General features: G+C 39.5%; 1 protein-coding gene, 1 long non-coding RNA gene, 1 other non-coding gene and 2 pseudogenes across 4 annotated transcripts; 1 reads left to right on the top strand and 4 right to left on the bottom strand.

The window, feature by feature from the left end:
- Positions 1 to 4,591: 4,591 nt before the first annotated feature.
- Positions 4,592 to 5,607, bottom strand: LOC117612777 (annotated as a pseudogene).
- A 23,889-nt stretch (positions 5,608 to 29,496) lies between these two features.
- On the bottom strand, positions 29,497 to 29,603 carry LOC117612780. Its single transcript, XR_004583560.1, has one exon. It is a non-coding gene; the product is annotated as a small nucleolar RNA R71 (small nucleolar RNA).
- Positions 29,604 to 30,280: 677 nt separating this feature from the next.
- On the bottom strand, positions 30,281 to 34,428 carry LOC117612775 (annotated as a pseudogene).
- A 16,464-nt stretch (positions 34,429 to 50,892) lies between these two features.
- Positions 50,893 to 53,898, top strand: LOC117612779 (DNA-directed RNA polymerases II, IV and V subunit 6A-like). The gene is made up of 6 exons (XM_034341423.1): positions 50,893 to 51,103; positions 51,192 to 51,225; positions 51,313 to 51,485; positions 51,590 to 51,641; positions 53,385 to 53,452; positions 53,557 to 53,898. Exons 1-6 carry the CDS (start codon positions 51,069 to 51,071, stop codon positions 53,624 to 53,626), a joined length of 432 nt encoding a protein of 143 aa, XP_034197314.1. The 5' UTR covers positions 50,893 to 51,068; the 3' UTR covers positions 53,627 to 53,898.
- A 972-nt stretch (positions 53,899 to 54,870) lies between these two features.
- LOC117612778 lies at positions 54,871 to 58,387 on the bottom strand. Of its 2 annotated transcripts, XR_004583559.1 has the most exons (5): positions 57,176 to 58,387; positions 56,894 to 56,968; positions 56,036 to 56,081; positions 55,194 to 55,354; positions 54,871 to 55,101 (listed from the first exon to the last, which is right to left on the bottom strand). It is a non-coding gene; the product is annotated as an uncharacterized LOC117612778 (long non-coding RNA). The 2 variants fall into 2 exon arrangements; XR_004583558.1 differs by having other exon boundaries at positions 54,871 to 55,354; positions 57,176 to 58,382.
- Between the last annotated feature and the right edge of the window lie 948 nt (positions 58,388 to 59,335).

Raw genomic sequence — 59,335 nt, 5'->3', positions numbered from 1 at the left:
TTTTCATAGAGATTTATTACATGGTTTGATTGAATAGTTATGCATGATAATGTTCTGCATATGTTAACATGGCCTCAGAGCCAGGTTTGATCTTGTAATACTGGGCGTTTTCTATGCTAAGCTATTGAAGCTGCAACTGAGCTTGAGTTCTGCAGATCTAAGTCTAACATGGCTGGATCAAGTGGTGGTGAGTTGAGAGCCCCAATTTTCAATGGTGAGAACTACGATTTCTGGAGCATTAGGATGAAGACCATCTTCAAATCTCATGGACTGTGGGATTTTGTGATCAAAGGACTTGATGGTATGGATCTGAAGAAGTCAGATGAATCTGATGATCAGAAAAAGGAGACAGAAGAATCAAGTGGGAAAGGCATGGTTGCTAAGGTACTCATGAAGGATGCCAAGGCCCTTGGATTGATTCAAGGAGCAGTTTCAGAGGAGATATTCCCACGAATATCTCATGAAGAGACATCAAAAGGTGCCTGGAGTATTCTGCAGCAAGAATTCCATGGAGATAAGCAGGTAAGGAGTGTTAAATTGCAAGGCCTTAGAAGAGAATTTGAATATACAAGAATGAAGGATGATGAATCTTTAACTGTCTATGTTACTAAACTATTTGATTTAATTAATCAAATGAGAAGTTATGGGGAGGAATTGCCTAGGGAGAGAATTGTTCAAAAACTGCTTATTAGTCTGCCATCTACCTATGACTCTATCTGTTCAGTTATTGAACATTCTAGAGATCTGAATGAGATTGAGGTGCAGGAGGTTGTTGCCTCACTAAAGAGCTTTGAGTTGCGTTTAGATAGGCACTCTGAAAACAGAACAGAGAAGGCATTTGCTAGCCTTAGTGTAGATGCCAAACAGACCAAGACTGGAGAACAGAACAGCAAGCAGAATAAAAATTGGAAATCCAAAGGCAAGAAGTGGGATAACAAGGCAAGTGAAGGCACTAAAACTCCCTGCAAGCATTGTGGTAAGCTACATTTTGGTGAATGTCGATTCAAGGGCAAGCCAAAGTGTTATAACTGTGATAAGCTTGGCCACATTGCAAAAGACTGCTACAGCAAGAAAACACCACAGCAGGTCAACTATGCTACTCAAGTGGAAGCTGCACCAACAATGTTCTATGCTAGCAATGTAAGTGGTGCTGGTGTAACAAGGGATGAAGAGATCTGGTATTTGGACAGTGGGTGTAGTAATCACATGACAGGAAAAGAGGATTTGTTGGTGGATATTGACAGAAAGGTGACTGCCAAGGTTGAAATGGGAACTGGACAGCTTGTAGAGGTAACTGGAAAAGGCACTATTGTGGTTGAAACCAAAGCAGGCAAGAGACATATCAAAGAAATAATGCTTGTACCTGGACTGAAAGAGAACTTACTCAGTGTAGGACATATGATAGAACATGGCTATTATTTGGTATTTGGTGATCACAAGGTGGAAATCTACAATGACAGCTCTCATACAAATCTGGTGGCAAAGGTTCAGATGAAAGGAAACAGAAGCTTTCCTTTGAAGTTGCAAGCTGAAATGCACTTTGCTTATAGAGCAAGTGTAGACCATTCCACTGATCTCTGGCATAGAAGGTTTGGACATCTCAATATGAGTAGTCTAAAACTATTGAAAGAACAAGATATGGTAGTAGGGCTGCCAGAAATTAAAGAAGATAGACAGGTATGTGAGGGGTGTGTTCTAGGCAAGCAGAGTAGAGAAGCATTTCCAAGAGAAGCTATCTCTAGAGCATCAACCCCACTAGAACTTATTCACAGTGACATCTGTGGTCCTATGCAGACAGTTACCAAAGCTGGAAATAGGTTCTTTCTCACTTTCATAGATGATTGCACAAGGATGTGTTGGGTCTATTTCTTAAGGCATAAGTCAGAAGGTCTTTGTGTGTTTAAGAAGTTCAAAGCCACTGTGGAATTGCAAAGTGGCTACAAACTAAAACAATTGAGAAGTGACAGAGGAGGAGAGTACACTTCAGTGGAGTTTGAGAGGTTCTGTGACAATGCAGGCAATGAAAGGCAGCTCACAACCTCATACACACCACAGCAAAATGGTGTGGCAGAGAGGAAGAATAGAACTATAGTAGAAATGGCCAAATGTTTGCTGTTGGAGAAGAAAATTCCACTTGATTTCTGGGCAGAGGCAGTCAACACATCTGTTTACATTTTGAATAGATGTCCAACTAAAGCCTTGAGCAAAAAGACACCATTTGAGGCTTATGGTGGGAGGAAACCAGGAATTAAGCATCTGAAGGTATTTGGTTCATTGTGTTATGCTCATGTACCAAAACAGCAAAGACAGAAGCTAGATTTGGCAAGCAAAAGGTGTATTTTCTTGGGGTATGGCAGCTGTGAAAAGGGATACAGGCTGTACAATATTGAAACTGAAAAGGTTATCATTTCAAGAGATGTGATATTTAGTGAGAATGAGTGTTGGGATTGGAATACAAAGAAGGAGACTAGTGTGAACATTCAGCTCACTGAAATCAGAGAAGAAGAACAAGGAGCAGAAGGGAGTTCTTATGAATTTGAAGAACAATTGGAAGTGAATGAGATGCCTAGCTTAAACACTGAAACCAGTGACCAAGAAAGGGAAGCAGTATCACAGGATGTTGATCATACTCCTCTCAAGTACAAGAGCATTGCAGAAATTTATGAAAAGTGCAACATGTGCATTATAGAACCAGAAAGTTTTGAAGAGGCAGCAAAGGATGACTCTTGGAAGAAAGCAATGGAAGCTGAAATCACCATGATTGAGAAGAACAATACATGGGAGCTTGTGAATAGACCATTTGATAAACCAATCATTGGAGTCAAATGGATCTATAAGACTAAACTGAACCTAGATGGATCTGTGCAGAAGAATAAGGCTCGGCTGGTGGCAAAGGGATATTCTCAAAAGCCTGGAATTGACTTCAATGAGACCTTTGCACCAGTGGCTCGACTTGATACTGTGAGAACCTTGGTGGCTGTGGCTGCACAGAGAAACTGGAATCTGTTTCAACTGGATGTAAAGTCTGCATTTCTTAATGGAGTGCTAAATGAAGAAGTTTATGTAGATCAACCATCTGGTTTTGTGATGCAAGGAAGTGAAGATAAAGTGTATAAGCTGAAAAAGGCTTTATATGGTTTGAAACAAGCTCCAAGAGCTTGGTATGATGAGATAAATTCCTATTTCATCAAGACTGGTTTTTATAGAAGTCCAAGTGAAGCTACTTTGTACACTAAGATGTCTACAAGTGGTATTCTCATTGTGTCTCTATATGTAGATGATATTATCTACACAGGAAGCTCAAAAGAAATGATGGCTGCATTCAAAGATGATATGATGAGACAATATGAGATGACTGACCTAGGACTGCTGCATCATTTCCTTGGTCTTGGGGTCCTACAAACTGATTCTTGCATCTTCCTTCACCAGAAGAAGTATGCAAAGACCTTACTTGACAAATTTGGACTTAAGGATTGCAAGTCTGTTGCAACACCTCTGGCAGTGAATGAAAAGTTGTCAAAAGTGGATGGAAGTGAACTAGCAGATGAGACATTGTATAGGCAAATGGTGGGGAGCTTACTCTATCTGACTGCAACCAGACCAGATATCATGTTTGCAGCAAGCCTCTTGGCTAGATTCATGCATAATCCAACCAAGAAGCACATGGGAACAGCAAAGAGAGTGCTGAGATATGTTCAAGGCACCATAAACTATGGAATTGCCTATGATAAGGGAAAAGGAGCAATGTTAATAGGCTATTGTGATAGTGATTGGAGTGGAAGTGAAGATGACATGAGGAGCACATCAGGCTATGCTTTCAACTTGGGGTCAGGTGCATTCTCTTGGGCTTCAATCAAGCAAAGTAGTGTTGCTCTGTCAACAGCAGAGGCTGAGTACATGAGTGCAGCAGAAGCTACTGCACAGGCTATGTGGCTGAGGTTTGTGTTATCTGATTTTGGAGAGGAACAGGTAGAACCAACTCAGTTGTTGTGTGACAACACTTCAGCTATTGCTATATCTAAGAATCCTGTTCATCATCACAAAACCAGACACATCAACCGCAGGTTTCACTTCATAAGAGATGCTCTACAAAATGGTGAGATTGATTTGCTATATTGCAAAACAGAAGTGCAGCTTGCTGACATTTTCACCAAGCCTTTAGCAAGAGACAGATTTGAGTATTTGAGGAAGGCTCTAGGTGTTATTTCAGCACAACACCTAGAAGGGAGTGTTGGTGTATAGGTGTAGCTGCTGTGAAGGAATTAGAATAGGAAGGTTCTATTCTTGTTAGAAAGGCTGCATTGGATCACAGTCCAAGTGTACAGCAGAGAATGTAATAGCATTTGACACTTGTCATTGTCTTATAGGGTAATGATTGAATGGTTAGATTGAGTGATGTAATAGGGAATATTTCCCTTCCTAACGGTTTTGTCAGTAAGAGAATATATGCATGTTTTTGGTGCTGAGCTGATGGACAGCTAGCATTCTTCTCCAAGCTCTCTCTCTCTTTCACACACAGAAATCTGACCTCTCCTTACTCAAATGCTCTCTGCATTTTCATAGAGATTTATTACATGGTTTGATTGAATCGTTATGCATGATAATGTTCTGCATATGTTAACAAGAACCCTTGGGGCAACATCGACTTGGGATCCGCATGGTCCTTCGGCATGGCAATCCAATTGCCCTCCTGCGGCGGTTGGCGTAGGGACCACAAGAACGGGAGCCCAGTGCGCTCCAGTGCACAGGCGATCTCCCTCACCTAGGCCTCAACGAAGCTGCCCATGCTCCCAAAGCAGAGGAAAACTACAGACGATGGAGGCTGGTCATCGAGCCAATCGAAGATATCAGACTTTTGATTAGCATGGTCCCCACGGGGTACATCGGCGGAGTTTGACTTTGACTATCAGAAAGAGAACGAAGAGCATGGGGTTCTAGATCCAAGAACGTGTTTACCAAAATACCTTTGGTTTCTCTAAAACGTCTAGCATGGCTGAGGAAAGATTCAGCACCCTCCTTGTCCAGAAGTATACCGGGCAAGACTCTAGCAGGGACCGGACAGGCAAAACTCGGGACGACCAGCTCAGCGGCAGGGCCCATCAACTCAGCGACGTGCTTTCCGCCATTCTCGTCTTGAAGCCTTTGGAGGTCCAGCATAAACCTAAGAGACGCAGCGTTGGAGGTGTAGAAGATGTAAGAAGGAAGCCCAAGCTCGTTTGCCACGTCGACAATGGCGGTGCAGAGCATGTCAATCACAAGCCCGGCAAGCCGAGTCGCCTTTGAGTCGGCGAGTTTGGCGATGGCGTCCCTGATGAGGGGCTTGCGATCTTCAACAACGGAGAAGGAGGATGCGGTGGTGGGGCTAGCTTCTTCTGGGAGGTTGACGAATCTGATGCGCTGTTGTGATGAGACTGAAGAATCTCTAGTATTGTCAATGATGAAGTATTTGTGCTGGTCGTCTTCCACCGTCGGTAGCTTCGTGATGAGGAGGATTGTGATGAAGAGGTGGTCATCTCGAGCAACGAGTTGCTTTGCAATCTCAAACGTTGAAATAATGTGGCCAATGGCTGGGAATGGGATGAACACAAGGTGTGCTGGTCTCTTCATCGATTTGGGAAGTTGGGATGAAGATGTATGCTGCTGAATTTGAATATATGGGAATGAAAAGCTCGTCTGGTTGCCTATAATATTTATAGATAAGACATGTCTGAATATGCCAACTACTACAATAAATAACACATAAATGCAGTGGGCAGACAGATACGGACTAAAGCAAATCACAAAACTTCTAAAGACATCCACGCAAATGGAATCAAAGCAGGAACTGAAGAAGTGAATCTGGTTGCCTATAATATTTGGGTGTTTTTATTGGAACCACATTGCTCACCACTTTGTCGGCGATGTTTTAACATCATGGGATATACATCAAGGGCTTGTTTGTTACACTGTGCAGGCATGGACTGGCTTGGCTAAGATTTTATCCCATGTTTGTTTCATCCAATTTTAATTTTAAGTGGGATTAATTAATACGAGCCCCACCAAAAACACCTTCTTAGGAGTTCTTAGTGAAACTCGTCTGGATAGGAGGGACACTAACAGTCCCGACCCAAGCGACGAGCAACCAACCCCACCCAAGCTCTCCACAACCACTGACCCCCCAAGTGGCAGCCACAACCACCAGATACGACTACTAGTTACGACCACCAGCCACGACCACCCAAGAAGGAATAGACAAAATAGAAGAGGAAGAGGAGAGAAGATAAAGAATTTCGAACAAAAAAGAGAAGGAGAAGATAGAAAAGCAGAGGAAGAAGAGAAAATTTTCGGAAAAAAGAAGAAGGAGAAGACTGAATATAAGAGGAATAAGAGAGAAAGAGAAGAGAATTTTCGAACAAAAATAAAGAGAAAAGTAGACAGCAGAAGAGGATAGAGAAGAAGAAGATGAAAGAGATGCAGAGAGAGAAGAAGAAAGAGAATCATAGAGAAAGATGAGAAAAAAGAGGAAGAAGAGGAAGAAGGGGAAAGATAGAGAGAAGAAAAGTCAAAAAAATATTTTCAAAACTTACTTTTCAAAACAAATATTTTAAAAAAAAATTTAGTCCTAGTCCAATCAAACATACACCAAACACAGTACAAGTGTTATACAACTTATGATAGGCCAAGCCAATTTAAGATTGTCCCAGTATTTAATCTAGTCCATGACAATCCACCATAGCAAACGACCCCCAAGCGGACAAATGTTTAAAGCATGCAAAGTCCTAAAATAACAAGTAGTAGAGTGAGCACTAATGACGCTTGTCCATGAGTTAAAGAAAGAATTACTTTTATTAGATAGGACAACATGTTTGAAAGAAGAAAAAATATTATTAAGAATAAAAATGGGAGCTTCATATTCATGCCTAATATAGGGTCCAAACTATAATAAAACCCAACATGAAAAGACTTTAGAAACACATTTAAAACCTATTTACAACATGTCAAATATGTGTCAAACATGCTATAAATTACAACAGCGCCACCATACTAGGGGTGTTTTCTGTGCTGTAACTACATTGAAACCAGGTAACTGCATACCAACTGAAAGCATGTTGTACACCCAAAATCAGAGCCACCACTGATCTACACATGGTCCATTATCGGGGATATCAGTGTCGTCATTAGCAATGAACCGCACAATTCATCCACCACAAATAGAGAGAGAGAGAGAGAGAGAGAGAGAGAGAGAGAGAGAGAGAGAGAGAGAGAAGGAGGAGAAGAGAGTGTTGGTGTGAGTCAACGTTCCTATTAGGAATAGAATTTATATTTTATTGTAATTATCTAATTTGAGTAGAATTAGGAGATTTTGTACATATTTCCTATTTGTAACCACTATGTATGTAGTATATATATTCCTCCTTGAGAGAAGAATAAACATATCAGTTTAAACCCTAAGTATTTTGAGTTGTTATCAGAGCGGGTTCCGATCCGTCTTTACAACATCAAAACCCTAATCTTAAAAATACCTATTTCCGCTGCACCTAGCCTATACACCTAAGCCTGTGTCGTCTTATATCTCTTACTATCGTCGTCACCACCTAATCTTTTGCTGCCGCCGCCATCTATCACTATGTCAAATGTCACTGAATCTTCTTCTTCTACTCCTATTGTGACGGTTCATACCGAATCGTCCACCAACCTACCTATGGGATTCAAATTGAATGGATCCAACTATGAGATTTGGGCTTCGATGATTGAACTCCATGCTACTACACAAGGCAAATTGGGTTACCTGACTGGCGACAGTGACGCCCCAGATTCCAAAGACCCAAAATTTGGGAAGTGGGAAATTGCTGATGCTATTGTGAAAAGTTGGATGCTGCGAACTATGGAACCTAGTTTTTTTAATATGTTTCATACTCTACCTACTGCTAAGGAAATTTGGGATGCTATTAATCAGATGTTTTGTGATGGCTCTGACATATCCTAGCTCTATGAATTGCGATGCCAGGCTACTCGTCTCAAGCAAGATGGTCGTCCTGTCTCTACCTATTTTGCCGAACTTAAGGCAATCTGGCTTGAATTGGACAAGAGACGTCATTTTCAGATGAAGTGTGCTGATGATATGAAGACTTTTCAGGCTGCTGTTATGGCAGATCGTGTGCATGATTTTATGGCCGGCCTTGCCGATACTTATGACAAGGTCCACAGTGATATTCGACGGAGAGATAAAGTTCCAAGTATCAAAAAAGTATTTTTTATGATTCGTCGAGAGGCTCAACGCCAGATTACTATGCCTGGATCCGGCACAAAAATTGGGGAACCTGCTATTGTGTTTGCTTCCAAAAACACTACTTTGGTTTCTCGGCCTCTAGGGTATGGCTCTTCTGCTATTCCGCCTCGTCGCCTGACTTCTGCAGAAAAAGACAAACTGAAGTGTGATCACTGTGGTGAAAAAAAAGACATACTATCGACACCTGCTGGGCATTGCATGGGGTACCAGATTGGGAGAAGGAGCTGAGGCGTTTAAAAAGGGAACAACTGGACAGCAAAGCTCATGTGGATGTTGCCCCCACTTCTATGGTTGACTTCACCACTGGGCATGGCCACCTTACTACTACTCCTTCTCTGACTTTGACCGCGGTCTCAAGCATTCTAACACCTCCGCCTCCAAGTAACTTTGGCAAGGCTTTCCATGCCAATGATACCCGCTGAGAGGACCCGCCCCGAAATTTCCCAGAAACCGAAGCGGACCTTATCTTTGATCCAACATCTTCCCCATGCCGGGCCCACTTACTAAAAACCGAGACTTTCTACCAAAATTTTGGCAGAGTTTCCCCTGTAATTTAAGCAAACCCAACAAGAATTTCAACCTGCAACATACATAAAATAAACAAAAAATTCCAACCAGCAGCATACTTTCATAATTCATCAAAACATACTAAATGGCCTCCGGCCTCATAAGTAAAATCTACCATGGGCAATAACAGAGCATCTACTGAATTTAGATTACAAGAACAGTTGAGTAGAAGAAATTACTCAAATCCTAACTAGGAAGGTTCACAGTTCGAGCCTCGTACACCACTTGCACGCTTCCTGGAGCGACTACTGGTTGGGGGGGCGCAAAACAGAAAACATGTGAGTTGACAAAAAACAAGATTTGCAGTTAAAAACAATATAGTAACCCCACCATGTAAAAATAATGCTCAAGACATGCAGGTTCACAATTCCTTATTTCATTACTCAAAACATAATTCATTTAAAAATTCTTCAAAACACAAGTCATCTCCTTCATAACCCCATTCTCTCAATCTTGCCACTCCTGCCAAACCACTGAAAAAAAAACTCTAATTTCTTCACACTCCCAACTATAGATATACATACATATATATATATATAACTATACAGAACTATATGATATACTCATCACACTACCTAGGTACCAGGGAAACAATCCAACTGGGGGATCGTTTGACTAGTCCGCAGGATTTCCAGGTGCTATCCTGCGTCTAGAGATGAGCGGTCCAACCGGGGGACGAAACTCCAAAGCTCACACACCGTAACATCCAACGCCATGTGTAGCTCCCAAACTATGTCCTACGCGCGCACACTAGATCATCACACACTGGAACATCCAACGCCATGGGTGATGACCCTAAATACTATACAGAGTCTTTCCATACGCCGGAACATCCAACGCCGCATATGGAAAGTGTCTCACCCACCGGAACATCCAACGCCGCGAGTGAGATGGATAACCTATTCTTCCCACACGCCAGAACATCCAACGCCGCATGTGGGAAGTCTAATAGCTGGGGACGGTACTTACATAGTGTAATCATACAACTTCTCTCAACAACCCCTCATAATCAAATTCTTCCACAACACACTTCAACAACCCAAGTATCTCACCTATAGAGAATATATATATATATATATATATACTTCCCCAAAATTCTTATAAAATACACTCTCGATACCTAAAAATGCCCAACTCACAATATATTGCCAAAGCGCTATACAACATCAAATTCAACTCATGAATATAATATATTCAATAAACCACTAAAAACATTATGCATAAATCTTTCGTTAATAAACCCATGCATATGATTGAAAACAAAGTCCACTCACAAATAGTCCCACGTTGCCTGACCACGTGAGGGTCCTGTCTGTTGAGTACGTGCAGTCGAGACACCTATTTCGAGATACGAACCTTTAATTAATATAAATTTACGTCGAAGTGGAAATCACAAATTAAATACTTAAATCCCCAAATTCCCAGTACGTGCACGTTGAAGAAGGTATCCTAAGGTCCGATTACAGGTTTAGGAATCGTTCACGATTGTACGGTTATCGCTAACCCTCAAACTTTGCATTATTGAATCGGAACATCCAGGGCTCCAATTCATAATCCGTGAGGTCCTATACGGTCCTAGGAATACCTAGAACAACATATTTTAATTCGGAAAAGATCTAACGGTCAGAACCTATCGAACCCGGATAATGCACAATATGCAAAAATCCGTTCGATAGTCAAATGACGTCCGAATTGAGATCCGCGAATTCCTATGCACTCGTGACAACATAAGGATCTCATCGGTTCAAATTGAAACTTCACCAGCCGTGCCCACACGCCGCCACACCCGCCAGCAGCGCGTGGGTGTGTAGAGTAAATTCCAGTGATAGAAAAACACTACACCCGAGCTCACCCTTCCTATCCTAGCTTCTACTCAAGGTTAGGATCACTTCATTCAACTACGGGAAGGTCCAATTCGGATGGCAACTGGCCGGAATTTCACTTTGAAATCCGGCCAAAACCTAGGTTTCAAATCGGTTTTCTAGGCAACAAATCTGTCCAAACCCATGCATTAGTCAGCTAGAACTCGGAAAAAGAGGAAGAAACCATACCTCACTCACTGGGTTTGGGCGGCGGAGACGGCGGTGCGGCGACGGGAAAGCTCCGGTTCAAACCAGTCGAGCTCGTGGCCGAAATTCGTGGTTTCCAACGGGGAAAGCTGGCAAGTCTTGACCGGAATGTCGAGGGGAGTCGATCGAGACCGGTGGCGTGCCTGGCCGTGGCCGGTGCTGGGAGAATTGCAGAGAGAGAGAATCAGAGTCGGGGAGAGAGAGAGACTGAGGAGAGAGAGAGAGAGAGAGAGAGAGAGAGAGAGAGAGAGAGGAAACTGATCGTGCGAGGAGAGAGAGTGTTGTGGTTAAAAATCTGATTTTTACCAAACCTTTTGAAATAATTACAGTTTTGCCACTGTTAATGTTTTGATCGCTATTTCCTCGTTACAACTCCGTTTCAAGCATACCGCATGTCTACGAATTTGTCTCAGTACCACCTACTCAAAAATACCAGTCGTGGTCCCAAAATCCTTCCGGATAAGAAAATGATCAATTTACCCCTACCCCAAGGGTAAATTCGTAATTTCACATTAAATCAATTAAAATAGACATTATATTTGGAGTCGAGGTGTTACAATCTACCCCCCTTATAAAAATTTCATCCCCGAAATTCACGTACCTGTCAATGGAAGAGATAAGGGTACTTGACCCTCATTTGTGCCTCAGGCTCGCATGTAGCTTTTTCCGCGGTTTGACTTCTCCGCAGAACTTTCACTGGATCGCAACATTTGCTCTTTCCTATCCAGGATTTGCACAGGTTGCTCCTCATATGACAAATCTTCTTCTAACTCCACAGGTTGATATTCTAGAATATGAGAAGGGTTTGGCATGTATTTCCGAAGCATAGATACATGAAATACGTCATGGACCCGAGAAAGTTCTGCAGGTAATGCAAGTCGATAAGCAACAGGTCCTATGCGCTCAGTGATCTCATAGGGTCCCATATAACGAGGGCTTAACTTCCCACGTTTTCCGAATCTCATCACCCCCTTCCAAGGAGATAACTTCATAAACACCCAATCCCCAACCGCAAATTCAAGATCTTTAGATCTATTATCCGCATAACTCTTCTGTCGGTCTTGTGCGATTTTCAATTTCTCTTTAATCATCTTCACCTTCTCGGTTGTTGCTCGGATACTATCCACTCTTTCCAATTTCTTATCTCCCCCTTCATTCCAACAAATAGGAGTTCTACATTGCCTCCCATATAACGCCTCATAAGGAGCCATTTTTATACTCGTATGATAACTGTTATTATACGCAAATTCCACCAAGGCAAGGCGAGTATCCCATGAATCTTTCATCTGCAACACATAAGACCTCAACATATCCTCCAAAGTCTAGATGGTTCTTTCTGATTGTCCATCAGTATGTGGGTGAAAAGCTGTGCTGAACTGCAATCGAGTACCCATAGCTTCCTGCAAATACTTCCAGAATCGAGAAGTGAATCGGGCATCCCTGTCTGATACAATGGACACAGGTACTCCATGTAATCTCACAATCTCATCCACAAAAAGTTTTGCCAACTTCGTCAAAGAATAAGTTTCCTTGATGGGTAGGAAATGGGCTAACTTGGTGAGTCTATCAACTATCACCCAAATTCCATCATGTCCCTTAGAAGTACGAGGAAGCTTGAAAACAAAATCCATGGTAATGCGTTCCCACTTCCATTCAGGAATTAGAAGTGGTTGGATAAGCCCTGAAGGTTTCTGTCGCTCTGCTTTCACTTGTTGACAAATCAAGCATCTGCTTACATACTTGGCAATGTCTCCCTTCATATGCGGCCATGAGTAATTTTCCTGTAGGGTTCGATACATCTTGGTACTTCCTGGATGCATAGTGTAAGTGGAACAGTGAGCTTCCTCCATGATTTCTCTTTTCAGATCATCATTCTTAGGTATAAAGATGCGAGTTCCTGTTACCAACGCCCCATCTCCCCTTATTGCATAATCCTTCCGTGTACCATTTTCTACTTCTCCCCTTATTCTACAAAGTGTCGGATCTCCCAACTGGGCTACAATTATCCGCTCCACCAGAATGGGTCTCACATGTAAACTAGCAAGGATTCCACCCTGTTGAGTCATTTCCATCTCTACTCCATCCTTCCGTAGTTCCATTAACAACGGTGGATATGCCGTTCTGAGATGAGCTAAACTTCCAGTAGTCTTTCTACTCAATGCATTGGCAACCACATTAGCTCGGCCTGGGTGATACTCAATCGTACAGTCATAGTCCTTTATTAATTCCAACCAACGCCGTTGTCTCATATTAAGCTCACATTGAGTGAAAAAGTACTTGAGGCTTTTGTGATCAGTGAAAATCTGACACGTCTCACCATACAAGTAATGCCGCCAAATCTTCAGAGCGAACACTACTGCGGCAACTTCCAGATCATGAACAGGATAATTCTGCTTATGCTTCTTGAGTTACCTTGAAGCATAAGCAATCACCTGATCATGTTGCATCAGAACACATCCCAAGCCTTGTAAGGATGCATCACTGTAGACCACAAAGTTTCCTGAATTATCCGGAAGAGCCAAAACAGGTGCAATGGTTAATCGCTTCTTTAATTCCTGAAAACTTTGTTCACACCCTTCTGTCCACTCAAATGTAACCTCTTTCCTTGTCAACCGCGTGAGAGGTGCTGCTATCGAAGAGAACCCTTCCACAAATCGACGATAATAGCCTGCCAATCCCAGAAAACTCCGTATTTCTATCACACTTGTGGGTTGTACCCAATTCACAATAGCTTCAACTTTCTGTGGATCCACATAAATCCCCTCAGCTGAGATTACATGGCCAAGGAATACCACTATGTCCAGCCAGAACTGACACTTACTAAATTTTGCATAAAGCTGCTTCCTCCTCAAAGTTCTCAATACCACCTCATATGCTTCTTATGCCCTTCCAATGTTTGGGAGTAAACCAAGATATCGTCTATGAACACAATCACAAAGTGATCCAGGTATGGTCGGAACACTCTATTCATGAGATCCATAAACGCTGCTGGAGCATTCATTAGTCCAAAAGGCATCACCAGAAATTCATAATGCCATACCGCATTTTGAATGCGGTCTTAGGAACATCCTCTTCCCTAATCCTCAATTGATGGTATCCTGACCATATGACGTATAATTCTGCTTTATTCTCTACTACTCTTCCACCTCATCGTGATCGTGTTCTGACTGCTAATAATGTTGCTGCTCCTGTCATGGGGGCTAATTCTATACTCTTGACACCTGCTTTACCATTGGACAAAGTGTTACTGGTTCCATCTTTGTCTAGTAATTTATTATCTGTACCACAAGTTACTGAGCAGTTAAACTGCGTTGTACTGATGTATCCGTCTTTTGTCTTACTACAGGATATCCAGACTCAAGAGATCTTTGGTCGTGGTACTAAAAATGGGGGGCTTTAATATGTGGATGATGTGACAACTAGTCGGGTTCTTTGTGTTGGTAGCGCCAAAACTTCTCAGCATCGCCGGATTTGGTTGCTACATTGCCAATTTGGTCATCCCTCCTTTAGATATTTACAGTATGTGTTTCTTGCATTATTTAGTGATGTCAACGAGTCTACTTTCCAATGACAAAGTTGTATTTTAGCTAAGAGTCATCGGGTATCCTACCCTCCAAGTTGTAATAAACGGTTTATGCCATTTGATTTAGTTCATTATGATGTTTGGGGATCTTCCCCTGTTTCTACAGCCTTGGGAGTTCGTTGGTTTGTGTGATTTGTGGATGATTGCACTCGTATGATGTGGTTATATGGGATGAAAAATAAAAGTTATGTGGTCGAAATTTTTCAACGTGTCTATCAGATGATTCAGACTCAATTTATGCTCTTTATCAAGGTTTTTCGATCTGATAATGATGGAGAATTTGTTAATTCATCGTTATCCCATTTTTTTCACATTAAGGGTGTACTCCATGAGACTACTTGCCCTCAAACACCACAACATAATGGGATTGCTAAATGTAAAAATGGGCAGATCCTTGCTACTGCCCGTGCTCTATTGCTTGGTGCTTCAATTCCAAAGCTGTTCTAGATGGATGCTGTTACCTATGCAGTCTATCTCTTGAATCGTCTACCTTCAGGAGTTTTGGATTTTCAAACTCCTATGCAGGTACTGACCCATCATATCTCTGCATTTTCTATGCTGACTCTATCTCCAAAGGTGTTTGGTTGTGTTGTCTATGTTCACCTCCATCAGAATCAGAGGAGTAAGTTGGACCCATGTGCTCTCTGCTGTCTTTATGGGTTTCTCTCCTCATCATAAAGGTTACCGATGCTATCATCCTGCAACCCAACATCTATATGTATGTATGGATATTACCTTTATTGAGGATGAAATGTTCTTCTCTGATACACCTGAGCATGCCTTTCAGGGGGAGACTAGTAGTGAAGGACATAACTGACTAGATTTACAAAGGGAGTAGTATTGGATAGTTTGATACAAAGGGCAAAACCGACCGAACCTGCTGAACTTGCTACACCGGCCGAACCTACTATTTCAACTGATGTCACTACTGTCACTGAATCAATTGTCCCCTATGAAGCTTCTCTAATAATACCCGATCAAGCTCCCCTGGATAGTCCTGAGGTAAGTGCTTCTATTCATACTTCTGATAATTCTTATGTTTTACCGCCTAGACGGAGCCGTGGGGTTCCACCTGATTGTTACTCACCAGAAGGCAAAGCGAGATATGCTATTGCCTATTATGTGTCTGATCATAGGTTATCTCCTGAGTGCAAAGTGTTTGTGACCATAATGGATAGTATTAAAATTCCAAACTGTGTTGAGGAGGCATTTAATGATCCAAAGTGGGCTGAAACCATGAATATTGGAATGGAGGCGTTGTAGAAAAATAATACATGGGACATTGTTGATCTACCAAAGAGAACGAAGCTTGTAGGATACAGATGAGTGTTTACAGTTAAATATAATGCAGATGGTACTGTGAAGAGGTACAAGGCAAGATTAGTAGCTAAAGGGTTCATTCAGACATATGGAGTTGATTATCATGATACTTTTGCACCTATGGCTAAGATGAATACTGTCAGAGTTTTGTTGTCCTTAGCAGTAAACTTGGATTGGACCCTGAGGCAATTGGATGTAAAAAAATGCATTCTTACATGGTGAACTAGAAGAAGAAGTGTACATGAGTCTTCCACCAGGGTATAGGGTTACCGGTGAAACGAGGAACGTGTGCAAATTAAAAAAGGTGTTGTACGGGTTAAAGCAATCTTCTCGGGCATGGTTTGGCAGATTTACTATAGCTATGAAGAAGTTTGGTTACCAACAGGCCAATACTGATCATACTCTATTCATTAAACATAGGGCTGGTAAGGTGGCTTTGTTGATTATTTATGTGTATGATATGATTGTGACTGGTGATGATACTGTAGAAATTGAGGAACTGCAGAAGCGTTTAGCATATGAATTTGAGATGAAAGATTTGGGTAGTCTGAAATATTTTCTAAGAGTGAAAGTCAATCGATCTAAAGATGGCTTATTTCTTTCACAAAAGAAGTATGTCATGGACCTGCTAGCAGATACTGGAATGCTTGACTGTAAACCAGCTGATACACCTATTGTTGAGAATCATAAACCTAGTGTTTATGTGGATCAGGTCCCAACTAACAAAGAAAGATACTGAAGGTTGGTTGGGAGATTGATTTATTTATCATTGACACGCCCTGATATTGGCTATGCTATAAGTGTTGCTAGCCAATTTATGCATTCACCTAGTGAAGATCATATGGCTACTGTGATGGGTATTCTGAGTTACTTAAAGTCTGCCCCTGGGAGAGGTTCATTATTTAAGAAAACTGGCCACTTGGATCTAGAAGGTTACACTGACGTAGATTATGTAGGGAATATTACAGATAGATGTTCTATATCAGGTTACTTCACCTTTGTTGGTGGTAACCTAGTTGCATGGCGTAGCAAGAAGCAAAACGTTGTGTCTCGGTCCTCTACAAAGGCTGAGTACAGATGGATTGCCCAAGGGGTTTGTGAAATATTGTGGTTGAGGTGGTTACTTGCTAAAATTGGGTTTAGACTGAATGCTGCTACAAAGCTCCACTGTGATAATCAGTTTGCATTTGAAATTGCTAACAATCCGGTGCAACATGATCGAACTAAGTATGTAGAAGTTGATCGGCATTTCATTAAGGAGAAGCTGGAGCATAAGTTAATTTCTATACCTTTTGTGCCCTCTTCAGAGCAGCTTGCAGATATGTTGTCCCATGCCATGTCAAAGCGACGATTTGAAGACTCACTTGACAAGTTGGGCATTACCGATATCTATGCACCAACTTGAAGGGGAGTGTTGGCGTGAGTCAACGTTCCAATTAGGAATATAATATGTTCCTATTAGGAATAGAATTTATATTTTATTATAATTATCTAATTTGAGTAGAATTAGGAGATTTTGTACATATTTCCTATTTGTAACCACTTTGTATGTAGTATATATATTCCTCCTTGAGAGAAGAATAAACATATCAGTTTAAACCCTAATTATTTTGAGTGAGAGGAGAATAAGAATTCGATGGAAAAAAAAAAAAGTCGTTGAAATCAGAGAGAAGAAGAAGATGACGCTTGAGCAAACGAGAGTTTTTTTTTTTTTTTTTTTTGGGATGAAGTCTAAGTGTTAGGGTGATTTAGGGAGGTGTATTCAATTAGGATTCTAGAGTGTTTAAAAAGATTTTAAAAATTCGGGTGTATTCAATTTGGATTTATACGAACTTTAAAAAAGTCTACAAGTCTGGGTGTATTCAATTCAGACTTGTATTAACTTTTAAAAAGTCCATACAAATATGGATGTATTCAATTAGGATTATAAAAAAAAGTTCAATAAAACCTAGGTGCATTAAAAAATTCATATATTTGGAAGGATTTCATTGAGTGATGAATTTTGGTAGGTTTTAAGGTGAGAGATATAAATAACAAAGACCAAATACATCCAACCTCCCCCCAAGATTTCATCAAACACTAGTTTTTCTCTCTGCTTCTTCCCTAGATTTTCTCTTTGTAGAAGACGAATAGTTTCCTCCATCTGTGAAGGTACGCTCTCTGTCTTTTCTTTGATCAATACCTCGTTGGGTTTTCTTTTTCCATGATTTTTCTTCATCGTATATTTTTCTTGTTATTAGGGTATAGTTTGGTGTTACATGTTTTACTTGTTATTAGGGTTTAGCTTGGGGTTAGGGTTGAAATATAGTAATTGACAACCTTTCTATAATCGAACGAAAAAAACTTAGACAAACTGAGACAATATAGTTTTGCTTCTAAATTTGTTTGTGAACGTGTGCAGTAGAATGCTATTTGTGATATTCATTGACGCAGCACAAGCAAATTAGAGAAAAAATTCTCACTGTTTGTATTATTTGATAAAAGATCAATTGAGAACAACCATACACGAAGGCTGTCTAAATACATCAATCTCACCTATTGGATTGCTCTGGGGAGTTCTATGTGGTTCAATTAAGCTTGGCAAACCATATAGCAATATAATGCCAATACTTCTGTGCTTGGTTTGATTATTTTCAAATTGGAATAAGATTTTATAGAACTCAGTTTCAATTTCCCATAAAAATTTGATTTGTTTGTGGACATAAGACGTACTTCCATACATACAAATATGGCTGAAACTAAATCTAAACCAGTGAAATCTAACTGGCGTTCTTGAATAGCATGTACTTCTCTTCCAATGTGATCCTATGGCCGACAATTGAAACCAACTTTCAACAATATTATCTAATGCTTCGTCCAAGATCTGCACTAAACCTTAACGTTGTTAAGGTTAGAGTTTACACGAGTTTTGGAAATTAAAAAAAAAAAAGAAATAAAAAATATGATTTAAAAGTTTGATGACGTGTTGTGTGTTAAGTGATTAGATTGTTTGAGTAGTTTAGATCTACCGAAATGTGGGTAAATGCACGAAACCTAAATGCAGAGACTCAGGATCCGTTTAACAACACCCTTTAGCTCATGATTAGAGTTCGTGTGTCACGTGTCTGTGATTAGTTATGTTAAACATGTGAAGACGCGTGAAGACTATTAGAGGTTGTTAGCTGAGTTGCTTAACCATTAACCAAAGCCTAAGTATAAAGGCTCTACTATACATGTATAGTGGTAATGAGAAAAACAGATTTCATTCCTACAATTCTAGAATTCTCAAAGCTCTCTCTCTTTCTTAATTACAGATTTCCTCTTTCTTCTACTTTTCTAAATACTTAACAGCTTGGATAGATGGGTATGGCATTTTACTAAGCAAGGGAACTATACGGTGAAATCTAGTTATGATTTGGCAATCACGTTGCGATGGAATGGTAAGTTGGGGAGGAAAGGTGAAGGTGAAAGTAGCAATCCAATAGCTCAAAGTGGTATGTGGAAAAGCATATGGACTCTACATGTGCCTCCTAAAATTCGTTTGTTCCTGTGGCGATGTTGTCGTAATATACTAGCAGAGGAGCAATTTACGGAGCCGATGGCTTCATGTAGAGATTGTTTGCCCATTATGTGGTCAAGGGGAAGACTTTTCTAGTTTGCAAGTCCGTTATAACTAGATGTACAACGAATGGAGGGGTGAGGATTTCCTGGAGTATTGGGAGATGTTGCTTAAGAAGTTTGAGCATTGTCAGAGGGAGGAGATCTTCCAATTACTGGCTTTTGGTGTATGAAGAATTTGTAAAGAGAGAAATGTTGTGGTTTTTGACAACAAGCCCTTGGAACCCACATAATTGGTTGAATGTTTGCTTTTGCAGTTAATGAATGCCGAGAAGCTCAAATAAAGGTTAAACCGCTGGTCTATCAACTACCAAGGCCGCCAGAAATGCTAGATGTGCCATGACGAACATGGCACAGGCCTCCCCAAGGGATGATTAAAGCAAATTGCGATGGGGCATGGGTGGCGCATACAAAACGCGGTGGGATTGGTTGGGTTCTTCGCAATGATTGTGGTGAGCTTTTGTGAGCTTGCGGCACAGGATTACCACGTTGCGGAACAGCACTAGCAGACAAAGTGGAGGCCATCCGGGACTCTTTGGCTATGTGCCTTTAGCTGGGTTTTAGTCAGGTAAAGGTGGAATCTAATTCTAAAGAGTTTATATGACTGAGTATAGGTAATTGTAAAGGAGTCGCAGATATCAAAGGAATAATTTTTCATATTAAGATTTTGGCTCCTCAATTTCGACGGATAGAATTTAGACATATTCTGCGAACATGTAACAAAGCAACACTTGAGGTTGCTGCTTATTTTTCTCTAATTGGGGATACCTTTAGTTGGGATTTTTCTTGCCCAGTATGGCTCTCTAATATTCTAGCAAGTAATGTAAACTTTGATTCTTTATTTCAAATAAATTTCTGCAGTTTTGACAAAAGAATTAAAATATATATATATATATATTATTTATAGGGTAAATTACTCAAATGGTCCTCAAACTTATACATGATTTATATTTTGGTCCCTCAATTAAATTATTCGTTCAAATGGTCCATAAACTCTATAATAATCGCTTCATTGATCCTGCCGTTAGGTTCTGTCAATGTAGCCGTCAAATTTAAGGGTAAACCCGTCCAAACCTTGCAAAATAACCAGCTCTTTAGGCGACAAAGCCGTCATTCGAGGAATCCACCTTCTTCTTCAACGAAGGCTGCGATGTCTAAAAGTTCAATAGATTCAACGCGATCCAATCGGTATTGCTTTTGTGGGATGATGATTAAACGGTGCACTTCATGGACAGATCTGAACCTGGGAAGAAGGTTTGAGGCATGCAACCAAAATCGGGTAACATAGAGTAAAGGTTTGTTATTGTTAAGGGGTTACGAGAGTTACCATAGTTAAGGGTCTTCAATGACAATACATTTGTGTTTTAGCTGTTATGTTGTTATTAGCCTTCATTAAGATATAATGGGTTTTCCATTTCATTGTAACCACTAGAAAGATATTGTATAGTTTGTGTATAAATATTGTTGTTATAATTGAATATACAGTTTCTACATGGTATCAGAGCTAATGGCTAATGCCGATTAGCGATCCTCCAATTGCCAACATTGAGAGTCGTTGGCACTCCTCATTCCTAACCCTTAAGGGTGTTTGTTTATGTATAGTGCTTTTTCATCTCCTCTTCCCAAAGATGAATATGTTTTTTCTTTCCACCTTAGCTGTAGCTGCACCTTTCTTTTACCACTGCAACCTTTTCTTCTGTTAGCCCGTTATTTTTGTGTCTCCATCGCGCCGTCTTCATTACAGATTGTCTCCTCACCGGCCTTTATCTCTCTCATGTTGTACTATCCTGCCATTGTTGTTCTCTTGCACAGCCACTGCCTATCCCTCTTGAGCTTTTTATTCTCATAGACTCGCTTTTTTTGTCCACTTCTTTGTCTCATAAGCTTTTTGAACTTTTCCTTACCCTCTTGGTTTCTCTCTTTCTCTTGAAATCTATGTCCACTTCTTTGTCTCCCTCACGCCGTCTCTCTCTGCTTGTCATCGCTCACCGAGCCGTCTCTCTTTCCTCCGTGAGCCTTGTCAACTCTCGCCAAGCCTTCTCTGTCGTGCTACACTGCCGGTGTTCCCTTTGCACAGCCCCTGTTTCTTCCTCTGTGTTACCGACTTGGTATCGGCCACTAAAGCCCTATCACTATGTTGCTGCCTTGGTATCGGCCTCTCACGCTCTATCTATGCTCAACCTATGTTCTCCTCCCCTCTTAAGCCCAATCTCTTTCTTTGCTTCTACTGTTGGTCTCTGTCTTCTTCAATGCTCTCTTGCGCTGCCTTTCTTCTTCTCTGTTACAAGGGTATTGTCTTCTTTTCTTTATAATTCTTTTATGTAATTAGGGTATTCTCTTCTCTTCTTTTCAATTGTGTTGTCTCTCTCCCTGTCATGGGTTGTCTCTGGCCTCTTGAATTTCCTTTCCTTTTCATGGGTTGTCTCTTGCATCTTGTTCTCTCTCTCTCTCTTGACTACTTTCTCCTTTTGATGGGTGTTAGCTTTTCTCCTTTATTTTGAAAGGATTTTATCTCTATGTGTTTTTCCCACACTCTCTTTTCCTTTCTCTGTCTCACTTGGTTTCCTCCTTTAATTCTTATTATTGTTTTTTGGGTCAATCATCCCTCTTTATTTTAATCTTTATGGGCCTCTATCCTCTTGTGATGATCTTTTTTTTATTACTTCTTTGTTCCCCTGTGGTTTTCTTCCCCAAACCTTATTTTTGCTATGGTGCTTTGAAATTCAAACTTGCCCATGCTCTCGTTTTCTTTTCTCTGTGTCTTAAGTTGGTTTCACCTCCTATTCTCTACTGTTGTGCTGCACCCTTCCTTAACCCCTTTATTCCTTTAAAATATTCCATCTATTCTCTCTGCACGCATCCCTTTCTGATTTCCATGTGATGAAGTTTATTTTGTTTCCATTCCTCATCTTTATTATATTCCTTCTTTTCATGTCTTATTTCCAAGCTTGTCATCTCTCCGACGTCAAGTTTGCGGGGGAGTGTTAAAGGGTTACGGAAGTAACCATAGTTAAGGGTCTTCAATGACAATACATTAGTGTTTTAGCTGTTATGTTGTTATTAGCCTTTATTAGGATATAATGGGTTTTCCGTTTCATTGTAACCACTAGGAAGATAGCTTATAGTTTGTGTATAAATATTGGTTGTAATATCTCAAATATTATAATTGAATATACAGTTTCTACAGTTATGTTTAAGTGAATAATTGAATGGTGTGCTGGGCTCTGATTGATTGTGTATAACAAATGATGTGCAGAATAGCCAAACAAGACATCATTTCTTTGAATGGTTGGATAATGAGACATGTCCAAGAGGAAAGGAAGTGCTTCTTGCATTGCTTAGAAGACTCAGAACTCAGAGGTATGGAGGAACAAATTAGAGCACAAGATGAGCAAGTGAGATTAGTGGAAGAAGAGAAGAAAAAAATTGGCAAAGAAAGTGGGTGCTGTTATTGAAGGAAAAAAGGAATTGGAATGGAGTAGACAAAGACAATTGAAACTGAGGTTTGCTTTGATCCTTTCATGGTGTTTGTTTGTAATTGTGGTGATGAGTAGGAAGATTTAGCTATATGAATGTCAAGCCTATAATGGCCTTTTAGGTTTGTAATAGGATTATAGGTATCAATGTAATGTGGTGTTTGTTAGCTATGAAAGTAATGTGAAGTATTTTAGGCATGACCCAAAACCAATTCCATAACCAAAAAGCACACCAATTCCAGAAATGAAAACCAATTCCACAAAAAAAAAAAAAAAAAAAAAAAAAACCCACCAATTCCGAAAGGAAAACCAATTTCCATAACCAAAAACCAATTCCATAGCCAAATTGCACGGCGTAAACCAATTCCATTACCAATATGAAGAGTTTAACTCTAATCCACAAGTTGTGATTCCACAAAATTGCATCCCAAATTACAAAACCTAAACCAAAAGGCAGAGTGCACCTCTAATTCAAAAGATGTGAATCCACAAAATAACATCCCAAAAGCTGTGATCCTATTGTCTGTACTGTAAGCCAAAATGCAGGGCCTTTACATAACCAAAATGCATATCTTGAACAAAATCTACATCCCAAATTACACAAAATATATATGATTCCCCTCGCCTTGTGAATGATTATGGTTGTGATAGAACTTGTGTAGGCCTTTTGAATGTTCCTCCTCTAATAGCAGCCCTTTTGAATGTGCCCCTTCTAATAGCTAGAATTTTGAATATGAAACTAGGTTTGGCAGTGATAGAAGTTGAAGATGGATTTGAGCTCTCTTGTGTAGGAGCAGCTGATTGTGACAATGGTATATTTGCCCTTCCTCTTGCCAAACCTCTTCCCATACCTCTGACCATACTTCTTGGCCAACCTCTTATACCTCTTGCCACCTAAACAAAGAGGACCAATATAAGTTCGCAACTAAATTGCAGATTTGTGAGACAGCATATTTGAAGAAAAATACCGCAAAAAACGTACACTTTGTTGTGAAGAAGTAGCAACTTCTTTTGCAACAGCTGGAGCCTCATTGGCTTTTCCTCTTCCTCATCCTCTACCCCTCCCTCTAACTGTTCCCCTGCCTCTAACTATCCCTGCCTCAGTTTGGACCTCTTTTTGGGCAGAAGATGCATTTGCCTGCAAGAGCATAAGGAATTATTACTTCCAAAACATGTAACAACTCTAAATTTGCAAAATAAATAATTACCTGTTGTTTTTCAGAGTTCTTTCTATCACTAGTTTCCCTATTATGGCCACTTTGACCACATCTCCTACGTGTGATCTGAATAAAAAGTCTTCTAAGCTTGGCTCATAGTTGAACATAATCTGGAGGCATTGGATGTGGTGGGGGTGGTGGCGGTACTAGAATTTCAACAGGTTCTTTGGTCCTACTTTTTTTTTGGCCTTCCTGGCTGTACCCTAACAGTTAGGGGATGTATTGGAGGATGCCCAGATTTAGCCCACTGATCCACACAATCAATGGGGCTTTCATCCCTTTGAAAAATTGAAGAAATTGCATGCCCACATGGTATCCCACATAAATCCCACCTCCTACAAGAACATGTCCTTGCCCTAAGATCCACAACAAATTCTCCATCATACATGCGGGTCACTTGATATGTTTGCAAGCCAGCCAGTCGAGGAATGCATGTGGACGCATCTAACTTGTTCTTCTCAATTATCTTGAAGATTCTTGGCCCAACTGGATGTTTCCATTTCAGACATGCAGCCCTTCTATTTGCCATCCTAAGCATCACAAGGACTCTTATCTTTTCCAAGCAAGTCAAAATGGACAGATCTCTTGCATCTACAATTGCTGAATTGAAACTTTCACAAAGATTGTTCAACAACATATCGCACTTAAACCGTGTATGAAAGTGAGATCTGCTCCAATTCTTTGCAGGTCTCTTACTGAGCCATTTCCAAGCTTCTTCATCCTCTTGTTTCATATTACCCATTTTCGCTTCCCACCAAGGCATAGTTATGGCTCTTGCTACAGCCCATAATATGTGTTTTATGGTAAGACTAGAGTGTGATGATCTAAAGTTATTATATAAGTGTCTAACACACATCCTGTGCTCTGCAGTTGGAAGTACAGTCTCAATTGCAGGTATGTGTCCCTTTTGCTTGTCACTAATGAACACATATGACAAACCATTTGTAATCTTTAGATCTTCAATCAACAGCCTAAGAAACCAAATCCATGATTGTTTGCTTTCGATCTCAACAACTACATAAGCAATTGGGAAACTGCCATTGTTGCCATCCACCCCAACTGCTATCAAAATCTGGCCAGGATAAGGACCTTTTACGTGGTACTCATCAACACCAATAACTGGTCTGTACCCATCTAAAAACCCTTGTCTGCAACTAGCCAAGCAAACATACATCCTTAGAAAGATAGCTTGGCCCCCTACTTGTTTAGTTTTAATTACAACTGTACTTCCCTTGTTTGCCTTCTTCAATTCCTTTGCACAATCCCTTAACCTAGCATAGTGTTCTATGTAACTCCCTTCAGTCATTACTTTGGCCCTCTTTTTGGCCCTGTATATTTGATGCCTTGTGAAATTCATACAATAATCCTCCAAAACATCCTCTTGCAATGATTTCACATCCAAGTCTGTGTCTCTCTTCAGCTTCTTAGAATACCTGTTGCAAAGCCACTTGGATGAGGTATACTTCAACTTGTCGACCCTCCCACAAGTGTGTTCTAGGCTCATAGTTTTGATTACAAATGTAGATTCACTCTTACTTATCTTTCAAGCATATAAATAAAATGGTCATTTAAGTCCTCCCATACATATTGTCTGGAGCCTCATCTTGTCATTTTTTTTGAATTTTATCAACTTACCATGTATAATTGCATACTCCTCCACAGCTTCTTTCAATACCATTTTGTTTGCAAATTGCATTCTCATCCTAAACTCTGGATTCCTTAAATCCACCTCTCTCATGTACTCCTACAACTTTGGCTTTTTTTTTTTCTTCTATTTGCCCTTTTCCTCACCATTACCCTCATCCTGATTCTCTTCATCACTTCCTATGTCCAAATCTGATGTGTTAGCACATCTGATGATACCTCTCCTGGAGCTTCATGAGTAGACCCAACATTCTCATGTCTATTGGGCTGAACAGTAGGCCCAACATTCTCACATGCATTGGGGTCAATAGCAGGCTCAACATTCTCACCTGCATTGGGTGAACAGTACGCCCAACATTCTCACCTGCATTGGGCTCACCACTTGGGCCCCTAACTACCACATTCTCAACTACAAGCACCTCATCTTCTTGTTCACTGAATTCATAATCACTATCCACAAAATTTGCATCATTTTCCCTTTCATTTCCAACCTCTCCATTCTCAGTTATTGCAGCCTCATTTTCCCCTTCATTTCCAACTTCTACATCTGCATTTGCATCCTCTTGTTGACTGAATGCATGCCATGTCACACCCTTACCATCATTTTCTACATCTGCATCATAGTTATATTCTACACCATCCAAACTAGGCCACACAGCATATGCTTGACTCCCAAGCCCATTACCATTTGAATTTTCCAAATCTGTATAGTACAACACAAGAACCCTATTACATGGCATGCATCCAACCATTTCAACTACTTTAGCATCGGAGGTAATAAGCTCCAATATGTTACCATCCTTTTGTCCAGCCTTTCTATACCTAATCTTCATAGTCTGCTCAATTTTCGGAACATCTATTGTATACCCCAACTCTTTCCCTATCTTCCTTAAATCCAGCAATGACAGAAAGTCATCAACAACATTATCTAAATAATATACCTTACCACCCTTATAAACCCCATTTTCAAACATACCCCCATAGTGTAGTTCAAGAGTGACTCTGTCAGAGATAGCTGTAAAAAGTACACATGAAATTTCAGAGTTAGCTGCACACACATCTCCTTTATCTTATGCTACAGGTTTAGGGTTTTAATTTTTTTTACAGTTTCACTCAATGCATAATAGTGAATTAAGTATGAAACAGACAACAACGGGACTACACCAAACATAAAAACCTACACTTTGCAGTCAATGCCAGCATAAAGGAAACAAAATATCAGAGAATCTTTTAAACATAAAGAAACTGACACTGGACCACACACTTGCAAACAAAAAGCATCGATTTGCAAAACAAGATGAATATAAAATTCAGACAGAGAATCCCTTACTGTATTCGGGATTCTCTGCACCCCAACGGAACTCGAACTCCATTAGTGACGAGCATACACAATGATCGAAATCCAGAAATTCCCGCAAAACCCCCACATAGGAACCCTAACCCAAAATCTCTGATGTTGGCTTCGCACCTCCTTTTCATGAACTGAAGACGACGTCTTTGGCAAATTGGAGACGACTTTGAGGTTTAAAAAGACGCATATACCCTTTCAGGTTTAAAAAGACGCATATACCAATCCTAAACCCCACCACTGGCGTTGACTTGTCAAAAACTCACAGAAAATGTAACGGTAGGATCAATGGAGCGATTACTATAGAGTTTATGGACCATTTGAACGAATAATTTAATTGAAGGACCAAAATATAAATCGCGTATAAGTTTGAGGACCATTTGAGTAATTTACCCTTATTTATATATCAAAGAAAAATTGATAACTCATATATTTATACATTTATACCATCCACTTCTAGTCTATTTGTGATGTTTTTGAGTTAAACTTGTTGCATTTTACCCTATTTTGGGTTAGTATGCAGTTGCATCTACTTTAGGATCAAGTTGAAGGCAAAAGAAGTGAAAACATGCCATTTTTGTAGCTAACCCTTATTCAAACGTGAAAACAAGTTTCGTGACCTGTTTTGAAGTGCAAATAAAGAATCCAAGGCGAACCTAGCTTGTTTGAAGACTAAGACCAGAATGGGAAAGCAATGGGGATTTCTAGCCTGATTTAGAGGTGACAAATAAGGCAAAAATGTGCACAATAAAGGCTGATTTGTTAGGATATCTTTGGAATATCTTGCAACCTCTTTTACCCCATAAAAACTTGCATTTTTGCCACTTTTACAGACCCTATTTATTTTGGCTGAATTTCACAACCCTGGAACTAACTTCTTGGTTATTCTCTCCTTTCATGCACACTAAAACCCTAGCCGTCCATATATTTCTACCATCAGGACTCAGCGCAATAGGTGGTTCTTGGAGAAGTTCAACATCAGAATTGGTTCAAGGGTTTCCTCTCATGAATTTATTTTCACTCACGTTGTTTATTTTTGTTTTAATCTCTGTGAACATGATATGTAACTAAATTCATAGCTAGGGATTTCGATGTAGCCTTTCAACATTGATCCACGTTTCTAAGTTAAAGTATTCAGTTCATCAATCTGCTTCTTGTTTCATTCACTGAATCTATTGTTCAATTTGTTTGTCAATTTTAATGTTTGATCACCATTAGAGTTGCCTACAGATTATCTAGACAAGGTTATAGTAAACATCATGCTTAATCTTGTTAGACATGTGAATGAATGAAGAGAATGCTATGCAAACATCATGCTGTGTATTTTCTTTGGTTCTTTAACGTTTTCTTGCATGCTAATGACTCTTAACTTGGAACCAAAGTTGAACATCCCAACTAGGTTGCAGATTAGGAGAATTTGATCAAAACCACACATCATATGGCTGGTCATATATATGTAAAACGAACTCTGGAAACAGGTTGGTAGTTGAGTACGGTTTAATTTTATAAACATGGAATTAGTTTTGCAATGGTGAATTCGAAATCCCTGGTCTCTTCCCTATTCTTTCTACATCAATATATCATTCACTACTACATTCTTCTTGCATTTTAAGTTATTTTTCATTTACAACACAAAAACTACTTTCAAATTGTCACTTTCATTTTTAGTTAGGGTTCTTTCAAAACTAGTAATTTATAGAGGTCCAATCGGTCCCTGTGGTTCGACACCCTTACTTGTACCACTATACTAACCATATATTGGCACTTGGAAGGAACACAACAAAATTTTGGCGCCGTTGCCGGGGACTGATTTCAGTCCTCTATAATTGCTTGTTCTCAAACCCTAATTTCGTTTTATTTTTGTTTCTCAGGTAGTATATGTCAGATACACTTGCTGAGATAGGCCAAAGACTTGAACGGTTGAAGAGCAACACTTTTGAGAATTCTATATCAGCTAGTGCCCAGACTAGCAGTGTAGAAGAGGACAATAGTTCTTCTAGCCCAACGAGTGTAGATTCTTTCGATAACTCTAATTCTGACAGAGAAGAAGAGATGGCTGGCAATAACGATGACAACCGAGCTTTGGAAGATTATGCTCAACCGGTTATACCAAATTCCCCTTCGTGCATCTTGCTGCCTACTGAAGCTAGAAATTATGATCTCAAATCTTCACATTTTCACATGCTTCCTTCTTTTTATGGTTTACCTAACGAAGATCCATTAGCCCATATTAAGGAATTCTACAATGTTGTGAGTGGTTTACCTTTACAGGAAGTGAGTGAAGCAAATCTGAGGATGAGGGTTTTTCCTTATACATTGAAAGATAGAGCAAAAGGTTCGCTCACCACTTGGGATGCCGTAGCAAAGAAATTTTTGGAGAAGTTTTTCTCTACTCAAAAGACAGCTATTTTGAGAGGCCAAATCTTTAACTTTAAAAAAGATGATGGAGAACCTTTCAATGAATGTTGGGAGCATTTCAAAGGGCTGTTGCTGCAATGTCCACATCATGGGTTACCTCTTTACCTACAAAAGCAAATTTTTTATGATGGACTACCCAAACATGTCAATCGGCTGTCAATAATGCAGCAGGTGGAGCTTTGAAGAAAAAAATGCTCAAGAGTCATATAACATTTATGAGATGTTGGGATCTAATGCTCAACACAAAGATACAAGAGGTAAACAAGTTGGAGTCTATGAAATGAGTTCTAATAATGATCTTGCCTTGCAGGTGGCTAGTTTGGAAAAGAAGCTTGATTCTATGCTCAATATGGTGCCTAAGATAGCTGAGGTGTGTGACATTTGCAACATACCAGGTCATCCTACCTATCAATGCTCGGCTAGTGAGGCTTATCCCGGATTCATTCAAGAGCAAGTGAATCTCATGAATTCTTACAATTAGAGGTCGAGGAATGACCCGTTCTTTAATACATATAACCTTAGTTGGAGAGATCATCCCAATCTCTCATGGAAGAATAACAATCAATTTCAAAATTTTCAACCAAAGCCTGCCACTATGCTTGAAGATATGGTCAAAATGCTAGCTCAAAACACCGTTCAGCTCCAGCAAACTACCAACAGTACTCTCCAACAACATTCAGCTGCTCTAACCAAAATAGAGACACAATTAGGTCAGACTTTGATTCAAAGCTGTCATAACACTTAGGAAAATAATCTTTTCTAGTGTCCGAATTCAACTTCCTGTAATCGATGTAAACACGCCAATCGGCACCCTAAACCGTAGACTCTCAAGCATGGAATTCCACCCGCAATGAGATACGAACCCGCCAATTGCCGGGTGGGCCAAGATCACCACCTGCAGGGCCCACCCTGTGACCTTTCCTATTCCAACTGCCTGATCGAGGAACCCTTAGGGCAAGACCACCTTGGGATCTGAATAGTCACAAAGGGACACAACGTCTCCTTTGGTTGCAGCTGGCGTGGAGACCACAAAAATCGGAGCCCACTCCGCTCAAGCCCCCACGCTATCTCTCTCACTTGGTCCTCACCAAAGCTTCCCATGCTCCCAAAGCACAGGAACACCACAGACGAAGGAGGCTAATCATCTAGCCACTCCGATACATTAGACTTCTATTGCACCTACTCTGAATCTGATTGGCTATCATCACTCTTTAGGTTTAAGATGGGCCTCACAGGATACAAAGGTGGGGTTTCACCATCAGAAAGAGAATCAAGAGCGTGCGATTCCAGCTCCATGAATGTATTTACCAAAATACCCTTGGTTTCTCTAAACCGTTTGGCATAGCCGAGGAACGCCTTTGCGCCGTCCTTGTCCAGAAGCACACTGGGCAAGACATTGGAGGGAACCGAGTTGACAAAAGTGGGCAGGCCCAACTTAGCGTCCGAGTCCTTGAACTCACTCACTTCCTTGTTATACACATCACGAATTCTCTGTAGGTTAAACAACAACCCCATAAACCCAGCTGGTGAAGTGAAGAACACATAAGTAGGAACCCCAAATTCATCCGCGTAGTTGATCATTGTTGTACAACACATGTCGAAGATCAACCCAGCGAGCTGTGGCCTTGACTCGGACTTAGACTCAGTGAGATTGGAGACAGCGTTTTTGACGTGGGGTTTGTGACTTTCGACGAACTGGTTGCAGAAGGAGTTGGGGCTGATGTGCTTGTTTATGGCAGGAAATTTTGGGAGGGTCATGAAGTTGACACGTGGCGACACGCACTACTACATTTTACGATTTGCGCGATGAAGAGGATTTCGTCACTCAAAGTTACTTTTAGTCGCACAATTTTTAGCACGACAGAAAATTCGTCGCGCACAATCCGTCGGGCAAAGAGCGTGAAGAAAGACTTTATGCGACCAAGTTTTTACATTGGTCGAGCAAAACTGAGCGACGGTTAACGTTCGTTGCACAAAAGGTTTAGGGATGACACAACTGTTCGTCGCACAAACTTTTGCGTGACGAAAGCATGTTCATCGAGAATGTACTGCGCGACGGAAAATATTCATCGCAAGGTTAGAGTCGCAAACATTTGCGTGACGAAGAAACATTTGCGCGACGATCTTTTCTTCGTCGCGCAATTCGTGTCTCCAACATTTGCACGACGACCAATATTGCGTGACGAAATTTTCATCGTTGCACTTATCCACTTCACGAGACGAATGACTTCATCGCACAAGAATAAAATTAATGTATTTAAAATGTAGTTTTACGTTTTTTTATTTTGTAAAATGTGAATTTGAGCGACAAAAAACATTTCGTCGCGCAAAATTAATATATATATATATATTATTTAAATTTAATATTACGTTTTTTTTTATTTTGTAAAAAAATACATTTGGTTTTTTTTTTTGGTAATAAAATGAAATTGCAATAAATAAAAAATGAATTGAAGAGAACAAAAAATTCTATAAAATAAAATAAATGTATACTACAAGAGCAATGTTTAAAATATAATTTTGAAAATAAAAAACTAATCAAATAATGTTCCAAAATCTACTTGATCATCAGGCATATGCAGCTCGGAGGTCTGGGGGTCCACAGGGGCAGTGGTCTGGCGGGCATGCTCAGGGTGGACGGGCTAGGAGGTCGACGCATCAAATTGCGAGACTGGAATGCCGTATCGCGCGAGGGACTGCAGAATCACTGACATCTAACCCTGAAGCTCAGCCACCTTTGTTGTCAAAGCAGTCACCTGACTGTTTGACTGCGCTGATGAACGAGGTCTAGGCTCCATCTGCCAGGCATTCCCCATCCCTCGACAATATGTCCCCGGCCTCCTCCTGAGAGTCTGATCCAACGTCTTCGTCAAGATCTGAAACTCAGCATCTTGTGGAGGATCCACAGACTCGATCGGAGTATCGGGAGGAAGTTGGGAGACAGACTCCTGAAGAACCAACTGGCTCCTCTCCACCATCGTCGTCTGTTTAACATAACATAAAATATAAATTAAAAAATTCATATAATAACCCTGAAACTTGAATGTAATAACCCTAATACTTACATGAAGGGACTCAGCCAACTCATTCCTAGGTCGAACATAAACGTCGCCAAAGACGTCGATCTCTGGGAATTTGGACCCCCCCTAAATTGAACAAGAGAAGAAAAATATTAGTACGAAAAAATAAATTAATAATAATGACATATTAAAATTTAAATATAAACTATTTTATTATTACCCGCCGCAGTGCATCCATCCTATATGAGAAGGGCATGGAACCTGAATGGTGGAGAAGAGTCTTCTTCTTCCTATTGCCCTTATTGACTTTGGCTTTATTCTGTTATACAAAAAATAAAACGTATTAGTTGAAATTGAAATGAAATATAAAAAATTAAATAAACATTAGTAAGAAATATGTAATAATTCTGAAATTAATATTAAAAAATACCACAAAATCAGGACCACGCCCAACTATCCTCCCGCCCCTCAATCTCCTTCGGGAAACCCCCTGAAGAGCGACTTGCGGATCATCAAACGCCTCAAAATGGTGGTGCAAGTCGCTCTTCCACTGCTTATACCTCTCAGTGAAGAGTCTGTTAACATACGCCAACGACTCGTCTTCGAGGTCCTCTAAGTTGTAGTTCGTCTGCAACAAATTAATTACATACAGTAAGTAATAGAAATATATAAAGTTTGAAAGAAAAAGAATTAAAAGGTAGGATACATACCGACAACTGGCCGCGCACCTCCGTCTTGATCTCATCAGGCATGACCTTCCAAGACTTCCATTGCATCGGGCAATGGGTCCGAACGATGTGACCAATGTCGTGGGCCAAGGAGCTATGCAACTCTGCCGTCGGTGTAGCCCGAGGTCGCTCGTCGTTTCCGATGTTGATACGATTGTTGGTCACCCGGGTGACCTTCACCATCTTCAACTGCCGACATGGCCCTCGGGTGTTCTTCTTGGCTGCAAAGAAATATGACATTAATGTTAAATAAATAACAAATTTACCTATAAAATACACACACAAAAATGAACTGTAGTTGAAGGAAATCTATACCTAGCTGTGACCCCGACGCACCAGTGGCGTCGTCGATGTGGTGTCGGTGGTGCTGGCGGGCTGGTGACGCCGCCTGGCGCTAACAGGCTGCGCCACTGATGAAGCGACGAAGCAGGCACATGGGACCTACCTGGACCAACTAGCAAGTGGTCCATCAGTGCTGGAGCAGTGGCAGTAGATGACGACTGAGCTGGGAGAGGCGAACTCTGTGCAGTCGTCACCGCCTTACGAATTCTAATCAGGTTTGACATATGCAAAATTTCATTAATACACATACAAATTAATCAAATTTACGAATATATAATTGTAAGGACACACAATTTCATTAAGAATTTTAACTAATTAATTAAAAGCATAGCTTGACCTAGGGTTTGCTATTTCGGAGTATCCGGGACTCCGATCCACCATCCGTCGAATCCTACACGATCCTAGAAATACAAGGTACAACAAACATGAGTTTGAGTTCGATCCAACGGTTCGAACACATCAAATCCGGAAATCACACAATAGATGAAATCCGTTCGAGACTCAAACGGTAACCAAATTCAAATCCGAGCACACCTACGGGCTCGTGACAACTAGGGGATTGCATTGGGACCCAATGCCCCACTGCTACAGTATCCCACGCGCCACCACATGAGCCAGCAACGCATGGGTGTCCAAAGTGATAACAATCGTCGGAAAATTCTAAAAACTAAGGGCTCGGTGCCTTCGGAGTCGAAGGGTAGCTTCATGATGAAGACGGTGATGAAAAGTCGGTCATGTCGAGCAAAAAGGAGCTTTGCAATCTCGACAGCAGAGACGAGGTGGCCCATGTCGGCGGAAGGGATGAAGACTAGCTCTGAAGCTTTCTCCATTTGGGGAAGAACAAAGGGAGGTTTTAGATATTCTGATGGAAATGAAAAGCTCATGTCGACGCCCTTAATATATATTGCCATAATTGAATGTTGGAATTAATAATCTTTGCTTAGGTCAAGATATAGTGATGACGTCATGCCTTTGCTGCATTGGTCAGAAGCTTCATTGGTAAAAGAACAGATTGCCACCTGAAAATAAATTACTTTAAATTCTTGAAATCTTCCATACATAGTCCAACGATGCAAGTGATGTGCTGCTTTTGTTGACAATACAATTTTTATACCAACAACTTTCCTTCTTATAATTTATATGTTCACAATTTTGGCGAGTGTTTAATCTCTATCCAAATAGTTGATGTTAATTTTCATGAGGATAATTTGACGTGCCAACATATGATTATCGCACAGGAGAAATCCACCTCAAGTTTCAGTCTTGAAAATTGTTGAGGTTCAAAAAAGTCACGGGAAGTCTAAAGACATTCAAAGCCCAATATAACATATAATGTTGGTCATGCGTTAATTCAAGCTGTATTTTAGGAATTAATTTATTAAATAAATATATAAATAATGTACATGTCATGCCAAATCAATAATATATTTTTCCTATGCCAATCACCTACCAAGCTCACATGAACCCAAGTCATGTGGTTTACAGGGCTTGCACGAGGAATTGTGGTGTGGAAGGTTACGGAGGTTCACAAGGCCCACGAAAGCTCTTTAATAATGAAGACTTTGGGCTAGCTACTTGGGAACACCAAAGTCCAAGCCCATTACTTAGAGTTCTCCAATGTGGGTGAGCAAATGAGATATTTTCCAAGCACTTCCTTTTACCCATAGGAAATAGTAATTTTCCAAATGCCTAGCTTTACCTGTTGGAAACAAGCCTTTTCCAGCACTCCCTATTACTCGATGGAAACAAGCCGTTTCCAGCGCTTCCCTTCACTCACAGGAAGTAATCAGTTTATAGTACCTGGCTTCACCTGCTGGAAAATAGCATGCCCTAGTGCTCCCTTTTAACCATTGGAAATAAGCTGATTCCAGCACCTCAATTTACCTATTGGAAATAAAGGAAAACCCTCATCTTTTATAAATTGGGAGGCATTTCTCAGCCAAAACCAACTCATCTTGGTTGTTGCAAGCTTCTCAACAACCATGAGAACTCACCTTTCTTCAGCTGCTGCAAGCATTCCAGTAGCTTCTAATTTTTCTTCAGCCATCAAGCCCCCCCTCCCCCTCATTCGCCTGCTGCAAGCAATACAGCAGCCAAAGACCAATTTTTCTTCAACCAACACTCTCTCACTCGGTTGCTACAAGCATCCCAGTAGCCACCAACCAACATAAAGCATCACCTAGCTCCAAGCTTTCCCTTCCTTCCAAGCTTTAAGCACCATAGCCTTCAAACCTCAAGCTTTTTCTTCCATCATCCTTCTCTTGAAACTCTTAAATCCCATAGCCATAGCCACAAACAACAAATTATCAACACTAAACTCAAACATATCCAACACCAAGCCAAGCACATGCATTTGCATTTGCTAAACTTGTGGGTCTTTAGCTCCCACACTCCAAGCTCTCATGCCAAGCGCACATAATCTCATATCAACATCAGCAAGTCATCTTCAACTCTTCGTCGAGCTGTCGGAAACATCAACACAAAACACGCAGCCGCTGGAAGAAGAACAAAGTACTCCCCCGGGACTTCCTTCTCCCTCGGAATACTTTGGGCCTAGTTCTCTCTAACTCAGACAAAAGGGCAACGAAGTCTTCATTCATCACTCTATGGAGATCCAAGAATCAACAAAGCTCGGATGAGCCTTCGGACGAAAAAGACCCCAACAAAAATCAATTGGGTTTAGCAAATCACACTGCGGTTAAGAAAGGTAGCAAACTACAACTACAATATACTGAAAATGCCAAAGATACACCTACATAACACAAAAATGAAAAATAACTCAAAATATAGGGACTAAAAATTGACCTCAAAGGGGTTGTTTGGTACGGCTGACTGTCATGAACTAGATTAAATCCTGGGACTGTTTTGAATTAGCTTGGATTACCCTAAACTAGATTAAGTACTGACCTACGTTTGGTGTTGTGTCGACTAAGAAGTTGGATTGTAAAAATAATGAAGACCTATATTTGGTGATGTGTCAGACTAAAAAACAATTCTTGTAATATTTAAATTTAATTAGGGATTTTGACCTAAAAAATATATACATTCAATTAGGAATATTTAATTAGGGCTGATGTGTGAAAAAAAAAATTATAAAAATCTTTATAAAAATTATAAAAATTTAAAATTTAAAACAGGAAAGAAAAAAAAAAACCCCATTCTCTCCTTCTTTCCTCTTTCTTCCACTCTCTCTCTCTCTCTCTCTCTCTCTCTCTCTCTCTTATCGCCGACCTTGAACCAACCCTTAGAAATCTATCGTCGACCCACCCACATATATAGACTCGTCCCAACCTGGACTTAACGCATATAGATCTGTGCCTCCCCAACTTACTCTCTCTCAGCCGCTTGAGGAACCTGGGCTCGGTCTCGGACAATTCGATCAATAGCTTGAGAGCCTCCTGCGCCGTGGCCTAGTTGTCGTTGTTCAAAGCCTCCATCAGCATCATCATCATCACTGTAGTCTTGTAAGCCCAATTTGAAATATGAAAACTTGAAATTTTGGGCCCAAATTGAAATCTGAAAATTCAATATATATATATATATCTATACACACACACACACACACACACACAAAGAGCTTCCATTGAGAGATCCCTCAAATAAATTTATTTGAGAGACACCCTTGTAGGACCCACTCTATATTGTATTTTACTAATCCAAATTGTCTATTTTTTAAATAATCATTCAAAGATCATCTCTACAAAAAAATCACTTAAATCCGATATCGTTTGACCACTCAATTGAGTTATTGAAATTTTAGTACTTTCTTGAAGCACTATGTTCATTGATTTTGTAGGATACAATTGGATGTCGAAACGGTTTCTGATTCGTCTAATTTTTTGCAACGATAATCTATGAATGTAGACTTAAAAAATAGATGGTTTGGATTGTAGAAAAAAAATTCGTAGGAAACCCTAAAAAATATCCCTCAAATAAAATTATGTTTGTACCATAACTGACCGAGCAACTAGCTAGGCTAGATCATTCGAGTGCCATGCTTTGAGAGGTCATCACCTTAGCCAAAGAAGCATCACCACAAATCACAACTCTAAGCAAAGCAAGAGGAATCCCACATCGGAAAACTAGAAGAGATGGAGACTCCCCCTCACCTATAAAAGAAGACTGCTCTTTCCTTAGAAGGGGATCCGGGTCTTGGATCTAGACCCTTAGGCCTTGGACTCTCTCTTCTGGACCCATCTCTAGGCTGGGCTTCTCACTTGTTATCTTTATATTTGGGTCTAATCCCTTTGTACAAATGTAAACAAACATTATCATAATGACAACACCCTTCTCCGTGGACGTAGCCCATCATTCGGGTGAACCACGTATATCTTATCTTTTATATGTTTATCGTTTGCCCAAATCCTCACACACTTGGTGAAGGTCCTCACCTTCATCCATCATCCATCACACCTCATCACTAAGTTGGACTCAACCTTGGCCTAACCATTTTGAGCATCAACAAATTATTTTAAAAATTCCTCAATAAAAGAGGACTATATATACACATATGAATACCAAACAAAGCCTAAAATTACTAGGAAGCCCAGCCAAAGAGCAAATTGATTTGTGGGCCCCGACAAATCATAGTAAACTAGAATATTGCATTATAAACCAGACCATTGTTTTGGCATATAGCAGCTGAAAGAAAGATGCTGTGAGCTTTAGGGAAACAACAAGACAAAACATCATCGTAGAAAGCCTTCCTGTCTAAATGGAAAAAGGCAAAATGAAAAATGAAAGAAGAAGCGCCAACCATGAAGCTTACCCTATAATTTTTTGTTTTTTTTAGTATATGGTGGTACATACACACTACCACCATATCATAGAAGTTCAAACTAAGAGCATTAGTTTGTAAGTCAAAATTATTTTTTTACCAAGTTAGACCCGTTTATTAGCTATAATTTCTTGTCTTTAAGTAGCTAGAAAGTTGACTGAAGAATAAATAGTAAAAAAGACAACTAATAAATCAACAATTAACAAAAACTATAAAGACGAAAATGATAAATAACTCGAGCTCTGTGGATTAAAAAGTCATCTCCTCCAATGCTTTCAAGTTAATACAAAAATACTCATGAACTCATATTAACTAGTGTAGGGGCCTTTTTCTTCTGGCAGCTACAAATGGGAGGGGTTGCTGTAAGGAGTAAACTGAAGAAAATATCCCCTGTGTCTGAGTTTAAAGATCAAACCCCAAAATGTTTTGAAAGGATAGTAAAGCCTTAGGAAACACCTTGGTTACCTTCACCAACAAAAAATAATGGCTGCTTACAGATGAATTCTTAGTACTTACAGGTAGAACCTTAGCTTGGCATGAGAGGCTTGTGACATGGGAGCAAAATTGTCATGAGTTTAGCCTTAAAGGCAAAGAGCTATGAGTTTCCATGAAAAACAAGGGTTCTAAGGAAGAGGAGGAAAGGATTATCAGAGGTTTTGACTGAGAGGAGGAAAAAGAGAGAAAATGGTGGCTTGAGTGTTTTTCCAGCAGCTTGACAAAGACTCTGTCAAGTGTGAGAACAGCTTGCCAAGAGGGAAAACTAAGGGAAAATGATGGGCTGAGCACGAAATTGCTGGGTTTTGGGAGTAAGAGAGGAAGCTTGCTCTCTAGATGTGGTTGATTTTTGTTGGGTAGAAGAGGCCCCTTTTATATCTGTTGGAAGCTATCTATTTTCAAGAAACCCTAATGGTTTCTATCCAATTTGGCCAAATCTTTTCCTTTCTTTCTCCCCTCATCCCTTCAATCATCCTATTTTGTTAAAATCTACTCCGCTCCTTTGCACAAAATCAGGGATCTTGGGAGCTCAAGGTCTCTTTCCCGCAGTTGCCCTAGTGAAGAATTCCTATTTTCAATCATCCCCCTTCCTCTCTTTTCTCCCTTCTTTCATGGTCAGATCTGATGAAGGAAAGAAATGAGTACACATGCTGGTTCGAAGGATGATTCCCACTTTGCGCGCCAACATCCCATGGTTTGCTGGGTGTTTCTTGCTAGAAACTTGTTCCTTCCCACGTGCTGGAGCCTCCTAGCAGCTCTGCACACATGGCCTTTCAATCTTCACCCATGGCTTTGTTTTCTATCCAGCTGTTGGGGTTTTCTACCTCTTTACCCTAATTGTATGGGCCTTCTAAGACAAAATGTTGATCTATCAAATAAATGGACTAACTTTATCAAGTGTTGGGCTATTTTTGTTTGGAGTGATGGGCTATTCTTTTCTCTCTTGTGCTCACTCATATGTTTGGGCCTATGAAATGGGCTTGAGTCCCAAGGCTCCCAAGAAACCCGGGACTTCTATTTCTCAGCCCATCAATGGGCCTCATGACAATTTATTACCATCCATACCACAACCTAGTCAAGGAAGCCCTGGGTATTTGAGTGTCTTAGGGCCCACTTAAGCTTGTGGCGTGATTGGGTGCAGAATAATAATTCTTTGCTTGGCGTGCTTCAATTTTATCATCCTTGAAGAGGGACACGGTGCTTAGTTTAGCATGGGCTTGTATTTTATAATATTATTTCAGTCCTTGGCATGGCAAATTATTTATTTAGCATGGCACGTAGACTATGACTTGTATATGACGAGCCTTCGTGTACTCCAATGTGTGATTTTTCTTAATACAATATCGTATTGGACCGAAAACTTATTTGAGCCCAACCATGGACTTTTTTGGGCCTCAACAACTAGTAATTACCAATTGGACTTCTGAATGAGTCAAAGGAAAAGCTAATCTATAAAACGACCCAATGAAGAGTATGGGGATCCACCGTCCATCAAGGCTTTCTTGCACTTCTCACTTATCTCCTTCACCCTCTTTCTTTGATCACTATCATGCTCCATCACCTCTTTTATTCCTCTCTCTATCTCCTCTGCACTCACCACCACTTGATCGTCCCACCTATAACTCATCTTAATTTCCACTGCCAAACCCAAATCTCTCACCAATTGAAAGGCAAATAGTGGTGGGAAATAGCTCTAAATGTCACCCTTTTTTATAATTTTAACTAAAAATACCACTTCTCCCCAAAAAATTTGCAACTATCACCTATAAAATATACATTTATTGTTCACTTATTGCACATATATCACTTTTGCTGAAATTTTGTTCTCACTCAGCTCTCTCTCTCTCTCTCTCTCTCTCTCTCTCTCTCTCTCTCTCTCTCTCTCTCTCTCTCGCAGCTCTCTCTTCTGAATCGTGAATCGTGAAACCCTCCCTCAACCCCATTTTTTAGGTAAGTCTTCTGAATAGCTGCTTGCAACCTTAAAGCTCTACTGGATCGTCAACCTCAAATAGGTAGTGTTGATAGTTATTTTCTTAATATCTGTGGGATTCTGTGAAATTGGTTTTCTTTTGATTGCTTGGGTTTCTGTTAAATTGGTTTTGGCTTTAATTGCTTTCAGTTAGGTTTTTTGAATCTTCATGCTCATCCATCTGGGTTTTTACCAATTGCATTTAGATTTTAGATATGTGAATCTCGAAACATGGGATTTTTCATTTGATGTAGTAGATATGTATAGTGTAATTGTGATGAATCCTTGTTCACTGCTGTGTTAGTGTTGTAATGCTGTTGTGTTCTTGTTATTTTGCTGTTGTATTGCTATTGTATTGCTGTGTTATTGGCATCGTATTGCTTGGGTATTGTGGTTGTATTGTGTTAATGAAATGTTGTTTTGTCATGGTCAGAAATGGATACAATTGTTATTCTGGTTTGCTACAATGGAAAATGGGTAACCTCAAAGAAGATGTGCAAATACGAAGGGGGTGACTCAAAAGGCTTAATAGTTCCACAGACCAGCATATTTGCTGAACTGTTGGATCGTGTGCATCAGATTGTTAATACAAACTGAAGGAAAGACAAAGTTTGCTTAAAGTTCTCAATTTTGGTGGCCTCGAATGAGTGGAAGCACATAAAGATTGAGTTGTAGGGTATCCCACTGCCCAAGCAGCCATCTAGTATTGGGCATCTGATGGATAATTTAGGGGTGGAAAGAGGAAGGAGCATGAGGTTTTGTGGTGTCATGTTTCTGTAATTTAGGGGGGATGTGATGGTGGTGCAAGGCATGAATTGTACATATGTCTTTTAAGGGATGTATACTTCATCATTTTTCCAATTTTTTATTTTATTTATTTATTTTATTTGTAATTTTTTTGGACCAAATAATAACAAAACACAAAGTCTGATGCAACACCTACTGCAATAAGATCGTATTGTAACTCTATTGTGCTCTTATTGTAAATCTATTGTCGCTTATTGCTATCATATTGCCATTATACGCATATGTATTGTGGACTTATTGCCACTATAATTGTTTGAACTAGACATGGATAAATGAAACTGTATACGCACAAATGCAAACAGAGGCATCATAATTCCATTAAATCCAATTTGGAAACTTACATAATACAATAAGAGGTCACCCCATAATTACATGATACAAAAAGAGGCCACCTCATAGTTCCATTTTACAGGTAGTTTCCATTACATTTTACAATGTCCAAAGTCATATTAAATTGTCACAACTTTCCTGCTATTGACACATTCGGAGTTGCATACTCTTCAATTGTGGCGACCGCGACCTATGAAATTCATGACCCCGCCCACAGTGATGTTGTCCCGGTTTCCTTCTAGATCCACTATTTTTGCAAACTTGCGAAATAGTTTGAATCCGGTTTCCACTTGTTGTTGCTTCAACTAGGCCATTTCGTCAGATTTCCTTGAATACCATAACTGCAGTGGCAAGGAACATAAATACTATAAGCATAATATGAAGTGCAAACGTTGAGGGCCCTGTCAAATTCCACTTGCCTCAATGTTTTGATACTTGCTTTTATACAACTTTTACATATCCAAATAATGGTTTCCTCCTCCATATGTAATTTCACAAAAAACATATATACGTAGATGTATATGTTGTCATTCTGATATATTTCAATATCTTGAAGAATGATCTACTAGAATTTCTAAGCATTGGATGCCACGAAGTAGGTAATGTAGAGACTATAAATGACCCATACAATTTCCCTTCTATGGATTAAAAAAAACAACAGGAAACACAGACTTCAATTGCATAAATCACCAAAACTATTAAAACCATAATGGAACAAGAATAAAACCATAATAAACTAGCAATACAACAACACTAAAATGCCAATACAAAACCACTAAATTGGCAATACGATACCAAAAAAATAACACTACAACTTCAATAAAACATAAATAACAACAGCAAAATAACAGCAAAACAATAGAATCCCAAATCAAATGCAAGAATCAATCCACAAAGAACAAAACCATTCAATGTTTCAAACAAGGAATCATCATAATCAAACAATTTCAAAGAAACCCCTCAACCCTAAACCAATTTCAGACAAACCCCTAAACCCCAAACCAATTTCAGACAAACCCCTAATCCAATTTCAGAGATACCCCTGAACCCTAAACCAATTTCATAGAAACCCATAAACTCTAAACCAACTTCAGAGAAACCCCTAAACCAATTCAAATTGATGATGAATAGTACCTTTTGCAGGTGAACAACGGAAGAGGAAGACCACTGTGTCAGAGAGAGAGAGAGAGAGAGAGAGAGAGAGATAGAAAGCTACACTAGAGAGAGCTACGAAGAGAGGCCGAGAGCTTCCCATGACGGTGAAAGAGAGAAGAGAGAGTGACAACTGACCGAAGAGAGAGTGAGACCTGAGCAACGGAGACAGAGAGAGCTGAGCGACAGAGAGAGTGAGAGGCGCGATAGAGAGAAAACAAAATTTCAACAAAAGTAGATGTGTGCAATAAGTGGTCAATAAATATTACTTATAGGTGATAGTTGCAAAAATTTTGGGGAGAGGTGGTATTTTCAGGGGAAATGCACGTACATACTCACAAACTAGAAATCTTAATCAAGAATTGACAGGACCCAACCCAAATTCCACTTTGGAATCCGAGCTGAACCCTGTGCGCATCCGACACCTGGCTAATGCAGGGCACACGGGGCACAAATGACCAAATTGCCCTTCTAACTAGAACCAATTTTTCTATCAGCTAGACTTCTGCCGAAAATTCGGCAAAGTCTCCCCTGTAATTTGCTCATTTCCCAAAACTTTCCACCTGTCAACAAACATTTATATATCTCAATCGTTCAGCATGCATTTAATTATACCCAAGCAATCAGCATCATATCATTCTAGCCTCATGCCTCAACAAAGCCAATAAATCATTCTGCTAATAAAGTTCATCTCAACTTTCAGAATATCAATAGTACGTTAGCAATCTCAAAGACTCCAACTCGTGGCTGCACCTTGTAACATTAGGCTACCTACGTACCCTGACTGAGGGATTAAGCCACACGTTTCTTCCTAATACTCGTGTTAGTCATATACTAAATATAAATATGTCATACACTGAACTCAATCTATTTTAGTTTAAGAACATCTCAAAACTGAAATTCTCTCCACCTAGGCGTGCCCTCATTCCTGATCCATCAATTCCACTCTCGCAGGCCTTGGAGACACCAAGTCAACTCGAGCCGCAATCCTCGCAGGCCTCGAAGATACCACTTTTATCCAAGCTGCAATCCTCGCAAGCCTTAGAGATACCACTTATATCCGAGCTGCAATCCTCGCAGGCCTCAGGGGACCATTGGTCAACCTGAGCTGCATTCCTCGCACCACACGGTTCAGGCATCCTCGAAACACGTGGGGCATTATTTATAAGTGACACTAATTCAAAGCAACTAGGGGGTACCCTTGTGGTGGGTTTGAAAAACTATATCTCAAACTTATATCAATACTTTCCCTTTATTTCCCGGTCCATTTTCCGACCTTTATATCAACTTTCTGATAAATTGATTCTCAACTATAGTTAAAATATATATGCACAATTTAGCAATCTATAAATAACTATCTATACTCAATCCGTAACATAACTCAGATAACTTATTCTCGATCAAGACTCGTTTACATGGTCATTTTAACACTTCTCAAAGGATCTAACTGCCTCGAAAGACTCATGATCAACCGAGGGGTCAAACTACCTAAACTTGGTCAACCAGGCCCGCGGGGCCCACGACCTCCGATCGCAGTTCCAGAAGTCCCTATAGGTTCAACACACTCTTCTAACCCTACCCTGCAAGTTTGGTCCAAGTCGAACAATCGGATTGATCACAATCGCACGATCGGATGACTACAATTAATCTTGCCCTCGGGTTCGTTGTTTCGGAGTTTTCGGAACTCTGATTCGCGATCCGTCGAATCCTATACGATCCTGGAATTGTCTAGATCATCTTATATGAAATTGACTACGATCCAACGGTTCGAACGTATCGAACTCAGACATCGCACAATACGCGCTTGTGAGACCACAAGGATCATTTTAGGACCGAATGTAGCCTCCAACACATTGCCCACGCGCCGGCAGTGCGTGCGATTGCAAATCAACTTTCGGTGACCCGAAATACTCCAAACCGTTGGCCAAGATTCCTACCCTAGGTGTAAAACCTCATTTGGAGTCAACTTTGTTCTTGGACCTATCCCGAAAAATGAGTGGAAGTGGCCGGAATCGAGATCCCAAAATCGGCCAAACTTTGGATCCAAAATCAATTCATCTAGGCTAGAATTTTCTCAAATCCTACCCAATCATCAGCTAGAGCATGAAAAATATGCGGAAATCCATACCTTGATCACCAGAAATGGCGGCCGAAGGAGAGAGAACAGTGCCAACAAAGTTTCTGTCAAACCAGTGCGAATCCGAGCTGTTTCTGGCAGTTTCCAGCGACGGCTGGCGACGGGGATGGTTGGGTTGGGTAGCTGTGGTGACGGGGTCCTTCCTGGGCCAGTCTGGTGGTCAGGGTTGGGTGTGGCGGTGGCTGGGAGAAGGGAGACGATCGGGAAAACCAGAGGAGAAGGGGTTATCGCGGGGAGAGAAAGAGAGAGAGAGAGAGAGAGAGAGAGAGAGAGAGAGAGAGAGAGAGAGAGAGGAGGTTTTAAAAATCTGATCTGGCAAATTACCGTTTTGCCCCTCAGTGTGATTTAATAATATTTTCTTCGTTATAGCTCCGATTCAAGTCCACTATGTGTCCATGGACTCGTTTCGATGAGATCTACGCAATGTCAGAAGCGAATTTCCCAAATTCCTTCTTGGTCAAAAAGTCAACATTTTCCCCAATAATTTATTCTAGGGGCAAAATTATATTTTCTTCTAATAATTTAATAATTAAATATTAACCACAAATACTCACTTCCTCATGTGACAGTACTAAACTGCCCTTCATATAATAGATATTATATTGACAATGTATCCTTCTCTGAAACCCAATTCTTCCTTCCTCTCTCGCAGTCCTCTGTCCCCATCGCACATCTAGAACGGCAAATCAATTCATAGCATTATAGCGCATTTGGAAGAAAGGCATAACGCCAGAAGGTCGTTTTCAAAATTTCTAGAGAATGGTAATGACAATCTTCTCTCTTCTCAATCCCTAGTTTTCTTGTTTTTCTTTTTATGTACTTTTATTTCATTATTTTGTCAAAATAAGTAATTTAAGTTTTCACAATTAAGTCGTTAGGGTTCCTAATATTACAACTCATATTCAACTCAAAACTTTTGCATTTGTGTCTTTAGATTTGTTCCTAACTCTGTGATAAATTTTTTTTTTTTTTTTCCAACGAGTTACATAATTAGTAGTCCACCACATCCTATCCTATGACATGTATTTCATGCACTTTGATTTGATCAATTTTAGTCTTTAATTTAGACAATTTGGAGGAAGGCATGAACTTTTATATCGGTTTTTGACTGATTTTATGGTGGAGTGTGAAAGAATATGGAATTATGTAGTTTGTATTGATCTCAATGAGACTGTAATGTACAAGCTTTATACAGATTACAAATGCTATTCTAAGTAAATAGGAAATCTATTCTAAGTAAGTCAATCACAATAGCTGTGATTGACTCAATCTTAGATAATCACTGGGCTTCTGCTAATTACAATAGTTGACCAATTTCTTTCCTTTTAAACTCCACCTCAAGTTGGAGTGTGAATGTCTATTACACCCAACTTGCCAAGATGGGATTGGAACAAGGATGCAGGCAGCGGCTCAGTGAAAATATCAGCAACTTGATGTTTTGTTTGTACATTAGCTGTCTGGATTTCTCCATTTTGAATTCTCTCACGAACAGTATGGCGATCCAATTCGATGTGCTTGGTCCGTTCATGATAAACTGGGTTGGCTGCAATGTAGAGTGCTGCCTTGTTGTAACAAAGTGAGGTGGTTGGTTGGCGATGCTCCACTTGTAGGTCTTGTAAGAGGTATCGCAACCAAGTAAGTTCACAAGTGGTAGCTGCCATGGAGCGATACTCAGCTTCTGCAGACAACCTTGAGACAGTAACATGCTTCTTGCTTTTCCATGATATGAGTGACCTGTCAAGAAAGATACAGTATCCAGTAACCGAGCGCCTTGTAAAAGGACATCATGCCTAGTTCGCATCACAATATGTAGTCAAGTGTAGTGGCCCATTCGAAGAGAATAATAACCCTTGGCCAGGAGCTCCTTTAAGGTAGTGAAGGAGCCGACATGCTGTGTCAAAATGGTGCTTCCGAGGCTCATGCATAAACTGACTGAGTGTATTTACTGCATGTGTGATTTCTGGTCTTGTTATTGTCAGATAGATTAATCTTCCAATAAGTCTTCGATAACGAGTAGGGTCTTTAAGAGGGTCACTCCCTGTAGGCATGAGGGCAACATTGGCTTCCATAGGAATTTTTTCAGGTTTAGCACCAAGTAAGCCCGCATCTTCCAAGATATCTAGTGTATACGCTTCTTTGCATGTACTTCGATAGTGGCCCTTCACACCGCATCTTGAGCATTTTCTTTCTTGTGAGTCCTCTCCTTTAGAAGGTATTCTTTGCGTCTTACGACGGCCAGGCATAACCTTTGAAATAGGAGAGAGGAGATTTACATTTTGGACATTTTCGGGAATAACCCATGTCCCTTGAGGTTGTACAGGATAAATGGTTTAATCATATGCAACTGCCCATGTAGTTCGAGTGTAATACGAAGAGGCAAATGAGTATGGGTTCAATTTCAAGTGCCGACATACCGCAATAGCATGCTTGCACGGGAGTTGCTCTAAGTCAAACTTCCTACACGTACAACTATGGTTTTGCAAGTGCACCCGTTCATATCACCATCAAACACATTATACTCCACATCATTGATTTTAACCACATTCATCCTTGAAACAGAGTCTAATCTCTTCCTCAACTTCTTTTTGCCTAAATCAGGGCACAACATAGATTTACATTTCATTGACAAATCTCGACGTTGACTAAACCAATTCTGAAGCATATTCCTAATTTTCTCGATCAAGTGTACCATCGGAAGCATCCTTGCAAAACGAAGAACTAAATTAATGGACTTTGAAATATTAGTTGTCATGACATTATATCGTCGTCCGTCACAATGGGCTCGAAACCACTTATGGAGCCCTGCACGTACTAGATAAGTTTGCACTCGCTCGTTGTTTATCATGGAGAAATAACGATTGAACTCTGCTAGACGGTCAGACTTGGCTGCCCGCACAAAAAACCCCAATATCGGATCCCGCTTCTTCAACTTAAATGAGGCTTTCATATTGCCCTTCAAGTGATAAAAGCAAATACTATGTGTTGCCTGAGGAAAAACTCTTTTCAACCCATTTTCTATGCTAAGATTTCGATCAGATATGACAAGAAGATTCGAAGTTGCATCCGTCTCCAAATCTCCAATCCTAAAGGCAAGAGGATATATATTACGATTTCCGTCAAATGCAGTGGCAACAAACAAGACACCTTTGTACTTGCACTTCAAATGGGTAGCATTAACAGCAATCACAGGACGCAATAAGGACTTAAATCCTCTTATGCATGCACCAATTGACATAAAAAAAATATAAAAAGTGGTTGGCTGCATCAGTCTCAATGTATGTCAAAGTTTCAGGATTTGTACGCTCCAATTCATAATAATAGGAAGGGAGAAGAGCATATGACTCTTCTGCAGACCCTCTAATTATCTTTAAAGCTAACTCTTGGCTTCTCCATGCTTTAGAGTAGCTTATGGTCACACCAAAATTTTGTCGCACATCTTTGATGATATCACCTGCAGTATAAATGGTGCGAGAATCCTTGAATATGCGTTTCACAGAGTCAGACAACAATCCAGTACTAGCTTGAGGATGGTGACTACTAAGATACCCTAGAGCACATTCACGAAATGGATCGTATTTAACAACCCTAAACTCATGTAATCCAACTTTATATGCCTGAAGTCGCTAAGGGCAAGGAAGTTGCCAACAATGAACACACAACCTACGTTTCCCAAATTGGATTGTTCTAAATCAAAAGTGGCCTATGACTGCTGCTAAACATAAGGTTTTTATAAGGGCAAGCTTATTTGGAAAAGCTCGTCCAGCCTTAAAATTTGCTTCCCAATTTATGCAAGAAAGACCTCCACCATAATCAATATCTTCCACACTCTTACCATGCACCAAATGAACCTGGCTTGTATGCATTTGAGTCCAACTTGATTGTTGCGGAGTTTCAGATTGCACTTGTGTAACTTGCATCATGGAGGCTTGGAAATTGCTTTCTCGATGAGGATGCACGTTTGGAGTAGAGTATGCTTCCTCTTCGTTGCTAGGTACATAAAAATCTGCAACTATGTTTTCGACACATTCAAAATTAACATCTTCAACCCATCTTTCCAATTAAAACCAGTTACACTATTTTCAGTTCCACTATCCCCAATTACCTCATTCCTATCTCTCACAACAACTGCAGGGGGAGGATTGCTACTCCTAATGCTTACAATGCCATTGCAGCCTTGAATACCATGTCCTTCTATAATTTTGAGGGTTGCTAATAAAAGGGTTACTTTAGAGGTCATAACTCCGTGTTGTATTTCAGAAAATATTGAACGTCATCATTATCTTCAACCTTTAGGCGCTTATAGGCAGATGATGATAGAGGAACAGAATACTTCAATGTGACAATGTATTTGTTGCGATCTGCATTCATGATCTTATAAATGAGGTCAACAAGCTCAGAAAATGTTACGTTCTGTGATACTATTATGCCTTTAGCCTCACCACCTTCATAACTCTCAATGTTATCCTTGTGAACCCAGCTTCCGTTGTAGAATACCAATATTCCAACAGTATCCATTTCTGCAAATAACATCAATAAATCAATCTATTTGCATCTCCATCATAAGGTATACCCATTTCTTTACATTACCAAATTGGCAATCAAAACAGAAAAACTAAAGTTCTTAGCAAAACTAACCTAACCCAGAATGTCAATCAAATACAATTCAAAGACCTAAAATTTCACACTTAAGCTTCTAAATTGAGGGAAAAACTGACCTAACTAACCTATTTCTACGCTAGACAAAATTAAGATCTGATTTTTATGTTTCGTGTTATTTTGGGCAAAATGCTTTATGGGTATTGAAGAAGGGGACAAATAGCTTAAAACTCAAAATTACAAACAAAGGTTGCATACCATCAAATTTATTGGCATATATATATTGGCAATTACAAAACAAAGCCACGCACTGGTCTTGAAGCAGCCTATAAAATATCACAGTTTCAAATTTGTCTTCACGTTTTTTATATTAATCAAATAACACAAGCCATATTTGGATAAGTTCAGCAATTCTAGGATTACCCTACCTATCTTAATTGAACACTTGGGCTTTATTGTTCTTACACTTCTATCTTTTTTATGGCCTAGCCAATTGGAGAATTGAGTGTGAAGAAGTGGTTGGTGGTTGGATTCAGAACATATATAATAATAGTCATACTAGATATTGCCAGTTGCAGATAAGGGGAAAAGGAAAAGGAAAAGTGATTCAAGACATAGAGTTACCTGCAAAAGCAATTTGAGGAACTAGAAAAGAGGGACCTGGTAGCAATAGGAGTCGCCGGTTGCTGCTGTCGCTGCTTCTTCTAGTTGAGGTTTAGATAATCGTCGAATAACTTGGTCAGATGCCCTCCAATTTTTCCTTGGTTCGACAGCAGAGAGGAATTGGGAGAGGTTGATTTCAGATTCTGAGAATGAATTTTTTAGGGGATAAAGAGTGGATATTGATGTATTTATGTTGAGGGCAATTTAGTACTTTTGTGCTGGAAAGTGAGTATTTGTAGTTAAAATTTGTAAGGTGAGTATTTTTTATTAAAGTTTGTATTTAGTGAGTATGTAAGTCAATTTCCCTATTTAGAGCTATTTTCCTTAAAAAATAAAAAAAATAAAAAAAAGCGGCATATTCTTATTATTTATTAGGGTGGTCATTACCTCATCGAATCATCCAAAACCTTATTTCAAACCCTAAACCCAGTCCCCTGCTTGAGACATTACTCTCTCTCTCTCTCTCTCTCTCTCTCTCTCTCGCGCGCGCTCTTTCCATCTCTCTCAAGTTCTCAACCCCTCAGAGCTTGTTCACTCATTAACAATGGCGGACGAGGATTACAACGACATGGATATGGGGTTCTCTCTCTGCTTCTCTTTTTAAACTGTGGTTGTTTCTGTGTTTTGTGTATATGAATTTGACTCACTTTTAATTTATCTATTGCAGATATGAAGATGAGCCACCAGAGCCAGAAATTGAAGTAAGCTTTTCTTTTTGTTTTGTTAGTTCGCTGTATCTTAATATGAAAGAGGAAGTTTTTGAAGAAGAAAAATGGAATAATGGACAGGAAGGTGCAGAAGAGGATGTGGAGAATATTAACAATGATGATCTTCCAGAAGACGCCATTGAAGCTGAAGACAAAGAGGAGCAAGCACAGGTGGAAGGACCTCGGAAAACCTCAAAATTTATGACCAAATATGAACGTGCTAGAATCTTGGGTACCCGTGCACTGCAGATTAGGTATTTCAAATTCCAAACCTTTCCATTTCAGTCTAAAATTTGAATTTGAATTTTGTTGATTAATTTTGGCTCTGACACGTCACAAATTTTAATCTTTCGACCAGCATGAATGCCCCGGTGATGGTTGAATTGGAGGGTGAGACTGACCCACTTGAGGTAACATTCCCCCGGAGCTATCTGTATATGATTTTATCCCTTGTAAATACATTAGCAATTTACTTCCCCTTCCCTTGAAAATGCTAGAATGTCAGTTATCAAGCTTCAGCCCCTATTTGACCATGTTATTTTGCCGCTTACAAAATCAGGTCCTTGCATATCGGATTTTTTATTATTGCTTTCTTAAATACTCGTTTGAACAGTTTGAATAAGAGGTGAAAGTGAAGGAGGTCTAGAACTTATGGAGTGATTATATCTTAAAACAAAAGTGTGAATAATGCTGTATGTTTCACAAATACTAATGACCTTGTTGACTATCTCACCTATATTATAGAGGTTCCCAGCAAGGTGTCCAGTAAAGGCAGTCCAGATAGCGACACTATAAACAAAAAAATATAAAGAAAATTGATAGCTAGTGTGTTGCATAAGGGCATTGTGACCAATAGTGCTGTGTTGTGAGTGCGTATTATCCTGATAGCAGCTAATTGAATATTGATGTTGATGTACACAGATAACATGAAATCATGCAATGCAAAAACAAAAAAAACAAAAAAAAAAAATTCTGATTCTGGTAGTTACGGAGAATATCAATGTTGAATAATATTTATCTTTCTTTAAAAGGAGCTTCTAAAATCGCAAAGAAAGTGCATGATGTAATCTTTCCCCAATTCAATGAATGTTACATTAGGCACTGCAATAACAATGTTGAATTAATTAATGTTTGTAAGTCGGTTTCTTGCATATAGGATGGATTTTAAAGGTTAATGGTTTGGGAATAAGAAGAGGAAATTAAAGAGTAATAAGTTTGTTGAATAAATGTCAGGAGGTGGTTTGTTTCTTGGTTAATTTTTGGGGGAGGAGGACATGATGGATAGTATGGAAGCATGACTGTAAAGGAATTGTGTGAGTATATATCATGAGAACAAATTTATGCTTTTAATGTTTCAGTTTAATAAATTGTTGTTTATTGTGTCCTCTCTCCCTATGAAGTGTGAACAGATCAATGAAGGAGTTAGTTGATCTTGCCTTTTTGTTCATATGCTTTTACTATGCTTGGAGGGTCCAGAATTTGGTGTATGTAGTTGCTTATGCATCTATAGTTGTGACGTGCGGATTAGGGAGTGAGTGTCTGGCCTCTCTAGTTCAGATGCTCATATATAGGTAGATAGTTTGCTCACTGTCATATATAGCTAGATGGTTGTAGGGGGTGAGGGGCTAGGAAGTAGCTTTTTTTTTTTTTTAAAAAGAAAGTGTGGCTCACTGTCACTATAAATGAGATTGTTTCTCTAAGTGTAATAGAGCCTATAATCAAGTAGGAAGAACATCTAGGAAGAACATCAGAGCAGTAAAGATAATGTTAATCACTACATTAATCGGAAAGAAGATGAATGTGACACATGCTTTGGATAATTGTTTTAGAAGACATGTTAGGCCAATGGCCATGGCACTCAGAATTAGAAAGGTATTGCATACCCTTAGTTGGATCTGCTTTGTTGTTTCTAGTTGTTACAGTCGTGTTGGGTGGAAACAATTTTCATTCATTTTCTACTCTTAAGTTGTTTCAAACAGTGGCCATGTGGACCACATGATGATTGATCTATTTTACTATATATTGAACCATATTAGTAATTTCTTAGTTACAAATGAAAAGATGGTATATAAGTGAACTCCAATTGCTCCCTAAATTGAACAATAAATATTGTTGCTACACGAATGTAATCTCTATTGTTTTGAATTGCTTAGATTGCTATGAAGGAGCTTCGTGAGCGGAAGATACCCTTCACCATACGCCGCTACCTGCCTGATGGAAGGTGAGGTTCTGGTTTTATTTTCGCCTATAACTTTTTTTGTCTTGGCTTTGTAACTTGTAACTTAATTGTTTAGGAAAAATGTTAATTGGGTGTGAAATTTTCAGTTACGAAGACTGGGGAGTAGATGAATTGATTGTGGAAGACTCGTGGAAGAGACAGGTGGGAGGTGATTGATCAGATTTCATTTACGCATGGAGAATGGTTACAATGTCAATATGTAATCTATAATTGTTAGGAAGATCTGCCTTTTGCCACTGGCCCTATGAACTTACATGTTGAAACACTGTTTATTTTTGGGTAAATATGTTGGAACTCTTTTGCAGACATCAGCATTGTTCATATGGCCTTTTTTTTGTTTTTGTTTTTGTTTTTGTTTTTTTTGTGTGTGGTCCCTTTGGTTCCCATCTGTTAAAATTGGCACTGATCAACCTTAAAGTTACAAATTATTATACAACTGACCCTTATTCGGTGGCCCATTTTATTCTTGCAAGAAGGTGAGCTTAATTCTAACATGGATTAACGAATGTCATATTGACAAGAAATAAGAAATTTTCTTTAAAGAGAAAATCTGACGTGGTAAATTTTTACTTCTTTTAAAAGTGGCATCAATTTGTATCCGTAAGTGTCGTGCCAATAAAGAGTGCCTAACTCGAAGGCAGACAAGAAACTATAACGAGAATTCTGACAGTGTGATGCAATTAAGCCCACCAAACAACAGACTGAACCTATGTCCATTTTAATTGAAAAGTCTCATCCAGTCCAGCCCACCAAAAAGTGCCTGAGATCCCTACATTCCAAATATCAAAACTTGACTCTACTAGAAACAGAGAAAGAGAAGATTAGGAACTAATTGTTGCATTGGAGGCCGAATGTCCTAAAGTAGCCAAGACATCCGCAACTATATTTGCTTCTTGAAAACATTCTGGTTGTGTACACAAGAAATTAATATCATTAACCACAGAGAAAATAAACGCTAGGGAGGTCTTTTTCCATTTTGAAGTAGCTGAAGAAGTATTTGTGAATAATCTTCAATCTATTTATGAGTGATATAGATTCAGATGACTGGCCCATCACAGACCAAATTTAAGAGCAATTGCTTCAACCTCTTAAGTAGAGTAAAAACCAATTGGCATCGATCCTGCAACACGAACATGACCAAAAACATTTCTAAACCCGCACTAGCTTTCCCGCAGTTCAAAACTGAGCTGTGAAAATTAAGTTTCCAAAATGGAGGATCAGGGATTTTTCATTTAATGTTATACAAGGTGATGGGATGGTTCCTTTTTTTCCCTTAGATTTTAAGGTAAAGGAGTTATGATGATTCCAAAAGTCCAGTAAAAAATGTTTTTGTATGGAGAAGACAATTTGACATCATGTAATATGAAGGAAAAAAATATAAAAGTTTCTTTGAACCCAAATTTGCCAGCAAACAGTCAGTTTTTTTCACAATCAGGTGAGGTAGACTCTTACTAAACAATATTAATGCCTACAGGAATGTTTAGCTTAAGAAGGGTGAAAGTTGAGAACAGATTTGTTGGGCAAAATGTCACTCCAAACAGAGATGATTAAAAAGTTCATCACTTTGATTACAAATGGAGACATCGGATGTCCATGAACTTGGCTAACTTTTCTGTAGTATTTAGCCAATTCTGTAGAAACAGCCAGGCAAAGATCTTAACTTCGGGAGGTACAGCCAATTTTCAAATAGAAAAGGAAAAACAATGAAAGAGAAGAGACTTACTACAAAATCTTCCCATAATGTATAGTGACACATGTACACAGTTCACTGCCATCATGTTCAAAGTAACATTTTTGATTCAAGGAAATCATGCAAGTCTGGTGTTCAACCAAATGCTGCAATGAGGAAACCCTTATAAATGCTCATGAACTTGGCCACGAAAGCTGAAAAATAAAATAAAAATTGCCGGTGAGAAACACCATTAGAGATCCATGACCACTTCTTATAATGCATCATTTATGAGCACACGCCAAAGAGGAAGCTGTAATTCCATAAAGTAAATAAATATGATGACCAGAAAAATAACTTCACACAAACTATTATAGATTCATGTGAAGAAAAAAGCAAAAAGACAGGACAAGTGTGAGGAAGAAAGGAGAAAGAAAAAGAAAATTGAGAAAAATGATTCATGTCGTATCCCAGCATCCATCGCGTTCGGAGTGCATGTTAGCCCATATCAAAATGTCGAAGTAGCCAAAAGTCAAGAAATAATAATACTCCATTGGTGGAGATCTTTGCAAACAGCTTGAAGGAAGTGTTGGCTGGGAACTATTTTGAGCACATGTTTTACTTTATGATTGTGTTTTATTAGCCCATATTAGAATTTGACTTCTAGGGGTATTTTTGTCTTAGCTGTGCAAACATATCAAATGTACGGCGAGCATTTACAGGATTGATAAGTGGGGATATGAAGACTCCAGCTTCAAGATGAAATAGCATCTAAGATGAAATGAGACCGCCAAGTTGGGAGCACACAACATCATCATGGAAAGTAGTAGTACAAAACAACACTAAACACGCATCCTCATCATGATTTCACCCAACATCTAGAAACATAAAAGTACCTTCAAGGTGAAATATAGCTTTCTGCCCAAGACGCATCCTATGTTCCTGTAAAATAGAGAAATGAAACTCCTATGTAAAAATATTTACAGTAATCAAATACTGACTTTAATAAACTATTTCTAAGCTGAGCCACAAGCTTATATTCCGTCCGACAACAAAACCTGCTAGTCTGCTACTCATAATGCGTTCATCACATTAACAAGATAAAGGTGATGAAATTTGTTTACTGCCAGATTTCTGATGCGACTCAGTAACCTTAGTCTCTTTATCCAAATTGTTTCAATTGTGCTTCTGTTTATCAAAAGTAAAGTACTGGAACACCAACAGGAAGTGAAGAATCATCCTTGGCTTTTTATCTTTTCTTTTCCATTTTTCTAGGAGACGGATCAATATCACCCCCAACACGACATAGCTCCAGTACCCTACATTGCATCAGAAATTGATGACCAGATTACTTCCACCAACCCTACTGCCCTATAATATAATTAACAACAAATAGCTGTACTGCCTCTTTTTCATCATCTACTAGTATATATAAATCAGTAGGACATGGGGGATATTTTCAAGGTGAAGGAAAATGACTATTAGGACATTGTGAATCGAAATCAATGACTTGCTCACATTGATTCACTTGTAGCCGGGTCAGTATGATAATGATTCTTAATCATGTATATGGGCACCAATTGTACAGCATAAGAGATTGCAAGTTCACAAGGGTTATAGATGCTCAGAGACATAAAGCATGATCAAAACCACATTGTGGAAAAGAACTATTGTCAGAATCAAGACTTTTGACCTAGACTTGATTATATACTTACATAATATGCATTTTCGTCCAAAATAAACAAAATACTTACATAATATGCAGCCCAATGGCAGACCTCGTGCTTCAACTCTGCATCCAACTTCTTCAATAACTCATAAAGAAGCCTCTGAGAAAAAGCAATTGGAAGCTTCAAATCAACTGGGAAAAGAATCAAACATAATAATAGAGAGAAAGATCTATACCTTTAACACAATGTCTGCAAGAATACATTTAAGAAGTAGCTCATACAACTTTTACCGCACTTGATAAATCCTAAAGAAAATAGGTGTGGTAAAAAAATCGTAAAAAACAACAAAGGGAAAGAAATCTCTACCTTCAAGATGATCTCTGGAGGAATACAATTAAGAAGTAGCTCATACAACTTTTGCCGCACCTGATAAAGCCTGAAGCAAATGGAACAATCTCTGAAAAGATAGTTTTAAGAAATACTAGAAGATTAAAAATGAGAGGTCAGGAATCATCTGTCCTATTACTATAATCGTGAATATAGTTAGGAAAATAAAAGGAAAAGAATTCAGACTTTAGACATCACTAATTGTATGCAACAAAATAACAATATGGAATGTGTGAAATCCTTTCACGTAATATAATTGCATTATGGTCCTGCTGGTCACTATTTTCATGCAATTAATTCAATCATAAGTTACAAAAGGTGACGCTTCGATAAGAGAACAGTGTGATCCTGCAAATACATATTCTATTTTATGCTACATGGCACCCATGCATGCTGCCATGAATTTCACAAGGCTTGGCCATCTTTTTGCTTCTAAGATATTCCTTTTTTTTACCTCCCACTTTCATACTTTCTAGATATACAACAGTTTCACATTTGTAGATAAAACATCATAGGAGGTTAGACACCAAGTGATGGCAGAATGAGTACGTCTCACGAGATTAATCCATCAAACATATATATAGAAGTTATGTCAAATTTGGCTATGTTGCAATATTCTACTTCACGCCCAGAAAGAGAAGCCATAACTATGTACTTCGTCTGCTTGAATATGAGACATTGAAACTGACAAAGATCAAATGGCAGATTAACAATCAGTAACACGTTGAAAGGAAGAGAAAGGGTGAGGATGGATAATACATACATCAAGATACCACAAAGTCAAGGCATGTGGCAAAGTAATTACGTTATGGATAACTGAGAAGTACAAGCATAGTGCACTCCAGGTGGTACAGAAAGATGGACAAAAAGAAAGTTTAATGGAAAAACATAGTCTCCGGATAATTGTTGATTATTGCCTCAAACCAATAGTCAAAAGTGGTAGGCTATTGTTGAAGTTGCAATGTGAATGCATTAATTGGCTTTCACAAATGGTGGTAGGCTATTGTTGACTTTGCCTATGTGAATGCATGGTGGTAGGCTATTGTTGACTTTGCCTAACCTTTGGCTTCTTTGAGAAGTCACTTCCTTTGGCTATAAATTGGAAGCAAATGGTTTCATTTGAAGGATCCAACCAAGCATCCAACCAAGTGTTGAGTAGAAGAGAAAAATAGCAAGATAGGCATTTTGCCAGAGAGAGAAACAAATTCTCTCTAGTTGTTCTTTGCTTTGTATCAGTGTTTTCTCTCTAGTTGTGAGGTTGCTTTGTATTGGGTCTTTGGGAAATTGAGTGGTAAACACTATTGTCTTTGGGAAATTGAGTGGTAAACACTATTGTATATCTCCATTGATTATAGTGAAATACTCCGTCGTCTCCAAACTGGATGTAGGCAATTGCCGAACCAGTATAAATCTTGGTGTTCTTCTTGTTGTAATTCTCTGTTAGATATATTTTTTTTTTCTCCTGCCAGTAGTTGTTTATTTTTCACTCACAGTTGGTTGACGCTTCCGCACAACAAGTGGTATCAGAGCTCCAGTTTTCGACTGGGGTCTCGTAGGAGTGAAAAATTTGCTGGTGCTACAGTTTGATGGCTGGAGAAAAAGACGAAGTTTTGAAGGAGAAGGAGAAGGAGTCGGCATCGTCGTCGTCGGCACCTACATCCAATAGACATCCAATTGCCACTACAAGGTTAGAGGTTGATAAATTCAATGGCTCTAATAATTTTGGTATGTGGCAATGTGAAGTTATGGATGTGTTGTATCAACAAGAGCTGGATATGGTTCTGGAGGATAAACCCGAAGATATTGATGACAAGCAGTGGACGCGAAATAATCTCCATGCTTGTGCCGCTATTCGATCATTCCTTGATAAAGAGTTGAAATACCCGTATATGAAGGAAACTTCTGCTAAGAAGTTATGGATGAAATTGGAGGAGAAGTATATGACAAAGAGCGCAGAAAATCGGCTCTTCTTGAAGAAACGACTCTTCCGATTTCAATATCGTTCAGGTATTTCTATGCATGAACACCTAAATGATTATAATAAAATATTGGCTGATTTAGCAAATCTTGATGTGATAATTCCTGACGAGGATAAGGCACTATGTTTGTTAAATTCATTGCTTGATGATTATGATCATT

This window comes from Prunus dulcis, unplaced genomic scaffold (assembly GCF_902201215.1).
Source record: "Prunus dulcis unplaced genomic scaffold, ALMONDv2, whole genome shotgun sequence".
In the NCBI taxonomy this organism is placed as follows: domain Eukaryota; kingdom Viridiplantae; phylum Streptophyta; class Magnoliopsida; order Rosales; family Rosaceae; genus Prunus; species Prunus dulcis.
The sequence above is the reverse complement of the archived record's forward strand: the minus strand, read 5'-3'. Positions and strand labels throughout refer to the sequence as shown.

Excerpts from the sequence above, each read along its gene's own strand:
- LOC117612779 (XM_034341423.1), top strand. The coding sequence starts at position 51,069 with ATGGCGGACGAGGATTACAACGACATGGATATGGG. Across the intron at positions 51,486-51,589 it reads ACCCGTGCACTGCAGATTAG|CATGAATGCCCCGGTGATGG; the intron begins GTATTTCAAATT and ends TCTTTCGACCAG. Across the intron at positions 53,453-53,556 it reads CGCTACCTGCCTGATGGAAG|TTACGAAGACTGGGGAGTAG; the intron begins GTGAGGTTCTGG and ends TGAAATTTTCAG.